The sequence below is a fragment of the Monodelphis domestica genome, chromosome 5 (genome assembly GCF_027887165.1).
Source record: "Monodelphis domestica isolate mMonDom1 chromosome 5, mMonDom1.pri, whole genome shotgun sequence".
Classification (NCBI taxonomy): Eukaryota; Metazoa; Chordata; class Mammalia; order Didelphimorphia; family Didelphidae; genus Monodelphis; species Monodelphis domestica.
This window is the reverse complement of record NC_077231.1, coordinates 306,726,274-306,798,362: the sequence shown is the minus strand read 5'-3', so window position 1 is coordinate 306,798,362 and position 72,089 is coordinate 306,726,274. Positions and strand designations below refer to the sequence as shown.

The 72,089-nt window shown below is 42.2% G+C and overlaps 1 long non-coding RNA gene across 2 annotated transcripts; it reads left to right on the top strand.

Moving 5' to 3' along the window:
- The first annotated feature begins 22,187 nt into the window (after nucleotides 1-22,187).
- Nucleotides 22,188-56,024, top strand: LOC103092181 (uncharacterized). Of its 2 annotated transcripts, XR_473649.3 has the most exons (3): nucleotides 22,188-22,364; nucleotides 26,723-26,846; nucleotides 55,465-56,024. It is a non-coding gene; the product is annotated as an uncharacterized LOC103092181 (long non-coding RNA). The 2 variants fall into 2 exon arrangements; XR_008912508.1 differs by lacking the exons at nucleotides 22,188-22,364; nucleotides 26,723-26,846 and adding an exon at nucleotides 28,618-29,330.
- The last annotated feature ends 16,065 nt before the right edge of the window (nucleotides 56,025-72,089 follow it).

Below are 72,089 nucleotides of genomic sequence, written 5' to 3'. Positions count from 1 at the left end.
TTAAAACTATACTTAGTGGGGGACCTCAACTTTTCCCTTCTCAGAACCAGATAAATCTAACCAAAAAAAATTTTTTTTAAAGATGTTAAAGAAAATTTTAGAAAAGTTAGACATGATAGACCTCTGGAGAAAATGGAACGGGAATATAAACAGTACACAGTATCTATGCAAAAATTGGCCATGTATTAGAGCATACTTTATTAAAAATGCAGAAAGCAGAATTTTTAAATGCCTCCTTTTCAGATAATAATATAATAAAATTACATTCAATAAAGGGTTTTGGAAACATAGAATTATTAGATCAAAGAACAAATCATAGAAACAAAAAAATATTTCCATTAAAGAAAACAATAATGAGGCAACAAAATTTATGGCATGCAGCCAAGGCAATACTTAGGGGGGAAACTAGATCTCTAAATGCTTACATAGATACAACAGAGAAAGAGCAGATCAATGAATTGCACATGCAACTAAAAAATAGAAAAAGAACAAATTAAAACTACTTAATTAAATACCAAGTTGGAAATCCTAAAAATCAAAGGAGAGATTAATAAAAATGAAAGATAAGAAAAACATTGAACTAACAAAAAAATCCTAGGAGATGGTTATATAAAAAATAAAGTATTGGTTAATTTGATTTAAAAATAAAAAAGAATAAAATCAAATTATCAGTATAAAAATGGAAAGGATGAATTGACCACCAATAAAGAGGAAATAAAGCAATTTTTAGTAGCCCAATTACATGCCAACAAATCTAACATTCTATGTAAAATTTGTACATATTTACAAAATATAAATTGTTTAGATGAACAAAAAAGGAAATGGAATACTTAAACAACCCCATCTTAGGAAAAGAAATTGAGCAAGAGCTCCCTAAGAAAAAAATCTGCAGAGCCAGATGAATTCACAACTAAATTCTACTAAATAAAGAACAATTAATTCTAATACTTTTGATACTATTTGAAAAAAAAATATGTGGAGTTTTACCAAATTTCCAAATATGGTACTAATACCTAAAGCAGGCTGACCAAAAATAGGAAGGAAACTATAGGCCAATTTCCTTAATGAGTATTGATGGAAAATTATAAAATAAAATACTAGGAAGGAAATTACAGCAGTGAGATTTATGCCAGGAACGTGTCTGGTTGAATATTAGGAAAACTATCAGCCTAACTGACCATATCAGTAAAAAAAAAACCATCCTAAATCATAAGATTATCTCAATGGATACAGAAAAAGCTTTTGATAAAATACAACACTCATTCCTATCAAAAAACAGAAGAAAGCATAGGGATGCGTGAAGCTTTTCTTAAAATTAGTGGTATCTATCTGAAACTATCAGTAAGCATTATCTGAAATGGGAATAAGCAAGAAGCCTTCCTAATAACATCAGGAGTGAAGCAAGGATGGCCATTATCACCACTATTGGATAATACTGACCTAGAAATGCTTGTTATAGGAATAATATAAGAAAAAAGATTGAAGGAATTAGAATGGGCAATGAAGTAACAAAACTACATTTATGGCAAGTTTCTCTGATAAAAGTCTCATTTCTCAAATATATAGAGAAGTGAATCAAATTTATAAGAACACAAGTCATTCCCCAATAGAAAAATAGTCAAAAGTTATGAATAGGTAGATTTCAGAAAAAGAAATAAAAGCTTATAGTAATATGAAAAAAATGCTTTAAATCACCTTTTAATTAGAGAAATGCCAATTAAGACAACTCTGTGGTACCACTTCATATCTATCAGATTGGTAAATATGACAGAAAAGGAAAATGAGAAATGCTGGAGGGAATGTGTAAAAAAATAGGAGGGAATATGGAATGGTGAACTGGTAACAACTGTTTTGGAAAGTAATTTGATGATACACTCAAAGGACTATACAACTGTGTGTATATGTCCTTTGATCCAGCAATACAGAAAGAAAGAGGGAAGAAAAGGAGAAAAGAAAGAAGGAGAGAAAGAAAAAAGGAAGGAAGGAAGGAAGGAAGGAAGGAAGGAAGGAAGGAAGGAAGGAAGGAAGGAAGGAAGGAAGGAAGGAAGGAAGGAAGGAAGAGAAAGAGAGAGAGAGAGAGAGAGAGAGAGAAAGAAAGAAAGAAAGAAAGAAAGAAAGAAAGAAAGAAAGAAAGAAAGAAAGAAAGAAAGAAAGAGAGAGAGAGAAAGAAAGAGAGGAAGGAAGGGAGGAAGGAAGGGAGGAAAGAAGGGAGGAAGGAAGGAAGGAAGGGAGGGAGGAAGGAAGGAAGGAAGGAAGGAAGGAAGGAAGGAAGGAAGGAAGGAAGGAAGGAAGGAAGGAAGGAAGGAAGGAAGGAAGGAAGGGAAGGAGGGAGGGAGGGAGGGAGGGAGGGAGGGAGAGAGAGAGAGAGAGAGAGAGAGAGAGAGAGAGAGAGAGAGAGAGAGAGAGAGGGAGAGAGAGAGAGAGAGAGAGAGAGAGAGAGAGAGAGAGAGAGAGAGAGAGAGAGAGAGAGAGAGAGAGAGAGAGAGAGAGAGAGAGGAGAGAAACTATAAGGTACAAAAATATTTATAGCAGTTCTGTTTGTTGTGGCAAAGAATTTGCCCTGGGAGAAGTGGGATAAAGTTTCAAACAGGCAACCTTGGATTTGATGTGAGGATAAACTTGTGAAAATAATCGCTCTGCAGAAGCAGAATGTGCTGCTTCAGAATGCAGTGGGTTCCCTCCCCTCACGGGGAATCTTCAGGCCAGGCTGGGTGACCTTTTGTCAAGGACGCTCTGGTGGGCAGGCTGGTGCAGCCCCCCTGGGTGGACTAGATGGATGGACTCGGATTCTCTGCTTCTGGAATCCTTGCTAGAGAAACCCCGAGCCGACTTGGAAGTGTATCCTGGAGAGCCCCCCGAGGGGCAGAAAGGGAAACAAGCCGTCGGGGATATTGAAGGAGAAGGAAAGAAGGGAGGCGAGCGCAGACAAAGTCCCAGATAGAATGTTGCCACTTTCCAACCCGCGGACTCTCCCTCTCCTTGCTCAAGGTCGGCCTGGTTGGGGGTTTGAATGCTCTGCAAGCAGAGCGCTGACTGCCCCAGAGAAGGCCAGCTCTGCAGACGCCCCCCTCGTTCGCGCTGGGCCGGGGTAGCAGAACAGACCTCGGAGAGAGCCCTGACGCTGGCCAGGGGAACATCCCCTCGCAGCCCGGGCACAACACCCCCCCAAATGAACTAGGAAGCTAATGAAGGCTTCGCCAACGCTCTGTGCTGGGCTGGCTTTTGCACAGATAGTTCAACGCTACCTGGGGAGGGGCTGAGTTATAACATAGACAGTCATTTACTGAAACTAACGCTGTCCCGCTGACGTGCCTCTAAGAAGCAGAGATTAGAGCAGAAAGGAGTACTGTTGATGGATGGACCTCGGGCTCAGCTCAGAAAGCTCTCCCCCTCCCCTGCCCTCCCCTCCCCTCCCCCTTCCGCCCGCTCCCTCCAGGACCTAGATGTCGTTATTATTGCATCGCACCACAGCCCCGGGGGCCCAGATCCCGGGAATTCTGCACGCCCAGAGGGGAGGAAAATGTATCTTCTATCTAGTGGCAAACAGATTTGCAGGCAGCGACGCACCCCTGGGGAGCCGGGCACGGCAGCGCTGCTACCCCCAGTCTGGACACCTCACCCTTTCCTCCTCCTTCACGCATGAGCTCTATGAGTTGATCGAGTGGATTTGGAGATGGGAGGGATTTGGGGGAGATTCCAACCAAACCACTTAATTTTACAGATGGAGAAACTGAGAAAAGAGAGTGATAAATGGAAAAAATGTTGCTATTAATCTCTGCCCTGTGTTGGGAAAACGAATAGAAAAACGAATTAGTCCTCGATCTCGTGGAACTCGTATTTTAATGAAGAAAAATAAATTAGTCCTTAGGCTAATTTATTATATATATATATATATATATATATATATAAATTAGGCTTAGTCCATATATATATATACATATATATATGTATATATATAATAAATTAGGCTTAGTCCATATATATATATAATAAATTAGATAAATTAGGCTTAGTCCATATATAATAAATTAGGCTTAGTCCAAAGACTCAAAGTCCATAAGTAGCAGAGCCGGGATTTGAATTCAGTTCCATTGACTTCAAGACAGCCGCCTGGTACAAAGGAAAGGCCGTTTGCTCTGGAAGCCAAGAACGAGTTCAAATCCCATCCCAGATACTTACTCCCTGAATGACTTGGGCGAGTCACCGCATTATCCTGTATCTCAGTTTCCTTCCTCTGTAAAATGAGGGAGGCTGGACTAAATGACCTCTGAGGGTTTTCCAATCCCTAAATCCCAGCACAAATGAATCCTGGTTTTCATAGACTGGAAGCCCTTGAGGGTTGGATGTAGAGGGGGGAAAAAGGGATAGTGAAGAGCTTGGAGTGTAGAAACTTGTGGGCAGGTTGAATGAATAATATGGAGGTGTGTTTTGCGTGCCTTCATCTGTATAATGGGTATCAAGCTGCTGGCTTCTCAATGGGTGAGAGAAGGGCTAGAGGGAGGGGGGGGAGTTTGGGACTGGAATTTTCAGAAAATGAATGAATGAATGAGCAAACAAATACACAAATAAATGGTCAAATAATATGTAAATAAGTGAATGAATAAAAGAAAAGGCGAGGTTGTCCTTTTGTGCAAGCATTTGACATGTTAGCCCGCTGAAGATGAATGTGTCTTTTTCTGTGCATTTTCACGGCTTCCCCTCCTTATCTTCACCTCTTTTCACATCTCAGCTCAAACCCCACCTTCTGAACAAAGCCTCATCCACTCCTCCTTCATGCCAGTGCCTCCTCTCTGCAACTACTTCTAAGGGAATGTGTATCAAGGGGCAGCACGTTGGTGCTACAGTGAATAGAATACAGGGCTTGGAATCCCGAAGATCTGAGTTCAAATTCGACCTCAGACACTTACTAGCTCTGTGACCGTGTTTGCCTCAGTTTCCTCCTTTCTAAAATGAGCTGGAAAAAATAAACTAAAATAAAACGAGCTGGAGAAAGAGACGGCAAACTAATGTTACCAAGAAAATCCCAAATGGGGTCACCAAGACGTGTTGGACACGACTGAACAGCAACCACAGTCTGTATAAACCCTGTTCACACATCCCCCCATTCGATTAGGGACCGCTTTGGCCTTTCTTCTCATCCTCTGGGCTTAGCGTGGCACCCTGTGCATAGAAAATGATTCCTGCATGCTGGCTGACTTGGCACAGCCCTTTGTTGCACTGATCATTATTTTAATTTTTTAATTCTAGTTCTTTCTAGATGCCTCTTAACTCCCCTACAAGATTTTGTCAGCCTTAAAAAGATTTTTGCAAGCCTTAAAGAACTGCGTTCATTCTAGCTCCTTTTATTATTAGACGGGAGCAGCTTGTCAAAAGACATCCCAAGAAAGAGGAATGTTGTCCCCTAGACGGTGTGGGGAGTCCTTTCTTTTCCCTCCTCTGAGCCAAGGTCTCTTTCCTGGATTCTGCCCCTCTAGACACGCTCTCTGAAACAACGGCCCCACGAGATTCTGCGTCAGCCACCCTCTCACTAGAGAAGTGGATCCACAAGGAACCCCTACGAGGGCTCCAAAAATGAAGGGGGCTCTCCTGGGAAATGGGGGACTCCATTCCACCGACTCCCAGGGCTCCAGGGTGGGGAGAGGAGGCCAGTCACTGATTCTCTGATGGCATTCCCTGCCAGGAGCCCAATCCTTCCCTCCCACTCTGGCTGGGGAGAATGAATGATAACATGAGGGCATTATTCATCACCTTTAAGACTTTGCCAGTCCAAGATTTGTGGAGATGCCTGGCTTTTCCCACCCACACCCTCCTACCCTTGCCCCTCTTTTTCTTTTTTTACATTTTATAATCTGTTTAAAATGTTTAACCATGTACAGGGAGAGAGAAAGTGGCAGAAGGTTAAAAAAAAAGAGGGGGGAGAAGTGAAAGCTCCTCATCAGGTCCCCCCTTTTTGGGGGGATCCTTATTTTTGTCTTAGAATCAAGATTAAGTATTGGTTCCAAGGCAGAAGAGTGGTGAGGTCTAGGCCGTTGGGGTTTAGTGACTTGCCCAGGGTCACGCAGCTGGGAAGTGTCTGAGGCCAGAGTCCTGGCATCCTATTCCCTGAGCCACCTAGCTGCCCCTGCCCAGCAATGGCTTTGAGAAGGAAGAATTTGGGCAGAGGAAAGGGCAAGTGATTCATTCATTCACTTTCTTTTGAAACTCTCTATTATGCTTTTATAGGATATCATTTTTATGGAATATTATACGTAATCGTTCGTTTTATTTGTGTCTCTTCCAGCTACTAAGTTAGAAGCTCTATGAGGACCAGGCTCACGGTTTACCCAAACCTTGGCTTTTCCCAATTTAGAACTACATTCAGGAGGTGTTTAATGGGTGCAGGTTGTATGATTCAACATACATTTTTTTGACAACTTTGCTTATGAGGACTATCATTCTAGGTGCTAGAAGAGAGGACTATCAGGGTGAAAATAATAGCATTTACATAGCTCGTTAAGGTTTGCAAAGGGCTTTACAAATACCCTCATTTTATGCTCACAACAACCCTGGGAGATAGGTGCTATTATCACCCCCATTTTACGGGTGAGGAAACTGAGGCAGACAGAGGTTAAATGACTTTCCCAGGGTCACGGAGCTAGTAAGTATCTGAGGCTAGTCAGTTTTTCTGTGTCCAGATCCAGCCCTTTCTCCACTGTGCTACTTGACGGTCCACCACCATGAAGTCTGGTAGCAAAGCAATTCAGAAAGGCCCAAGTTCCTCATCGCTTATACCTTCCCTTCTGCTATGTGTGAGCCCCGGAACCTCAGAGCAATCCTGAGCGTTCTTGCTCAATCTCAAAGACACACGAGGGATTGGAAGAAGAGTCTTGGAATTCTGGTGATGTCTGTGGCAGAATTCCAAGATGCCCAAACTTGGAAAAGGCACGTGTTCAACATTTAGGGAATCCTGACCACATTGTGGCATATCAGTGGAACAGAACATGATTGTGCCCTAAGAAATGGGGCAAGTGACAATTCAGAGAAACATGAGAAGACTTGCATGAACGGAGGCAGTTGAGTGAGAAGAAACAAGAAATTTACACAATGACTGCGTGCAGCCCAGCTGGTTTTCCAACCCTTCTCTTCCCTCTTAGAATCAATACTAAGAACTGGTTCCAAAGCAGAGGAGTGGGTAAGGGCTTGGCAATGGGAGTTAAGCACAATACAGTTTTCATGGAAAATCTTGGCACTGGATAAGAAATAAGAAAATGCATCTTCTTTTTTTTTAAATTGTATTTAATTGATTAATTCAGAATATTTTTCCCTTGTTCCATGATTCATGTTCTTTCCCTCCCCTCCTTCCCTCCTCCCCCCATAGCCAACATGCAATTCCACTGGGTTTTACAGGTGTCATTGATCAAGACCTATTTCCGTATAATTGATATTTGCACTAGGATGTTCACTTAGAGTCTATATCTCCAATCACATCCCCTTTGACCCATGTGATTAAGAAGTTGTTTTTCTTCTGTGTTTCCGCTCCCACAGTTCTTCCTCTGGATGTGGAGAGCTTCTTTCTCGTGAGTTCCTCTGAATTGTCCTGAATCATGGCATTGCTGTTAGTAGAGAAGTCCATTACATTCGATTGTACCACACTCTGTGTTTAATATCCTCCTGGTTCTGCCCATTCACGCTGCATCACTTCCTGGAGGTCTTTCCAGTTTGAGAAAATGCATCTTCTTCCACGCAGTAGAATGTACCACGGAATGTCAGATATGATCACTGTGTCAGCAGGTTATTTAACTGCTTTCATTTGTTAGTTTGCAAACTAGTGTCCAAGAACGAGCATCCTAGATGAAGAATGGGTCCTTGCAAAGGCAAAAGTCCATCCAAACGATCCTGGATGAAGCCATGGTAGAAAGCTCCCCATCTAGGGCCACTCACCGACTTGAACTCACAGATTGGCATCCCCAGAGAGACCCTAAGGCAACTGCTGTTCTTCTCACAGTTATAGGATAACTTGGAGGGGATGGAGTGTCTAATATTGTTTGCTTCTGAGACCTTTATTCAATGTGTTTCCCCCCATTATCAATGAAGCACTTGAACTCTTAAGTTGTAAGAAAGGGGTTTGCTGAGACAGTATAATGAGGGGGGCCAGCTAGGTGGCTCAGGTCTTAGGTTCAAATATGGTCCCAGATACTTCTTAACCGTGTGACCCTGGACAAGTCACTTAACCCCCACTGCCTAGCCCTGATTGCCGTTCTGCCTTAGAACCAATATACAGAATTGATTCTAAGATGGAAGGCAGGGGTTAAAAAAAAGAAAAGAAAACATAGTGAGAATAATAGCTACAAAACTCCTACAAAATAGCTACAAAACTACCAAAAGAATAGCTACAAAACTACAAAACGCCTCCCAAACCACAGGTGTACTCTTCTCCTGCAGACACAAGTTCCTTGGGGAGAATGGACTAGAACTTAAAGTAAATGCTAGTGAGTCACCGGTATAGAGAACACATTGCAAAGTCGAATTCTATGTCCTGATTATGAGAAGTCCTTTTCTCCCTTTGTGACGTTCTCATGAAGGTTCACTGAGGGGTAGCTCTCTGCTGTGTTTAGAGGCTCGAGGTCTCAGTTTAATCTACAATTGGCACCCCTCTCTTCCATAAGGGTCTCACTCCCTGGGTGGGTACTGCCTTAACACATCCATCTATAAGCACTTCCTCGAGCATTGAGCCCTGCAATTCTAGCCACCCATGGCGTCACCTCCAGTCTCTAGGCAGACGTTGGATGAGACCTCAATCTCCCGGACTCACCAGGTTGCCTAGACCTCTACTCCAATTTCGGAATGCCTATTTGCTTAGGGTAAGAAAAGAATAATGTGGAGATAAACACCACAGAAACATGGAGGCCAAGGGGAAGACAGTCAGTTATCCTTCTCTTGTAGAAGCTTGTCCTCACCTTCCAGACAACAGGACAAGGGTAGCCCCTTCCTTTTCCTGGGAAACGTTGTGTTTGTCCTCCCTGTGCCTTTCTGCTTCATGCACGGTCCATGCTTGGTCCCCTGGACAGGCTCTTTTTCTCCGATAATATATTCAATGGGAAAGGGGAGAGGAAGGAGACAGAAAATCTCTCTATAGCCCAGGTGATGGCCATTTGAGTGACTTACTGTTTTTAGATGAAGTTCAAGGACTGTGAAAATCTCCAAAATCACAAGATATAGCATCTCTGTGACACCAAAGTCCCATGTTGTTGTTCAGTTGTTTCAGTCATGTCTGACTCTTGGTGACCCCATTTGGGGTTTTCTTGGCAAAGATACTGCAGTGGTTTGCCATTTCCTTCCCCAGTTCATTTTGTAAATGAGGAAACTGAGGCAAATGGAGTTTTGACTTGTCTAGGGTCACACAGCCAGTAAATGTCCAAGAATAGACGTGAACACAAGAAGGTACGTCTCCCTGACTCCAAGCCCAGCACTCTATCCACTGCACCACCCAGCTACCCAAGTCCTGTGGTCCTTTCCAAATGATGAAAGGTTGGACCACACTTGGTGATGTGTTAGAAAAGTTCCTCAATACAAGGTTACTCTGATCACTCATTGATTGATCTATTGGGTTTGGGCATGTGATGTTCTTCAATCTGTCCCTTCCTACATCTTTAGGCCTCTTATACGACTCCCATCTAAGGGATCTGCTGTCCTGCCATCCTGGACTGAGATGTTCTTCATCTCCCTTCCATGGCTTATTTACATGCCTGGAATGTCCTTCCTCTTCACCATGGAATCCCTGCTGTCTTTCAAGACATTTCAAATGTCAGAGGCGCAGATCACTTGGCCTGAAGTAAGGAGGCATTCTGTTGAAATCTGGCCTCTAGGTGTGTGATCTTAGGCAAGTCACTGTGCACCTGTTTGCCTCAGTTTCCTCATCTGTAAGATGGGGATAATAGCACTTGGCTCTAAGAGTTGCTGTAAGGATCAAATGAGATAATATTTTAGCTTAGTGCTTGGCACAAGAGCAGGTTCTTAGTAAATGCTAGTGATTACTATGTCAGAAGGGAGCCTTCCATGGTTCCCCCAGCCACCAGTGCCTTATCCTCCAAGGTTCCCTTGTATTTGCCTTCTGTGTAACTCGTATGTGCCTGTAAACATCTGTTGTCTCCCTTGGTACAGCGTAAAGCTTTTAAGGGCAGAGATTTCCACTCTCTTCTTTGATTCTCAAGCACTTAACATAGCGTCTGACACTTAGTATGTATTTAATAAATGCTTATTAATTAATTGATTGAATGAGTCCAGAGAAGGACCAAGTATAGCAGCAGATCCTTAGGAGTTTGTTAGCAGTCAATGGGAAAAGGTGGACTTTGTACTAGAACCCTTACCTTCCATTTTAGAATCAATACCATATATTGCCTCCAAGGCAGAAGAGTGGTAAGGGTTTGGCAATAAGGGTTAAGTGACTGGTCCAGGGTCACACAGCTAGGAAGTGTCTGAGGCCAGATTTGAACCCAGGATCTTCTGTCTCTAGGCCTGGCTCTCAATCCACTGAACCACTTAGCTGCCCCTAACTTTGTATTTTTCTAGGCTTTGGGGAAGGATGGAGTGTTAGCAAAACTCTGTCTTCTGGACAAAGGTATTATGAAAACTTTCCCCATATATATACAGAGCCCAGTCACTGGAGGAGATGCCGAAAGCCACCATAACAATTGATGGAATCTTCGTTACCTATGCCCCAACTTCTGGTGGGGAGCTCTGGGGAAGTGGCATTCCATTCTCTTATCTTCACACTGAGAACTAGAGTTTTTGTGCAGTGTGGGATGACAGCCCAGAGCTCCATAAAGTCACATGATTCCAACTGCTCCCTGAGCCATCCCCATCACCTAATGCCCCACTAATTGAAATCCTGAAAGGACCTCTGGGAATGAAATTATTGGAGATTTGTCTGTGGAGAGGAGTAAGGTCCAAATACAGCTTTGTGCTTTCTCCAAATCAATGAGGCATCTGTTAATGGAAGGGCTAAAAGCTGAGAACTTAAAAGGTGACAGGATGGGGAATTCCAAGCAGTGCTACTGTAGGTGCTGACCAGTCACTCTAAGAGTTGTGTGACTGGTTAAGTCACTATATCTCTGGTGCAAAAAGGAACTAATGCTTTTGTGTGTGAAGTAACACTGTTAATAGTAGTTTCTCATTTATTTATGGTACCAACTGACATCTTAGGATGTGGGTTGTGTTGTCATTGTTTCTTCTCTCAAAGAGTAACTACACCAACTGTATTAGGAGAGGGGGTCCTGGGGCCATCTTGACATTTTACCTTCCTGCTTTCTTGGAAGTGGCATTTCTCCCACTATGTTCATAAAGCACTCTAAGGTTTTTCAAAGCCCTTTCACAAACATCATTTCAAAGGGTCTTTGCAACAGTTGTGTAAGGAAGCCAGAACAAGTCTTGTAATCATTTACGAATGATAAGGACACTAGCAAGTGAGGAAAGTAGGAAAGGGCTCCTTGTAAACTTGTTTGAACAGATGTTCAAAGGAAACAAGGAATTCAAAGAGTCAGAGGGGAGGGCATTCTTGGCATGGTGGACAGCCAGTACAAAAGCAAAGGGTAAAAAGGTTAGTTTGGCTGGACTGCATAGTGTAAGAAGGGTAGTCATGCCTTTTTGGGAAAGATGGTCTGGCTGTGAGTAATTTAATTTAATTTAATTATTTATTTATTTATTTTTACTAATTACATGTAATAAATTTCCACAGAAGTTTTCTGAAGTTATATGATCCAAATTGTTTCCCCCCTTCTTCTCTTCCCCTTCCCAGAGCTGGCAAGCAATCCAATCTGGGTTATACATGTATTAGTTGTGAGTAATTTTAAAAGCTAATCAAAGGAGTTCATATTTGGTCCTAGAGGCAGGAGAAGTCCCTGGAGTTTATTAAGAATGACATAATCAGAGCTACCATTTAGGAAAACCATTTTGGCAGCTGTATAGAGGATAGACTGGAGTGGGGAGAGAGGTGAAGCCAGGAGAACAATTAGTACCTACTCTGATGTGATCATGGATCCGCTGAGGTATTACTTCTCTGTGTACATAACATTCCTCCAAAGAAATTTAAAATCTTCAAAGGCAAGAATTTTCATTTCTGTCCTTGTAGCCCTATTGCTTGTGCCTGGAACATAGTAGGCACCCCACAAATGAATGAAGCTATGCCTCATTGAGATTTCTGCTTCTTCTGATACTCTTTGGTCCATTGTTGTGAGGCACCATGACTGCACTCACCACTTCTAGGGAGCAGATTACACAATTTGAAAAGAAAAATACATGAATAATTAGCATGAAAGATCCTGGCATCATGTTGGAGACAGACACTCTGAATGTGATGGATCAGACCAACTGGACAGTTCCTTTGTCCACTACTGGGTCTCGTCCATGCGCCAGCTGTGCATCCACAAGACCAAAGAAAGGTTCTCTTAGCAAGAGACCTTCTATAAATTAGTGTAGCAATTAGTATCCAGATGAACAGCTACTGGTGAGATCGATGGCTTTCATCTGGGATCCATGTGGAAAAGTGCTGCCCAACTCCAGCTCCAAGAATCCTTGCATTGAAGTCAGGAAGGTGCCCAAGCCCCTGGGAGTGGGAAATCTGCTCTCTCTTTTTCTTTGGCAAACACACTGGACAAAATACCAACAGGGTGACTTGGACTTATTTGGGAGATGAGCTGGTTGGACAACAGATACTGCCTGGACATCTTGCTGCAGATGAGATTAGTGGGCAAGGCTGACAGCTTTATGTCCCAACAGCCTGTGATCCTCCCCACACACACCCTCCCTGTTTTCCCTCCTCTTTCCAGAGGTTTTGGTCCAGTGCTGACATGAGGTGCCAATTCACATTTTTTCCCAATTACATATCAAGAGTTAGTATGGTGAGTAGTTAGAGGACTAAACTGGGAGTTAAGAAGACTTGGGTTCAATTCCTCTCTCAGATTCTCAGTCCTGTGACTCTGGATAAGTCAATTTTCCTCCTCTATAAAATGTGAGGGCTGATCTTGATGGTCTTTATGGTCCATTCTAACCCCTAAACCTGTATGCCAATGTTTCTACACCCTAATGACCCCGCAATTAATGTGGGACAAAATGAAACCCACTTTTTATCCTACTTGCTCCAGATTCTGGGTCTTCCCAGTTGAAGTTCTCTGGGCAAATGCTTACCTTCCCCATGGCTTTGCCTGCTGGGTACATCTGGCCTTCAGTTTTCTTGAAGGTATGTTCTGTAGTGTTTTCAAAGACTCACTTCCTGCTGCTCTATCCACTGCTTCTAGTTATGCTATCCAGGACCCTGCAGAGCAAATTGGATCCCTCTTCCATAAGACAGTCCTTCAGATACTTAGAGGCAGCTCTTAATTGTCTTGCACCTTCTTCTCTGGGTATAAGCCATATCACCTAGTAAATGTAAACTCCTGGAGGGCAAGGACTGCTTCATTTCTGTCCTTGTATCCCTACCACCTAGCACAGCGCTTAAAACATAATACTCAACAAATCGTCCCCTCTCCAGGTCTTCTCTTGCCCAGGTGAGGCATCTCAGTTCCTTTAACTAGTCCTCATCCAGGACATGATCTTCAGTTCCCCCAATATCCCTCAATGTGTATGCCCATCCTGAAATGCACTGACCAGGGGGCAGCCAGGTAGCTCAATAGATGAGAGCCAGGTCCAGAGATGGGAAGTCCTGGGTTCAAATCTGACCTCAGACACTTCCTATCTTTGGGACCCTGGGCAAATCACTTAATTCTCCCTTGCCTAGCCCTTATTGCTCTTCTGTCTTGGAACCAATACACAGAATTGAATCAAAGACAGAGGGTAAGGGGAAAAAAAGAAAGAAAGAAAGAAAGAAAGAAAGAAAGAAAGAAAGAAAGAAAGAAAGAAAGAAAGAAAGAAAGAAAGAAAGAAAGAAAGAAAGAAAGAAAGAAAGAAAGAAAGAAAGAAAGAAAGAAAGAAAGAAAGAAAGAAAGAAAGAAAGAAAGAAAGAAAGAAAGAAAGAAAGAAAGAAAGAAAGAAAGAAAGAAAGAAAGAAAGAAAGAAAGAAAGAAAGAAAGAAAGAAAGAAAGAAAGAAAGAAAGAAAGAAAGAAAGAAAGAAAGAAAGAAAGAAAGAAAGAAAGAAAGAAAGAAAGAAAGAAAGAAAGAAAGAAAGAAAGAAAGAAAGAAAGAAAGAAAAATGTGCTGACCACATCTCTGTGGTCAAGATGTACCTGAGCACGGCAGAAAGCAGTGGAAGTCCAACATCTCCTAAGACCTGGGAAGCTTGTCTTGATGACAAAATGAGCCACACGTTGTCTCTGCCATCATGTGGGTTGAGAGTATCAAAGAATTAATCTCCAAAAAGTAAAGAGACAAGGTAGCTCTGGGGGACTTTTATCTCTCCGTGTTCTTTTGAAGATCAGCACATTCTGTGACCTAAAGATCAGTGAAAGGGTTTGGGATATTCTAATTAAATGCTGTGCTGAGATTAGTTGAATACACAGAAGAAGCCAAAAAGCACTGGGGGAAGGTATAGCTTTGTTTTTCTTACTCTCCCCAAAGAGATGCCTACTGGGCAGATGTATTGACAAGGGATGGGGGCAGGGAGGTGGAGATGTGACAGCTTGACATTTCAGCTTCTCAGGAACACTGGCACTGCTCAGATTGAGTATCACTCTCACTTTGATGGCGAACAAATACATCTGTTCCCAGATCTCCTCTCTGAAAGGCACAGGCTCCCCAGGGCTTTGGAGTCTGCAAACGAAAGCCTTCCAAAATGACTGTATTGGGAAAGTCTTGGCAACAGGCTCTTGGGGGGGGGAGAGACTTTGGGGTCACATATGCTCTCAAGAAGGGTCCAGCCAGAATCTGAGCCAGAAACTGAAGGGCAATGACCCCACACTCTCATCTGCAAGTTACTACACTCAGGTGTAATTTTTTACTTTGGCTCTCTGGTTCTTAAGAACCCCTGTTTTCATGGGTCAACTAAGTGACTCAGTGGATAGAGATCCAGGCTTGGTGATGGGAGGTCCTGGATTCAAATGTGACCTCACACATTTCCTAACTATGTGATCCTGGGCAAGTCACTTCACCCCCATTGCCTAGCCCTCACTGCTCTTCTGCCTTAGAACCAATACACAGTATTGATTTTAAGATAGAAGCTAAGGATTAAAAAATAAAAAAAAACCCATGTTTTCCTTTATGTTTAGCTTACAGGGATTCAGTTGATATCTGAGGTCAAAAACAGAAAGAATTTCCATGTGGGAAAAAAGTTCACAACAGCATTTTTGTGGTGGAAAGGGGACAAGGCAGCTATCCAGTGATTAGGAAATAGCTAGGCAGATGTAGTGGAACATGACTATGCCAGAAGAAAACACGAATCTGAAGTATTCGGAGAAACATGGGAGGACTTGTATGAACTGATGCAGGCTGAAGTAAGTAGAACTAGGAAAACAATATACACAAAATAAATGAAAAAGAACTCTAGAAAGAAGTTGTGCCTGAAGTAATTGGGCTGAGCATTTTTGGACCTAAAGAGAGAGGTGGAAATGTGCATCTCCCTTTTATCATGGGGGAAGTGGAGGACTACAGATGCAGAATGTATTTTATACATATCCATGCACATACATTGAGCTCTTTCCTTTCTTTGGAGAGGAACTTTGTGTAACATGTCTACTAGAGAGCTTGGAGTGCTTGGGAAAAGACAGGTTGGGTAGCATAGATGGGGAGTATATTTGTAAATTATTATAGTGGAAAAACAAAAAGCATCAATTAGACCTTCAAAAGGAATAAAATGGGCTTTCCTTTCTTGATAAGGTGATACTGGCAGAAGAGTTGGTGTCTCATGTAAAACCCAGTGGAGTTGTGCATCAGCTATAGGGGGTGGGGAGGAGGGGAGGGAAAGAACATGAATCGTGTAACCATGGAAAAATATTCAAAATTAATTAATTAAATAAAACATTTCAGTTAAAAAATAAATAAAAGAGTTGGGGTCTGAAAGTGGGATTTGAGTTCCTGGGTTACATCAGAGACTGACAGACCAGGAATGGATCCCACAGTCTGGTAAGAATTCACTGGCCTACAATTTTTGAAATTTAATCAAATTGTCTGAATTAAAGAGGATAAAGGGGAGGGGAAAACTACCTGTGCATAATTAACTACCAAGCAACCTATCATAGAGGGTCATTCTGATATGTCATGAAGAATAGGCATGGAGACACCCAGAAATTCACAGAAGACAAAATCTAAGAAAGGAGCCAGTAGTAAAGTCCAGCCAGACCTTTGAGTGATGTGACCCATGAAGCTAGAGGATGGGCACACGCTGACCAAGTCACGGGTCCTGGCAGTATCTTGAAGTCATGTGGCGCTGATCATGGTGGAGAAAATGGGCCATGAGAGTAAGAGGTCCTTGTCCAAAGGGTGTCTGGGAAAACATTCACTGGCTTATTTTCACAGAGCTCATATAACCAACCATCCAAGAAACAGTTGGAGTAGAGGAAGTACTCTGAATTTGAAGACCTCACTAGAAACCCTGGCTCTGTTATTTAATTTTCCCTATGTGACCTTGATCAGTTCCCTACCTTCTACTTAATAATAGCAAATTAAGTAGCATTTCAAAGTTTATTTATTCCTCACAGCAAAGGTGCTCTTCTTATCCCCATTAAACAGATGAGGAAACTGAGGCAATAGAGGTTACGTGACTTGCCCAGAGTCACACAGCTAGTATGTGATTGTGCAGGCATTTGAATGAGAGTCTTCCTAGCTTCAAGTTCAGTGCTCTATAAGCTATGACACCTAGGTGACTCATTTAAAAAAAATCATTTCCACATCTTCCTGGTCTTGGGCACTGGCTCCTGCCCACTTCCTGCACCATTATCCAATTCCTGAACACTGACTCAAGATTCTCCATTTAAATAGTTGGTAATCATTATTTAATAGAGGTACATAGTGGGAAATGAGCAGACTAGAACAGAGAGCCACAAAAGAGGAGCAAGCTAAAGGATGTCATCCAAGAAATATATAACCAGGAAAACAAAACCAAATGTAGCCAAGTAGTGAGAACAAGAAACCAATGGGCAAGCCACAGGTGCCATTGGTATCCATCCACCTGATGGGAATCATGGAAGGCTCCCAGCACACTGGATGGAGCCTCCGTAGAAAATGTATAGGAGAGGACATAGAGTGAGTCATATAAAGTACTCATCAATAATCACAGTTTCCCTGGCATATTAGAAAGACCTTGGGCAAATTTACTTGGCCACTTTGAGAATCAGTTTCTTCCTCTGTAAAATATGGGAAATGATGCTTGTGCAACCCATCTCACAAAGTAGTGGAGTTAAAAAAGTTTTAATTGAATTGATTTTTTTTCAGTGAACAAAAAATCCATTTTCTCTCACCTCTCCCTGGCCCTCCCCTGCCCCATTGGAAAAGTAATTAAAAAGAAGAGAAAAGAAAAGAAAAGAAAAGAAAAGAAAAGAAAAGAAAAGGAAAGGAAAGGAAAGGAAAGGAAAGAAGAGAAGAGAAGAGAAGAGAAGAGAAGAGAAGAGAAGAGAAGAGAAGAGAAGAGAAGAGAAGAGAAGAGAAGAGAAGAGAAGAGAAGAGAAGAGAAGAGAAGAGAAGAGAAAGAAAAAAAGAAAAGAAAAATTCTTGTAACAAATAGGCAAAATTGTCTGCCTCCTTCTGCAAGGAGGCTACCCCTGCTTTGCCAGGAGGTGGGTGGCATGCTTCTTTGTGGTTTCTTTGGAGTCATGGGTGGTCACTGGATTGAACGAGGTTCTTAAATCTTTTCAGAGTTGTTTGTTTATGATGTCGTTATGTATGAGGCAGGTCTCTGCATGCTAGGTCACAATGCCTCTGCCTTATGAGCACTCAATAAATGGCTGGTCAATTGAATTGGGCTAAAGAGGAATTTGGGGAATTTGGAGAGGATCCAAAGGGAAAGCCAAAGAGATGATTAGAGAGTCGCTGAGGGAAAACCGTTGTCAAGCAACCGATGTTATTAAACGAGTAGAGAGGAGGTCATGGGGTGATTTCATTATGGCATTCAGGTCTATGAAAAACCCTCACACAGCCGCAAGAGAAATTTAAGACCACAGAATGTTAGTCAGCAGGAACCTCAAAGGTGATCAACTCTAACCTTTTCATTTTATAGACGAGGAAACTGAGGTCCAGAGTGGGAAGGGATTTGTGCCGCAGATCTGTCATAGTAGAACACAATTCTCCAATTCCCACTTGCATATGTTCATTTTAGCAAGCCTGAATTAAGGTCCTACTCTGAAACTGGAATGAGGCTAGGAGGACCATGGCCACTTCCTTTAACCTTTCTTTGACTCAGTTTCTCCATTTGTAAAATGAGTGGATTGGGCTAGAGGGTCTCTGAAGCCTCTTTTTTAGCTCAAAATCTATGATGCTGAGATTCCACAATGAAAACAAAAGTCTCTTTCCCTAAGGAATTTCTCTTCTATTAAGGGATGGGTAACAACATGTATTTAGAAATCAAGAAAATAAAAAGTAAAATAAGAGATAGGGCACTGCTAACTGGGAGCTCAAGGGCTTCTTGTTGGCTTTGAGGTGGTCCTTGAACTGAGCCTCAAAGAAGGCTGGGAATTCTGTGAGTTGGCAGTGAGGAGGGCTGCTTCCCAGGCATGGGCACTGGCTCCTGGCTACTCCTTGTGGGCACCACTATTGAGTTCTTGAACACGGACTCCCGATTCTACTGTCAAAGGAGTTCATCATCATTCTTACTTAATAAGAGTCCATCGTGGGTAGTGAGCAGGCTGTCACATAGTATAAGCAAAGAATTGTGCAAGAAGAGCAAGGTAAAGGATGTCTTCCTGTGCAAAGGGGAAGCAGTGGGAGATGTACCACATATGGAGAAAAGCAAATAAGCCAGTTCATCTGGAATAGAAAGCATGTGAAAGAGATTAATGTTCAAGAAGCCTGGAATGATTATAAGGTCCCTAACAACAAGTTACAGTTTAAGAGAGAATTTTCAGAAAGAGGGAATGTGGACTATTGGGCTGGGTAACTGGGGAAGGCTATAGAATCTCCTTTAAAAAAAAAACAAAACTCTTTCCCTTCCATCATAGAATCAATCCTGTGTATTGGTCCCAAAGCAGAAAGTCTCTGAGGCCATATTTGAACCCAGGACCTCTCATCTCTGGGCCTGACTCTCCATCCACTGAGCCATTTAGTTGCACCCCCCTCCCCATAGAATCTTCTTGAAAATCTTAAAGCCAGGGGAGATTCTTTTTGGTCTAAGGGGATGCTTCAGCTTAATATCTCCATTCCCAACACAGTGCCAGGCACATAAGAGATGCTTAATAAATTCTTGTTAATTGATTGGTTAACAAAATGCATTGGGGGGAGGGACAGATGATTGGATAAGTGAATGGTTCTGCACTCTCACCCTAGGCATGCTGAAAGTTCTCAGGTGGTCAAATAGAAAACATTTGGGAAATGCTCATGCAGAATCATGGCGCCATGACTTGACTCTTTGGAGTAGTGATCTCCGTCTCTAGTGTTAGGACATCCCCATTATTTTGAGAGATTTTCCAAAAATGTCCAATGAAATGGATTTGATTTTCATTCACCTGAATTAACATACACCACCTATCACTGGAGCAAGAGGACCAGACATTCAACCCTACTAGACCAGCTCCCCACCCTACTGGGCCATGGAGAGGGCATCAGACTCCTCTTTTTGGCCATCTCAGAGATCAGAATCTCACCCCCAGGCAGGAGGACTTGGAGATAAGTAAATGCTGTCTTCTAAGCCATAAAACTTAGAGTTGGAATTTTTATTCTAGTTTTTTTTAAGACATTCTCAGTTTATTTCAAAGAAAACCAAACCAAAACCAACAACCAAAATAAAACAACCTTAGCACCGAGGAAGGGGAGCTATTTTACAGTTTAAAAAAAAGAAATAAAAGCAATGAAATCAGGAACAAATGATGTGAACAAGAACTTGCACTGAACAGTTGCTTTAGGTTCCCATTTAAACTCAAATTGGTATTCTGGTCCAGACAACTGTGGAGAGACACAGTCCTGTGAAGGATGCGTTTTTCTTAGAATCGGAGGCTCAGAGCCTCAGAGGATTTGGGTAGAAACTCCAGTTAACTCACATCTGAAAAGGAATCCTTTCTCTGACATCCCTGCCTAGCCTCTTCTTGCAGACCTCCATTGATGTTGATCTCACTACCTGTCCAGGAAACCCATTCATTCTACTTTGAGGCAGCTCTGCTGAACACTCCATCGATCACTTAATACTTCTGTGTGTCAGGCAGCAGGCAAGATGCTGGGAGAGCAGACAAAAATAATGTTGTTCTTGCCCTCGGCAGCCTTTACAAATGGAAGAGAAAGAAGGTATATATGGGGTAAACAGACAATTGGAGAAGGGAGAAAGCCCAAATGGACCAGATGGTGCTTGGGTTGAGCTGGGTTTGAGCTGGATATTTTTCCTAACGGGGGGCCCAAACTAGCCTCTGCAAATTCTACCCATTGAGATGAGTTCTACCTTCTGGGGCTAACTAAGAAAAGCCCCTTCCCACCTCCATGTGGCTTCAGATATTTGAAGACACCCAAGGTTCAAGGAGCAACTAGGCAGTGTAGTGGATAGAGTGCCAGGTCCAGAGTCAGGAAGATTCATCTTCCTGGGTTCAAATCTGGCTTCAGTCACTTCCTGGGTAAGTCACTTCATTCTGTCTGCCTCGGTTTCCCCCTCAGTCAAACAATCTGCAGAGGGAAATGGAAAACCACTCCAGAATCTCAGCCAAGAAAATCCCAAATGGGGTCCCAAAGAGTCAGACACGACCACCTCAGAAGGGCATCAATCTTCTCAGCAGGCTAAACCTTGGCTCTTTCCCACAGTTCCCCTGTGGCTGCTCTTCTGGCCCTTCCCATCCTAATTGCCTTCCACTGAGAGCATCCTTCCTAGAATGAGACAGATGGAACAGGACACGCTGCCCCAGATTCGTCCTGACCATGACCGAGGACCGCAGCATGACGTGCCTCCAGTATGAAAGCTCGGCTCTTGGGGAGGGATGTCAGTCCTTCAGGATGCTGGAACTAAGCAGGGATGTGGCCTCAGAGAAGCAGAAAGGGATGAGTCTGAGGGGAACCCTGCCTCTGAGGGCAGCCCCCCCCCAAAGCCTTGGGGAGCTCTGGGTCCGAGCGAGGCTCAGGGAAAAGGAGTTGCAGCCCTAAGGGATTCCATGTGTGGAAAGGCTGCATGGAGCCCTTCTTAGTCTACGTCCCCCCCAAATTGGAGCGGCAGGTATCCCCTTAGCTAGGCTCAGAGAGTGGCTACCTTCCATTCCCTTATTCCCTTATCATTCGGCTACCTGTGTGATGCCGGCCGAGTCACTAAACCTGCTTCTCATTCCCTTATCGTTAGGACAAAGGACTGGAAGAGTATAAATAATGCTGGGGGTGGCCAGGTGGCTCAGTGGATTGAGAATCAGACCCAGAGACAGGAGGTCCTGGGTTCAAATCCAGTCTCAGACTCTTGCTAGCTGTCCCTCAGATCCACGGCGGAGCCCTTACAGTTCTGCCTTGGTACCAACGCTTAGCATTGATTCCAAGACAGAAGGTAAGGGATTAAAAAAAGAAAAGAAGAAAAAGTAGCTCAGTCGATTGAGAGTCAGACCCAGAGACAGGAGGTCCTGGGTTCAAATCTGGCCTCAGACCCTTCCCAGCTGGGTGACCCTGGGTAAGTCCCTTGACCCCCATGGCCTAGCCCTGACCACTCTTCTGCCTTGGACTAGTACACAGTATTGACTCCAAGAAGGAAGGTGAGGGTTTGGATTTGGAGTCAAGGACCTGAGTTCTTCCCCTAAGTATTTTGGGACCCTGAACAAATCATTTAGCCTCCCCGGGCCTCGGTTTCCTCATCCGTAAATCAAGGGTTGGCCTAGAGGGCCCCTGGGGCCCCTTTGGGCTCCGATAGTCTGACATTAGGAATCACGGAGGAGAAACTCCTCTCCTCTCATTCTGACACGGCCTGGCTGCCCGTCTCTTCTTCTGCAGCACAAAGAGATGGACGGATCCGCCTCGAGCGGAGGTCAGAGAAAGAGGCTCTTGGAGCAGCGCCCAGCCAGCACTCCATTCCGGCACGCGAGGCTTCTGTCTGCCAGGCTGCACTTTGCTGGGCGATGCTATTAATTCTCATTATTTTTATAGACAGGACAAGAAGACAAATGGATGTGTTTATAAGGCTCTCAGAACAGGCAGAGCCCGGCCGGCCGTCACCGCTCTCCATTCCGTTCACCTGTAACCATGACAACTTTATTGATGCAGTTTCCATGGAACTTAATTTAACCTGGATTGCGGTTAAAAAAAGGCAAAGAAAAGGGGGGGAAAGACCCGCCTTTGTCTGGAGGGAGGCACTCGGGGAGCTCAGGTGATGCGTGCTTAATTACCGCCTTCACTTAATTACTTTCTTTGCTGATTTCCCCGGGGACGGGTTTCCTGAGCCAGTGATTTACTGCAGTGAGGAGGAGAATAGCCATTTCTACGGAGGCGCCTGTTGTCAGGGAAGGGGCTGCTAAGATGCCCTCTGGCTGGCGACCAGGGTGTCCAGTTGGGACCCTAAAATGGTAGATTTAAAGCCAAAAAGGACCTGAGAGGTCAGAGTCCATCTCCTTTGTTTGGCAAGAGGACACCTGGGTCAGCAAAACCAGTAATAAACATCGCCATCATCCCCATCATGAGCATTTCTCTGTAAAGCGAGTCCCGTGTTACTTCAGTTAATCCCCTCCCTGATTATTATCCACATTGTACAGATGAGGAAATGGAGGCTGAGAGAGATTAAATAACTTGCTCAGGGTCACAGCTAATTAGGTGTCAGAGGCAGAATTTGAATTCAGGTCTTCATGACTTCAAGCCAGGTGCCATTCCACTCCGCTGTGGCACCCAATTCATAAGACAGGAACTTGTAAAAGACAGAGGGAGTCCTCCGTTCATCCATTCATTCACTCTTCCCTTTGTCTGGAGCCATGGAGACCCAAAGCTCATGGAAGGGGGCAGTGTGGTCCGATGAAAAGAGCATTTATACCAGAGTCAAAAGTGCTGGGTTCAAACCTCCCCTGGGAAACAGCCAGACAAGCCCTAACCCTCTGTTTACTCACCTGTGAAAGGGGGGAGCTGAATTAGTCAGATGGTATCAGTGGTTCCTTCCCACTCAAGATCCATCCAGTTGTGTTGGGGATGTTCAAGGGCCATAGTGGCCAATACACTTAGACAAGCCTTTATTAGGAGCCATCTGCCAGGCCCTGGGCTGGGTACAGAGCTGGGGCGGGAGAGCAAAGACAGGAACAAAATGACCCTGACCTTCTGCTAGCCAGGCGGTCTCTCCAATGATTCCACATCTCACCACATTACAGATCCCCCCATGGGCTCTGCCCTTACAGTGGATAGATGTCGTTGGTAGACTGTAAGCTCCTTGAGGGCATCGGCCCATCCTTGTCTTTCCTTGTATCCTCAGGGCTTGGCAGAGGGCCTGGCATACAGCGGTGCCAAATGCATGCTTGTCCATTGGGGCACTAACCAAAGCAGACAGTCCTAATTAGATAGTTGTGTTCATCAGGACCCCCTGCACGCCTTCCCCCTCGACCCTCCGGGGGTTGCCTGAAATATCATTATTGCTTCATCTGATTTTTGTTCAGGTGTTATATTGAGCCCCACGACTCCTTCCCTGGATCTTTCCATGGGCTCAAAAAGGAACAAGAAGCTAGCAGATGCATGGATTGTTGCTAAGGGGCCTGACAACTCTGCCCCTGTGTTCATTTAGCTCCAAGGGAGATCATTAAAGAGGAGAGAAAACCATCTGCTCCTCTCATCACATTTTTCTATCTCTGCCCTTCCCTCCCTCCCTCCCTTTTTCTCTCCTTCCCCCTTTCTCTTCTTTCTTTCCCTCCCTCCTTCTCTCTCTCCCCTTCCCCCTTCTCTCTCTTTCTCTGCCTCCCCCTCTTTCCCCTTCTTTCTTTCTCTCTCCCTTTCCTCTCTCTCTCTCTCTGTCTCTCTCTCCCTCCCTTCTCTCCCCTTCTTTCTCTCTCTCTCTGTCTCTCCCTCCCTCCCCTCTCTCCCCTTCTTTCTCTCTCTCTCTGTCTCTCTCTCCCTCCCCTCTCTCCCCTTCTTTCTCTCCCTTTCCTCTCTCTCTCTCTCCCTCCCCTCTCTCCCCTTCTTTCTCTCTCTCTCCCTTTCCTCTCTCTCTGTCTCTCTGTCTCTCTCTTTCTCTCCATCCCCTTCTTTCTCTCTCTCTCCCTTTCTCTCTGTCTCTTTCTCTCTCTGTGTCTCTCTCCCTCCTCTCTCTCCCCCTCTCTCCCTCTCTCCTCCTCACCTCTCTCTTTTTCTCTCTGACTCCCTCCCTTTCATTCTCTGTTTCTGTCTCTCACTCTGTCCCTCTCACTCTTTGCTTCTATCTCTCTCTCCCTCTTTCCCTCTGTTTTTGTGTGTGCCTCTGTCTGTCTTTTTCTCTGTCTCTGTCTCCCCCACTTTCTGGAGGGAGAAGGCAGCAGGAAAGGAAATGGAAACAGGAGAAAAAAGGAGATGCAGAACACTGTCTGGAAACAGTTGCCAGTCTGAAAGCTTCTCCTTATTACCATCCACTGGTGGGTGTCCCCAACTAATATGCAGCAGTTGTAGCCCCTGCAATGAAGGACAAAGATGGAGCCTAGTGGAGTAATTTTTTTTCCTGCTCTGGCTTTGATCTTTCTTTTCTTCCCTCCTCCCCTCTTCCCCCACCTCCATATTATAGCAAAGAAGTAACTTCATAATAAACCCCTCCAGCTTCCCATGGCCAGGGGGAACGTCTCAGCTGATCCTGAGCAGGACTTCATTCAGAAAGACTAGAAGAACTTGGGGCTTCCTGTCTGTTTCAAAGGAACCCCAGACTGGCTTTTCAGAAGTCAACGGATTTTCATTTCCTCATCACCTAGCAAACTCCCCACTCTGCAGTGGGTGAATCTATAGAGAAAGAACCAGAAGATCCCCCCCCCCCACCAAGTCCTGCTGGCTGATGGCTGAGACTCACTCGGGGCTTGGTCATTAACACTGACCTAACAGACCATGCTGACCGGATCTGAAAGCCCCAAAGAATCTAAGTCACGTCAGCCTTTATCCTCACCTGGACTAGGCAATTTATAAATGTCAGTGAGTAATCTTGTGCTTTGAGGTGGAAGGAAGCAAATGCCTCTGTCCCCAAAAGAAGAAAAAAGGGTCCCACCATGTAATTAGACCTTGTTTCAAAACCGATAGCTTAAAGCACCATTAATCTGCCTGTTGGAGGGTGAGGAGGGAGCATCAGAATCTCATTTCTAGTCACTGTTCAAAGTATAACTATCAGAGAGAGAACTTGTTATTTGGAAACATTTCCCTTAGTTCTTTTTCTCCTCCTCTTCCTCCTCTCCATCTTCCTCCTCCTCCTCTCCATCTTCCTCTTCCTCCTCCTTTCCATCCTCCTCCTCCTTCTCCCCACCTTCCTCCTCCTCTCCATCTTCCTCCTCCTCCTCTCCATCTTCCTCCTCCTTCTCCCCACCTTCCTCCTCCTCTCCATCTTCCTCCTCCTTCTCCCCACCTTTCTCCTCCTCTCCATCTTCCTCCTCCTTCTCCCCACCTTTCTCCTCCTCTCCATCTTCCTCCTCCTCCTCTCCATCCTCCCCCCTCCTCTCCACCTTTCTCCTCTCCATATTCCTTTTCCTCCTCCTTTCCATCTTCCTCCTCCTTCTCCCCACCTTTCTCCTCCTCTCCATCTTCCTCTCTTCCCTAATCTGTTTCTGTTTCTCTCCCCCACCTCATCTCACAGAAAATAAATAACTTCATAATGAAACCTCTCTGGCTCTCCATGGCTGCAGGGAGCAGCTAGGCAGTCCTGCACAGGGACTATAGGAACTTGGCTCTGTCTCACTGTTTGCTTCTGCTTCTGTCAGTCCTTTCTCTCTCCCCAACATAGACTAAGGGGTTTTCTAATACTCATGTAAACACAATCCCCAGGAAAAGAAAAGCCTGTCCTTGGGATGGGGTCCGGGCTGCCCCCCCCCCAATGGAAGCAGTCACACTTGAAGGGGGAGGCAGTACTGGGCATCTTGATTTATGTGGCATATTTAGCGTCATCTAGTGCCACTGACTACTATTGGCTAGTAACCAGATAAGGTTTAAATATTATGAAATTGTTCGTGTTTGATGTGCTAAACAGGAGCCATAACACCACCACCACCATCATCATCTCGATTATTTAGGCTTTCAAATCCATTCTCTTGTCTGACCATCTTAACAACGCTGCAGGGTTGGTGCAGGCATCCTTGCCCCCCACTTCACAGCCGAGCTTGAGGGAGGGGGGCAAAGAGCAGATGGACCTATGCTTTCACTGACATAAGGAACGCCGGCTACCAGTGCAGGCTGGTATCTGCCTTATAGCATTGCTTAGAGCGCCAGGAAATCCAGTGACTTGACCAGGCGGAGGTAGGACTTGAACTCGGGTCTTCTTGGTTTAGTGTCTATTCTTCATCCACAGTGGCATACTGCTTCTCGATAAGGTTAAGTGACTGGTCCAAACAATGCAACAAGCCACTGTCCATGCCCGAGGCTGAGGGCAGGGAAGGCGCTGACCTGTCCTGGAGGCAGCAGTTTCCTCACCTGGGGACATCTGACCCCGTATAACCCCAAGGGTAGCCTCTGTCCCTTTTTCATAAGATCCAGGGCTGGGAAGGACCTTAGTCTATTTGGACGTTACTTTATTTCCTTGTGATTTCTCTGGTTTAGAAAATGACCCCGACAAAGACTTCAGGGTCTCTGATGTCATCCGTCTGGGCACTCCTACCATCAACGCAGATTGCAAGCACTTTTGTGGACAGTCATGGAATCTGTTTATCCCACGGCCACCCTGGTAAGGACTTTCTCTATGCTGAGCTAGACTGGTCCTTGGGGGCTAGACACATGGCCCATGAAGAGCCTTTAAATCCTACCCCTCATCTGTAAGTTGAGGAAACTGAGAGCCAAGCAGGATGAATAACCTACCCAAGGTCATGTAGAGAGTACGTGGTAGAGGCAGGATTTGAACTCAGGTTCTCTGACCCCAAACACACTACCCTTTCTTCTGTACCACACTATATACTCAAAGCCTTCCTAACGTTGAATATGGAGTAGACCAGGCGGCTCCTGAGATCCCTTTCAACTCTAAGAAATCCTGTGCTTCTGAGATTCATTTTCCTGGGACCACGACTTCCCTCCCCCCCCCAACCAAGGGTTGAGCTTTCTAATTATTTTAGCTCTGAATAAATGGGGGTCCTCTAAGCACTGGGAAACTCTGCTAGAAAATTCTTTGTTATGCCAAGGATTTGATTAGACTTTGGATCAAATCTCTGTGTGTAACGCTTCTCTCTCCTTCGTGAGGTCCTTTGTAATTAGAAATTTCAGCAGGTGGAAATATCGACTGAAGCGCAGCCCCGGCTACAAAATTCAAGGCTGGGCAATGAAAGAGAAGCTTGTTTTTTTTTAAGGCTGATTTATTGACTAGACACAATGGCTGTAATTAGATGAGTGCCTTTAGTTTAAAAGAAAAAATAGAGTCAATAATAGAACTGTAATCGGTTTCCAAATGGCCCTCCCCTTGGAATTTGTCACATATGAGACACGTGCTCCAGGCTGCCCGGACCCCATCGGGGTACCCTGGAACCCCTCAACCAGCCTTGACCCAGACTATTGGTGCTCCCTAAGGTGTTCTGGATTTTTCTATGAAACCCACGTGCTGTGCTGGCTTCTTCCAATGAGAATATGTGTTCTTTGAACGTCAGGTCTATCTTCTTTTGCTTTGGATGTCCTTAGTCCTTAGAATATAGTAAGCACCTAATAAATGTCCTTTTATTCATTTATTCTAAACTTCATAGAAGACCTCTGACTAGGTCCTGGGCCTGCCACTACTTGGTGATCTACTACTAGTCAGGGGCTGTGAGACCTTGACAACACACTCAGTCACCCCGAAATCAAGTAGCAGGTCTAATGCAAAGAGGGTCTTTTGGTGGTCTTGGACAGTCATGGAAATATGTTATTTTAAAAGGGGGTTCACCTCCTGGAAGTCCATCTAGGAATGGGGGAAGAGAGACACTGGCCCAGGAATTCCACTGATCTAGGGGTTGAAAGTGGATTTTTCCTCAATTGGTATAGAGTCAAGGTTGTGGTAATGGGTCACCTAAAATGTAGGATTGCGAAAGTAGATGAAGGCACTATCCAGATCACCTATGAAATATTGGGCCAGGAAATCCCAGGACATATCATTCAGAAAATATTGGAAGAGGGGCAGCTGGGTGGCTCAGTGGATTTGAGAGTCAGGTCCAGAGACCCTGGGTTCAAATCTTGCCTCAGACACTTCCCAGCTGTATGACACTGAACAAGTCACTTGACCCCCATTGCTTAGCCCTTACTACTCTTCTGCCTTGGAACCAATACACAATATTGATTCTAAGACAGAAGGTAAGAGTTTAAAAAAAAAAAGAAAATAATGGAAGATTAATTCCTACACCAAATGACAGGGTTATTTATACAAAGTGGCAAGGAAGGAGGTTGTAATTGTCATCTCTTCCTTGTTTCCAGATAATGCCATATTCTTTCCTTGGCCCCTTCACTTCCCAGTTGTACTTGGTATAAATGGATAGCACATGACGTTGGTTCAAGAGATCGGGGAGATGGAAAATCATTTTTTCCCAATTTTTACATTTTTTTTTCAGTTATATGTCGAAACAATTTTTGGTCATTGTTTTTGGACATTTTAAAATTCAGATTTTCTCCCTCTCTACCCTTCCCCCATGTCCAAGGCTATGAATAGTCCAATACAGGTTATAGTGGTACTTTTATATAATGCATATTTCCATATTGTTCATGTCATGATAGAAGACACCAACAAGAGAAATCTCACGAAGAAAATATAGTGAAAAGTGGCACACTTTGATCTGTACCCAGACTCCAGCAGTTCCTTCTTTGGGTGTGGAGAGCATTTTTGTCGTGTGTTCCTTGTGGTTATTTTGGATACTTGCTTTGTTGATAATGGTTTATCCTGGAAGAAGATCATTTTAGACCATGATAGGGCCAAGATCTTGAGCATCCTTACAGAGGCAGAGATTTTTCTCCTCCCCATTCGCAGGGAGCCTTAAAAAGGCATAAGAGAAGTGAAATATTTTTTTTTTAAAAAGCAGGTTCTTTGTCATAAAGTCATAGAAATACAAGCCTCCAGTTCCATGTGGACTGCTGTGATTGGGCAGCCCTTCAGTGATGTAATCCCATGACCAGGACAAAGGAAGAATATCTCAAACAGGCACGAGTGAACAGCATTGCTGAGAAGCAGACATCCTTCTCAGCAGTGATCTCAGCCACTAAGGTACGGCCATTGGCAGGACCTGAAGCCGTTAGCCCCAGAGTGGGATGACAGTCCAAGCACTCATTTCTAGAACTGTGGAAAAAAGCGGGGAATCAGGCAAAGCCAAAGCTCAGTGTCTTCTCATTGGTCTAGGCAAACAGTGGTGAGAGTAAAGGATTTACAATGGGAAGAGATTATCTAGTCTACCTCCCATTTTACAAGTGGGGAAACTGAGGACCTAAGAGGTAGAGTGACTTACCTAAGCAGAGACAAGATTCAAAATCTGACTCCAGTCCAGGACTCTTTCCACTTTGGTGCTGCCATGATTTGCACCACCCAGCTAGGAAGGCCAGTGACCACAGGCAAGCACAGATGGATTCTTTTTCACTCAGCTATACTGCAGAGGGGTCCAGAGAATGGGAACATGATGAATCCCAGCTAAAGTAGGAATGGGCGACCTGTTTGCTGATGGGTGGGCTGGCTGGTTGACACTAGCAGCTATGGCGGGGAATAGAACACAAAAATAATAATAACAATAATAGCCTTTCTTTCGCCTTTTTAGGGTTCTCTCATTTGATCTTCACAATTGCCTTGGGAGGGAGGTGCTATTATTATCCCCATTTTTAGTTGGGGGAAATAAGTCATGGAGAGGTCTTAAAATAACCTAGCCCTAGTAGGACTGACACCCAAATCTCCCCGACTCTTAAGCCATCCTCCTGGACTCAAGCTTGATCCTGGGGTCCTTGGGATATCGGGGCTTACAAGTGTCCCAGCCTAGTAGTTTTGCTTTGTGGACCTGACAGATATCTTGGGACCTGCCCTACCTATGGCAGACAGATTGGTACAATGCTAGTTGTTCATTGGAGACCAATGAACTTCGGCTTGAAAGGACTAGGTCACTGCCAGGTGGCCTAAAGAGCTTGGGGATGGGGGGAGGGAGGTAGCTTGGGGCAGGAACTAACGAATGGCCCTATCAGGATGCTCCTGGCCTCCAGTTTAGTGTTCTCTCAGTACTCAGACACAATTCATTTCTTGTCTTTTTTTTAGCCCTCACCCTCCATCTTAGAACCAATTTACTGTTCATTGGTTCTAAGGCAGAAGAGCAGTAAGGGCTAGGCAATGGGGGTTAAGTGACTTGCCCAGGGTCACACAGCTAGGAAGTGTCTGAGGTCATATTTGAACCCACGACCTCCTGCCTCTAGGCTTTGTTCTCAATCCATATGAGCCACCTGGCTGCCCACTCAGATAAAACTAATTTCTTTTCTTTTTTTTTAACCCTTATCTTCCACCTTAGAACCAATACTGTTCATTGGTTCTGAGGCTGAAGAGCAGTAAGGGCTAGGCAATGGGGGTTAAGTGACTTGCCCAGGGTCACACAGCTAGAAAGTGTCTGAGGTCAGATTGGAATCCTGGACCTCCCATCTCTGGGCCTGGCTCTCCATCCACTGAGCCACCCAGCTGCCCCCTTGCTCCTGACACAGTTAATTTCAACAAAGATTGCACCATCTTGTTTTGTATCAAGTTGCCCATTAGGGCTTTACTATAGTTTTCCTAAAACGAGTTGGACAAGAGGACCTTATAGCTGTCCCTCTGCTCTTCCAAGCACTGGGTGAGCAGCCAGAAGGGCCTGGCATATTTCAGGGTCCTGCTGCACCCACTGGACCCTTGGATCCCACTGCCCTTGGCCTCTGGGGGGTTGGAAACACATGTGTAGGCTGCATGAGGCAGTCCAGGGGGCTGCTCAGAGAGGCAGCAGCAGGCAGAGACTCTGGCCCATTCCTTCTCCAAGCACCACTCTGGCTGTGGCCTTTTAGCATCCACAGCTGCTTCCTGGAAACGGCGCCTGCTCACTGTTCTAGCAGCATCACGCAGTGTTCAGAGGCTGGAAAACCCTGCCTGCCTCAGTACTGGGAGGGTCGCAGTGAGGGTTAGCTGAAGAGGGGATGCGGGAAAGGAGGTAACCTGGTTCCACCTCCAGGCAAGGAGCTCAGCAAGCTAGAGGATGCTCCCATCTCCCCAGGAAAGAGGATGAGGAACAGGGACGAGTGGAAATACCTAGATAGCTTTCAAAAATAATCCTTCTTATTTTTATATTTCCCCCAGAGCCATTAGCAAGGAATAAAGTGGACACATGCAAGATTTATCCCCTTTCATTTCCTTTGTCTCCCCTCTGGAGGAGGACTAATAATAGGGAAATGGCCCCAAGACAGGTAGAGGGAGAAGGAAGAAAAGCTGGACTGGCCATCCAACCATGTGATCAGCCCTCAGATAATGAATTAATACAAATCAGCCACAGCAGGAGAAGCAACATGGTATAGTAGATGCAAAGCTAGCCTTAGGACCAAGAAAACCTGAGTGTGAATCCTGTCTCTGAGATGCACTGGATCTCTGACCCTGGGCAAGTCACTCAACCTTTTAGTGGCTCAAATATTCTAGATTGCAGAAAAAGCATCAGCCTGCATTGGTAGAGAGAATCTTCACCAGTTGCAGAGAAGATGCCAGTCCATGGGCAGAAGGGGATCCTCACTAGGAGATTCCTATACCAGTAAAATGGTGGGGCTAGTTAAAAAAAAAGGAGAAACTACTATAAGTCACATTTATTTGGTTATTGACATTTATTTTAAATTTACATGCTTTAAAAATTATACGATCTTAATGTTCCAGTAAAAGAGATTTTTGTTGTTCTTCAGTTGTGTCTGAATTGTCATGACCCCATTTGGAATTTTCTTGTCAGCGATACTACAGTGGTTTGCTATTTCCTTCTCCAACTCATTTTACAGTTGGAGAAACTGAGACCAATTGGATGAAGTGACTTGCCCAGGGTCACACAGCTAGTAAGTATCTGAGGCAGATTTGGATTTAGGAAGATGAGTCTTCCCCACTTTAGGTTCTGTGCTTATCCACTGTTCCAATTAGCTGTCCAGTAACTCTTGATATGATTATGTATTGATAAGATGCCAGCTCTCTGAGGGCATGGGCCATTCAATTATTGTCTTTCCTTTTTCATGACTTAGCACCATGCTCTATAAATGATTGCTGGTTAGTTCTCATTTGACGGGTGAGCAAACTGAGGTGAGGGACACTGGCTGGCTTATGGTTACCTAGCTATGAAATGTCAGAGATCGGGATTTGAACTCAGGTTTTCCTTATTCTAGCTCCCTAATCTTACTGATATGGAAGCTGAGGCTCATAGAAGCTAAGACACTTGCCCAAGGTTATATATCTAGTGAATGGTAGTGTCAAGACAAATGTATACCGTTTTGTTGCTGTTGTTGAACCCTCTTTACTTTATTATTTAAGAACAAAAATTAGGATAATACTAATGATTAATAATAAAAATTATATGAGCAAATTAGGGAGCACAGAATATCGTATGTGTCAGATCTATGGATATAGAAAGAATTTATGACAAGAGATAGAGTGCATTATGGGATGAAAAATGGATAGTTTTGATTCTATTAAATGAAAAAGATTTTGCACAAATTCAATGCAACCAAGATTAGAAGGAAACCAAAAAAAGAAAGAAGGAAGGAAAGGAAGAAAAGAAGGAAGGAAAGGAAGAAAAGAAGGAAGGAAAGGAAGGAAGGAAGGAAGGAAGGAAGGAAGGAAGGAAGGAAGGAAGGAAGAAAGAAAGAAAGAAAGAAAGAAAGAAAGAAAGAAAGAAAGAAAGAAAGAAAGAAAGAAAGAAAGAAAGAAAGAAAGAAAGAAAGAAAGAAAGAAAGAAAGAAAGAAAGAAAGAAAGAAAGAAGGAAAGAAAGAAAGAAAGAAAGAAAGGAAGGAAAGAAAGAAAGAAAGAAGAAAGAAAGAGAGGAAGGAAGGAAGGAAGGAAGGAAGAAGAAAGAAAGAAAGAAAGAAAGAAAGAAAGAAAGAAAGAAAGAAAGAAAGAAAGAAAGAAAGAAAGAAAGAAAGAAAGAAAGAAAGAAAGAAAGAAAGAAAGAAAGGAGGGAAGGAGGGAAGAAAGAAAGGAGGGAAGGAGGAAAGAAAGAAAGAAAGAAAGAAAGAAAGAAAGAAAGAAAGAAAGAAAGAAAGAAAGAAAGAAAGAAAGAAAGAAAGAAAGAAAGAAAGAAAGAAAGAAAGAAAGAAAGAAAGAAAGAAAGAAGAAGAAGGAGGGAAGGAGGGAAGGAGGGAAGGAGGGAAGGAGGGAAGGAAGAAAGGAGGGAGGGAAGGAAGGAGGGAGGGAAGGAAGGACAGAAAAGGAAAAAATGGGGAAATTTCTATAGCAAGTTTTTCTGAAACTTGTTTCTCAAAAACATAGAGAACTGAGCGAAATCTATAACAATACAATTCATTCTTCAATTAATAAATGATCAAAGGACATGAACAGTCAGTTTTTAGAAAAATAAATCAAAGCTATCTATAGTAATATGAAAAAATGATCTGTCACTTTTGATCAGAGAAACTTTGAGTTACCACCTCACACCTATCAGATTTGTTATTATTACAGAAGAGGACAATAACAGATACTGGAGGGAATGTGGAAAAATTGGGACAATGCAATGTTGGTGAAGTTGTGAACTGGTCTAATCATTCTGAAGAGTAATCTGGAACTATGGCCATAGGACTACAAAACTGGGCATGCCCTTTGATCCAGAATTACTTCTACTAGATCTGTATCCCAGAAAAAAGCAAAGAAAAGGAAAAGGATCTATTTGTACAAAAATATTTATATCTGCTCTTTTCATGGGTGCACAGAATTGGAAATTGAGGAGATGCCCATTAGTTGGGGAGTGGTTGAACGATTTTTGGTATATAGTTGTGATGGAATACTATTGTGCTATAAAAAATAGCACAGGAAGGTTTCATAAAAACCCAAAGTTACATGAACTGATGTAACAACGATATCTTATGATGATCAATTGTGAATGGCTTAGCTACTCTGATCAATACAATGATCCAAGACAGTTCTGAAGGATTTATGATGCACTTACAGAGGAAGAACTGACGGAGTTGCAACTAGGTGGCTCAGTGGATTGAGTGTCAGACCTAGAGTTGGCAAAAACTATGTTCAAATCTGGACTTAGACATTTCCTACCTGTGTGACCCTGGGCAAGTTACTTAACCCCAATTGCCTAGTCCTTACCACTCTTCTGCCTTGGAAGAGATTTTTAGCATCAATTATAAGATAGAAATTAAGGACTTAAAAAAAAAAACTGATGAAGTCTGAATATAAGTGAAAGAATTTTTAAAAATTATTTTATTTTTCCCTTTTATAAAGACATTTTATTTGACCAATTACATGTAATAACTTTCCACATACATTTCTGAAGTTATATGATCCAAATTATCTCATGGATTATACATGTATTATCATGTAAAACCTTCCCATATTGTTCATTTTTGTAAGAAAATGCTCATATCCTCAAAACCCCCAAATAAAAGGCCAAATAAGCTGAAATAAAAAGTCATATACTTTGATATATATTCCAGCTCTAAAAGTTATTTCTTTGGAGATGTATTGCATTCTTTGTCATAAGACCCTCAGAATTGCCCTGGACCATTTTTTTTTTGCTGATAATGGCTGTCTTTCATAGTTGATCATTCTATAATATTGCTGTTACTGTGTACAATGTTCTCCTGATTCTACTTAATTTCACTCTGCATCAGTTCATATAGGTCTTCCCAGCTTTTTCTGAAATAATTTTGTTCATCAAATAATTTTGTTTCTTACAGCACAGTAATAGTATTTCATCACTGACATATACTACAATTTGTTCTGACATTCCCCAACTGATGGACATCCTCTTAATTTCCAATTCTTTGCCACCACAAAAAAGGGCTGTTGTGAATATTTTTATAAAAGTAGGTTCTCTCCACCCCTTTTCCTCATCTCTTTGGGATATAGATCTAGTAGTGGTCTTATAGGATCAAAAGGTATAACCCATTTTATAAGCCTTTGGGCATAGTTCCAAATTGCACTCAAGAATGTTTGGGTCGGTTCACAACTTCATCAACAATGCATTAGTGTCCCATTTTTGCCACATCCCCTCCAATATTTATCACTTTCATTTACTGTCATATTGGCCATTGCTTGTTTATATCCTTTGAACATTTGTCAATTGGGGAATGGCTTATGTTTTTGTTTTTTTTTAAACCCTTACCTTCTGTCTTGGAGTCAATACTATGTATTGGCTTCAAGGCAGAAGAGTGGTAAGGGCTAGGCAATGGGGGTCAAGTGACTTGCCCAGGGTCACACAGCTGGGACGTGGCTGAGGCCAGATTTGAACCTAGGACCTTCCATCTCTAGGTCTGGCTCTCAATCCACTGAGCTACCCAGCTACCCCCAGCTTGTATTCTTATAAATTTGACTTAACACTCTTTGAGTGTCTTATAAATTTGACTTAACATATTTGAGAAATTAGACCTTTATCAGATAAAGTTATGATAAAAAAATTTCCCCAATTTATTGTTTCCCTTATAATCATGGTTACATTAGTTTTGTTTGTAAAACAGCTTTTTAACTTAATATAATCAAAATCATTTATTTTACATTTTGTAATGCTCTCCATTTCTGCCAGATTCCCCTAATTTACTGATGCTTTCACTCTTTATATCTAAATCATATACCCATTTTGGCCTTCTCTTGATATTGAGTGAGAGATATTTGTCTATACCTAGTCACTGTCATACTGTTTTTCCATTTTCCCACCAGTTTTTGATAAATAGTGAGTTCTTTTCCCAAAAGCTGGAATCTTTGGGTTTATCAAATGCTAGATTGCTAAAGTCTTTTACCCCTAATCTATTCTATTGCTATTCTATTGATCTACCAATCTATTTCTTGGCCAGCACCAGATTATTTTAATGATTACTGCTTTAGAATTCAGTTTGAGAAGTGGTTCTGCTAGGCCACCTTCCTTCACATTTTTTTCAATAATTCCTTTGATATTCTTGATCTTTTGTTCTTCCAGATGAATTTTATCAGTTTTATAGTTCTATAAAATAATTTTTGATAGTTTGATTGGCATAGCCCTGAATAGCCAAATTAATTTAGGTAGAATTGTCATTTTTATTATATTTACTCATCCTATTCATGAACAATTAATGTTTTCCAATTACTGAGATGACTTTTTTTGTGTGAAAAGTGTTTTGTAATTGTATTCACATAATTCCTGCATTTGTCTTGGCTAATAGATTCCCAAATATCTTATATAGTTGAGAGTGATTTTATCTTAATTTAATTTTGTAAAAATATTTTATTTTACAAATTACATGTAATAACAATTTTCCATATAAGTTTTCTGAAGTTATATGATCAAAAATTTCTCCCTCCCTCCCTTTTCAGAGATGGTAAGCAGTTTGATCTAGATTATACATGTATTATCATGCAAAAGATATTTCCATATTGTTCCTTTTTATAAGAGAATGCTCATATAAAGGCAAAACCCTCAAATAAAAACACAAACTAAAGTGAAAAATCATATGCTTTGATCTGCATTCCGACTTGTGAAAGAGAATTTTTTATCCTATTGTCTATCTTGAGTTAACATTAACTTAAGTACCCCTACTTAGTACCTTACTAGATTGAAGACAGGATTAACTCTCTTTTGTCTATCTTTTAAATTGAACCAACAAAAGACTGAACATCCTACTTAGTGCTAGTTAAGAAGCCAGAAAGATACTTGAAAGAGCTCCACTCATTTTTAACTCAATCAGTCAGAAACTTGTGAATTCTTTCAAGAGTTCACATAAGAGTTCACACCCTCAGAAACTGTTCAGTCAGAAAACTGAACCCCCTGGGCAGTGCTAGACAACTTTGGAAACTGTGATTGGCCCCTGTGAAGAGGGGCAGGGACAAGGAGTCACCATAAAAGGAAGCCCTGAACTCAGTCTGGGATATGGTCTTTGAGAAGATAGTCTAAAGAGATTATCTTCTGGAAATAGTTTTCTGACTGGGGAAGAGTCTTTCAGGGAGATTTGCTGGAGACTGTGGCTTAAATCATGAGCTTTGGATCTTGGTTTCAACTTAGATTCTGACTCTTGGACTACTTCGTTGGGTGAGTGAACAGACTGATTCCTTTCCTAGTTTTCTAAGAGACTAGCTTCTATCTTGGAGGAGGCTGCATGGTTACTTACCACCAGCCTTCCTAATTAATCTCTGTCTGGATTAAGCAGATCCAGAGTAAACATTTAGGCTGATAGGATAGATAACTTCTCTATCCCCCTCACATTTCTCTTCTTTATTGCTTCCTCCTTATTTGCAAATAAATTTCTGACTCAAGATACATAATTTCATATAATTGCTGTCCAACCATTAATTTTGAGCCTTACAGACCCCAACAATTCCTTTTCTGGAGGTGGATATCATTCTTTGTCATAAGTCCTTCACAATTGTCCTGGATCCTCATATTGCTGAAGATAGTGAAGTCTTTCACAGTTGATCATTGTACAATATTGCTGTGTATATGTTTCCATGGTTCTGCTTATTTCACTTCTAGTTATTTTCTCTTTCTAGCTCTTTCTGCTAGACTTTGTTAGTAATATATAGAAATACTGATGATTTCCATGGGTTTATTTTGTATCCTGCAACTTTGCAGAAGTTATTCATTATTTCAATTAGTTTTTTAGTTGATTCTCTTAAGTATACCATCCTATCATCTGCAAAGAGCGACAGTTTTGGTTTCCTCATTGTCTACTTGGACTTCTTGAATGTCTTTTTCTTCTCTTGTTGCTAAAGATAGCATTTCTAGCACAATATTAAATAGTGGTGGTGATAATGGACATCCTTGCTTCACCTTTGTTCTTGTTGGCAAGACTTCTAACATCCCCACTGCAGATGATATTTGCTGGTGGTTTTAGATAGATAACACTTGTTTTAAAGAAAGGCCCATTTATTTCTATGCTTTTCAGTATGTTAATAGAAATGGGTGCTGTGTTTTATCAAAGGCTTTTTCTGGGTCTATTGAGATAATTATGTGATTTCTGTTAGTTTTGTTATTGATATGGTCAATTATACTGATAGTTTGCCTAATATTAAACAAACCTTCCATTCCTGGTAAAATCCCAGCTGGTCATAATGAATGATCTTCATAACATATTGCTGTAGTCTCTTTGCTAGCATTTTATTTAAGATTTTTGCATCAATATTCATTAAGGAAATTGGTCTATACTTTTATTTCTCTATTTTTTTGTTCTTCCAGACTTAGGTACCAGCACCATATTTGTGTCATAAAAAATTTGGTAGGGTTCATTTTTTTACTTATTTTGCCAAATAATTTATGTAATATTGGGATTAATTGTTCTTTAAATGGTTGAGAGAATTCACTTGTGAATGCATCTGACTGGGGATTTTTTCTTTGGGAGTTCTTTGATGGTTTGTTCATTTTCTTTTTCTGAGATGGGATTATTTAAGAAATCTATTTCTCTTTTGTTAATCTGAGCAATTTATATTTTTGTAAATATTTATCCATTTAACCCGCATTGTCAGATTTATTGTCCTATATAATGATGAATTCACCCTTTTAATTTTTGATACTGGCATTTAGATTTTCTTCTTTCCTCTTCTTAATAAAATTAACCAATGCTCTACCTATTTCACTTATTTTTTTCCATAAAATCAACTCCTAGTCTTATTTATTACTTGAATAGTTCTCTTACTCTCAGTTTTATTAATTTCTCCTTTGATTTATGATTTCCAAATTAGCCTTTAATTGGAGATTTTAAATTTGTGCTTTTTCCTAGTTTTTTTAGTTTCATGCCCAATTAATTGATCTACTTTTTCTCTATTTATGTGTTCAGAGATATAAATTTTCCTCTAAGTATTGTGTTAGCTGTGTCCCATAGATTATATTTGTCTCCTCATTGTCATTTTCCTTAATGAAATTGTTGATTATTTCTATAATTTGTTCTTTGACCCACCCCATTTTAGAATTAAATTATTTGGTTTCTAATTAATTTTTAATTTTTCTTTCTTTGGATCCTTGTTGATTAAATTATTATTTCATTATGATCTGAAGAGGACACATTTGTTATTTCTGCTTTTCTGTATTTGGTTGTGAAGTTTTGGAGGTATGTACCATGTGCTGCTGAAAAGGAGGTATATTCCTTTTTATCTCAATTCCATTTTCTCCAGAGATCTATCAAATCAAACTTTTCTAAAATTTCAATCACTTCCTTTTCTTCTTTCTTGTTTATTTTTTGGTTAAATTTATCTGGTTCAAAGAAGTGAAAGTTGAGATCTCCCACTAGTATAGTTTTGCTATTTATTTCCTACTGAAGTTCATTTAATTTCTTCTTTAAAAACTTGGAGACTATACCATTTGGTGGTGCATATATATTTAGTATTGATATTATTTTATTGTCTGTAGTAACTAATATCAAGATGCAATTTCCTTCCTTAGCTCTTTTAATTATATCTATTTTTGCTTTACCTTTTTCTGAAATCATGATTGCTATTCCTGCTTTTTTTTCTTTCTTTTTTTTTTTACTTCAGCTGAAGCACAATAAATTCTTTCTGGTCCATCTCCTCACCTTTATTCTGTGTGTGTCTCTCTGCCTCATATGTTTCTTGTAAGCAACATATCACAGGATTCTGGTTTTTAATCCACTCTGCTATCTGCTTCCATTTTAGGAGTGAGTTCATCCCATTCCCATTCCCAATTATGATTACCAATTGTGTATTCTCCTCTATCTCATTCCTGACTTTTGATCCTGCTCTTTCTCTATCTTTTCACTTTGCCCCTCCTCACAAGTGCTTTGTTCTTAATTACCCTCCCAATTCCCTGTCCCTTATATTACTCCTCTCCCCATCCCCTGTCTTATTCCCCTCCCATTTCTCTATAGAATAAAATAGGATTCTATACCTAAACGAGTCTGGTTGATATTCCTTCACTGAGACAATTCTGATGTGAGTAATGTTTACACATTGCCCATCACCACCCTCATCCTCCCCTCTACTGTAAGTTTTTTTTTCTTTATGCCTCTTTAGGTGATATAATTTATCCCATTTTACCTCTCTTCTTTTTACTCTCACTTCAATCCTCTTTTATACTCCTTGATTTTATTTTTGCATCATAAACAGCTTACTCCTGCATCCTCTGTCTATATATACCTTTTTTAACTGCTCTGATAATGATGTACATTTTGAGTTACAAATATCAACTTTCCATGTAGGGATATAAACAGTTTGACTTTATTGAACCCCTTAAAATTTTCTCTTTCTTATTTTCCTTTTTATGCTTCTCTTGAGTCTTGTATTTGAACATCACAATTTCTGTTTTGTCTGGTCTTTTCATCGGGAATGCTTGGAATGATTCTATTTTATTAAATTACCATTTCCCCTCTGAAAGAATATACCCAGTTTTGCCATGTAGGTGATTCTTGGTAGTAAACCTTGTCCCTTTGCCTTCTGGAATATTATATTCCAAGTCTCTGATTCTTTAATGTTAATAGCTATTAGGTCCTGTGTAATTCTGACTGTGGTTGCATGACATTTAAATTATTTTTTTTCCTGGTGGTTTGTAGTATTTTCTCCTTGGCTTGGGAGTTTTTGAGTTTGGCTTTGATATTCCTTTGAGTTGTCATCTGGGGATTTAATTCAGGAAGTTATCAGTGGATTCTTTCAATTTTTATTTTACCCTCTTGTTTAAGATTTTCAGGGCAGTTTTCTTTGATAATTTCTTGTAATATGTCTAGGCTTTAAAAAAAATAGTGACTTTTAGGTCATCCAATAATTCTTAGATTGTCTCTCCTGGATCTGTTTTCCATCTCAGTGGTGTTTTCAAAGAGATATTTCCTATTTTTTTCTATTTTTCATTCTTTTGATTTGATTTTATTGTTTCTTGATGTCTCATGAAATCATTAGCTTCTATTTTTCCCATTTATAATTTTTAAGGAATTTTAAGGAACTTTTGAACCTTTTTTCCCATTGGTCAATTCTACCTATTATGAACTTTTTTCTTCAATGAATTTTTATGCCTCTTATTCCATTTGGCCAATTCTACTTTTTAAGCTATTATTATTATATAATATTATTATTTTCTTTTTGCATTACTGTCATTTTTTCTTCCCCATTTTTCTTCTGTTTCTCTTATTTGATTTTTTATTCCTTTTTGAGCTCTTACAGAGCCTGAGACCAATTTCCATTTTTCTTTGAAGTTTTACATGTGTCTGCTTTTATCTCACTATCCCCTTCTGAATCTGAGCCTTTTTCTTCTTTTTCTCCCTAAAAATTTTCTATGATTACCTTTTTATTGATATTTGTTAATTTTCCAACACTTTTTCTTGACTTCCACTTTGTCACAATAATTTTCTGTGATTAGGTCGTGTTGATTTTTGCTGTTTGCTCATTATCCCAGACTTTTTAAAATTTTACTTTTATCTTAAAAAGTGGGCTCTATTCTCAGGGTAGAAAGGGCATTCTCTGATACTTTCTCCTTACTGCTACCCTCAGCTATATTTCTGGGTTTCTGCAAGTTTCAGTTATTCCAAGGTGGTATGATGGCTTATAGTTTGGGAGCTCTGAAAATCACCTCCTGCTAATGATTCAGTCTCCCCTAGGGACTGCTGATGAATTATAGGGCTCAGAGCACTAGGGGTTCCTTTTTCTGGGTCTCAGAGCCTGACCTCAAGCCTGAACAGGCACTCTTAGCCTCACTCACTGCAGACTTGGGGATTCAGTATAGGTTGGTAAAGGCTCTGGACCTCCCCTTAGGTTAGTGCCAGCCAGACAAGGAATGGCTTGTGTTGGACTTGCACTGGGATTGGAGTCTTCATTGTCAGTTTAGACAGAGGCTCAGAGCCTCAATCTGGGTTTACTCCAGCTCAGTGAACTGTGGACTGTCGTGTTGATGGAGCTTAGGACCTCACTGCAGGCTTGTGCTAGGACTTGGAACTTCAAAGAATGGGCATGGGGTGCTCTGCTATTAGTTTAGGCAGGGTCTTGAGGTCTTGAAATTGGCTTGGCCCCAGGTTTGTAACCTGGAGCAGTAGATGTGGGGTGGGCAGCTTATATTCCTCAGTGTGCAATTTTGTTTCTGGCCGCTCTCCCCCCTCATTCTAGTGAAATAAACCCTCTCTGCCTACATTCCAAGTTGTTTTCTATAGTAGAGTTTTACTTCACTCCATCCCCCAGTGATTCTGTCACTCTAGTATTCATTTTGAGGAGCTTTTTTTTGTGTGTGATTTGAAAATTTTTATTTAATTAATTCAGAACATTTTTCCATGGTTACATGATTCATGTTCTTTCCCTCCCCTCCTCCCACACCCTCCCATACCCAATAAGCAATTCCACTGGGTTTTACATGTGTCATTGATTAAGACCTATTTCCATATTATTGATATTTGCACTAGGGCAATCATTTAGAATCTACATCCCCAATCTTATCCCCATTGAACCATATGACCAAGCAATTGTTTTTATTCTGTGTTTCTACTCCCACAGTTCTTTCTCTGGATGTGGAGAGCGTTCTTTTTCACAAGTCTCTCAGAATTGTCCTGGATCATTGCTTTGCTGCTAGTAGAGAAATCCATTACATTTGATTGTGCCACAGTATATCAGTCTCTGTGTATAAGGTTCTCCTTATTCTGCTCCTCTCAATTCCTGGAAGTCATTCCAGTTCTCATGGAATTCCTCCAGTTCATTATTTGTTTTAGCACAATTGTATTCCATCATCATTATATACCACAATTTGTTCAGCCATTCCCCAATAGAAGGGTATCCCCTCGTTTTCCTTTTTTTTGCCACCACAAAAAGCATGACTATAAATATTTTTGCACAAGTCTTTTTTTATTATCTCTTTGGGGTTAGTATCCAGCAGTGCTATGGCTGGATCAAAGGGCAGACAGTCTTTTAAAGCCCTTTGGGCATAGTTCCAAATTACCTTCTAGAATGGTTGGATCAATTCACAACTCCACCAGAAATGCATTTATGTCCCAATTTTGCCACATCCCCTTTGAGGAGTTATTTTAAGCTTAGTTTAAGAGGATTTTCAGAGAGGTTTCAGTTTTCTGAGCTACTACAATGCCATCTTGGCTCCACCTCTCTTGAAAGCATACTTTTAATTTTTAATTTTTCTTTTTTTGCATGTGTGTTTTCTTTTGCCAAATGGCTATCATGGAAATATGTTGTGTATGACTTCATATGTATAATCTATATCAAATTACTTGCCTTCCCAAGATGGGGGAGGTAAAGGAAGGAGAGAGTTTAGACCTCAAAATTAAAAAAATATGTTAAAGTTATTTATGTGTACTTGGAAAAAATAAAATATAAACGTAATAGTAATAATTGTAATAATGATGACAACACCTAAATGTCTCTCATATCCACTTTATAATCTCCCTCTTAAAACTAACTACAAATCAAATTTAGCTTAGCCTTGGCACACAGTAGTTGCTCTGTGTATTTTTGTGGAGAAGAGTAGAATGGAATGAAATGAAGAAGGAGAATGGAATAGAGTGGACATGGTGGGACTGTACTGGAATTAAACTGAGTGGAGTGGAATAGAGTTGATGAATGGAACTATGTGCACTGGATAAACAGAGGGAGCTGCCCAGCAGAATTGATGCTGGCATATTTCCCCACTCTCATCCGAATATAGAGTGTATTCAAATCTCTGGCTCTGCTAATCAGCATAATACTGAGTCACAGAAGAGACAACAAAGTGGGATGTTTGATTCAAAGTTAGTCTCTTTGTTTAATTAATCACCATTCTTGAGAAAGAGGGAGGTATGTTTTAAAACTGAACTCCCTTTGTGCTTTTGAATATATTCTCCAAATGCAAAGATTGCCAAAAGGTGCCTACCTCAGATTCCTCTTGAGGAGCATGTTTATCCAGTAGACACTGATGTGAATTTCAAAATTACTCTACCCTATTCAGACCATTCTTTAGAAGATCAGATTTGGCTATTTCCTGATCAATAACAATAGAAATACTTGAAATAACAGAATCAGATCTTGGAAACTACATTCTCCACCCTACACAGTGTAACAAGATTAGGAAAGGCTGCAGAAAACTCAAGATTTAATTATTTGAGAATATGGCCTTCAACAGACATGTGCAAAAAAAGGACAGACCTCTGGGCAGTCCTAGGTCAAGCTTGAGCCAGCAATGGCACATGTGAGATGCAGGAAGTGAGGTAGAGAACAGCCTCTGGAGTTCTCGGGACTTCCTGGGAGGAGGGCTAGAGTTCAGTTCGAGGTTGGAGCTTGAGGTTGGAGGAGCCCCGCAGACTGCTTTCCTTCAGATTGGTCACATGAGTGATAAGGACTGATCCCTTTCCCTTCTTTGGCTCTCCAAGGCCTTAATGCCTGATTTGGCTCAGCCTGAGCCACAGTGGTTCTGAGTTAAACTTCTTTCCTTCTCTCCCTTTTTCCTTCTCTCTCTCTCTCTCCTTCTCTCTCTCTCCCTCTCCCTCTCTCTCTCCCTCTCTAATATTTTCTTCCTCTTGTTATTAAATTTGGCAGCTGACTTGGGTATTTTATTATTTGGAATTTCCCTTGGTGACCATTTAAATTTAGATTTTCTCAGTCTCAACCATAATATTCACCCTTTACACTGAATGAGGAATATGAAAATCTGGATTTCAGTATCTTGCTCTGCCAGCAACATAACTTGGAGGTTTGGAGAGGGGGATAAGGAGTGGAAGAGGAGAAGTCAACTTATTTTGGCTCCCAGATCAGAAAGGGACCACAGAAAATGTTTTCTATCAAATCTCCTCATTTAAGAGTCTTAATGGGGGGAATGTAACAATCCAGTGGCCACCAATGAATGTCTCTGGGCTCAGTTTCTCCATTTTAAAAATTAATCAATCAAAAGCCATCTATGGAGATGGGTGATTTAAAACCAGAAATGAAATACACCCTATCCTCATAGAGGCTTGCATTCTATCACAAAGTTAATGGCTGCTTTTTTATCTACCTGGTATATTACAAAAGATAAGCAAAATAGCACATGGAAATGAATTGAGATCTTTAGAATAGAAGTATTATATTTTATGAGGTTTATTAAGGATTATTAGAAATCAAGGAATAAAGAAAATACAAAATAAGAAAACCACGTGCCTAGGGCTGATTTGCCCATTCAAAGCTTACTTATTACATCTTGCAAATCTCTGAGCAGAGCGCCTGGGAGGCAGAGACTGCCAGTTAAATACTAATTGTGATCTCAACTAGATGGAGACTCAGGTGAGATTATAGGGACTTCTGGGAAATACCAAGGACTTCTGGGGATTGAAGTCTAGGGTTCAAATCTCCATTTTACAGAAGAGAGATCCTATGTAAATCCACTGTTGTTATTGCTTTATTATAATTATGTATGGATGTTGTATGCATAATCAGAATGTTGTATGCATAATAAATAACTCCAAGTTTCCCTGTCTTAGGGAGCCCAAAATAGGAAAATGAATAATGATTTTCCCTACATTTCCAACACCATTTTGAATCTGTGTCAACCCTCTTGAATCCAGGAAGGTACCATCATGCTCCATCATGCCCAGGGCCCTTTGGGAAGGGTAGAAGGACCCAATTGTGTTTTTGAGAACTAGAGGATGGAGCTTACACGCTTTGGATTCAGTCCCTCCTCACCATTTAGGTTATAGAGTGATGGTTCGTTGGCCTTGGCAATGCTTGAAGATTGCCTGTAAGTTCTAAAAAGAGTATAATACTGGTGGAAGGAGTAAGAACACCAGTAAACATCAGAGACCACTGAAGTATTGGATGGAATAATAGTGCCCACATATTGAGTCCTCCATCATTTCCTAAATCTCAAGCTCCCAAACTGATCATCTCTCCATGTACAAATGACCACATAGTTACTTGTGATTCACACAGTCCTTCTTACAATGTTCTCAGCACTGTCTGAGTTGATGCACAAAAGATTGAAGAGTTGTCGAACTTGATTTCTTGCTAAATAAAATATGAACACAACATGGTTTCCCTCCCAGCTCCATGAGATTCCCTAAGGGTTAAGCACTTATTTTCTGTGCTATCTGGCCAGTTTTTTGCTAGCCAAGTCAGAAGATCACGTGGGGGTGTACGGGGTATTCAGTAAAGACTAATACTTCTGGTTGGAGGAATTGAGCCCTTTTTAGGGCTACTTTCCTCCTTTGGTGTCCGCTTGCCATCCAGCTCTCTCCTATGGCTCCAAGAAGCTATAGCATGCACAGTGGCCAGACACCGGTAAACCATCTTGACAGAAGGGCTCAACCAGGTTGAGGGTAATTGATTGGCCTCGATCTATTGGTGAGTTAATGGGTGTCTACCCCAGGCATGTGAAGACTTCCCCTGGTAGAAGGAACAATTTGTTCCAAAGACCATGAAGGTGGATGATGCCTGCACTGTAGACTTTTGTCTTGCCGCTGGACTTCAATGACTCTAGAAGAGAGAATGAGGCTGATGAATTTTCAAAATTCTGCCTCACTTAAATCCAATTTACACATATCAAAAGACACCCAATGATGTCATTTTGATCCTCTTTGGGTATGAAAGGACAACATCCACTTGATTTTGAGCTAGAAGGGGGGCCTCTAGAGGGCTATGAGGTCATGGAACGGCTGTTAATTAATTGACCATTTGGATTTATTGAGCATCTGCTATGTTGCTCAATACTGTGCTAGACACTGGAAAAGAGCCACCAGTTGGGAGGGTGGCAGGGAATGATGAGAATTTGTCCATTCATGGAGAAGTTCATGATTCTTCCCTCTGGGACAAAGAGAGAAAGGTTGGAGTAAATAATCAAAAATGGTCCACCTCAGCTGGAAAATTCAGTGTAGGAGGACTTTTTGCTGAATGAAAAAACACTTTAACAAAAAAATACATTATGAGAAATGGTTAAATTTTAGCATAACGGTCATGGTATAGTAGAAAGAGCACAGGATTTAGTCAGAAGACCTGGATTCAAATCTTGGCACTGACCCTAGGCAGTGACCTTGGGCAAGTAGGAGGAAGTATGGAGCATGGAGTGCTATGATCTCAGTTCTTGGCTCTCTTGCTTAATACTTGTGTGACCTTGAAAAAATGCCTCTGTTTTCTTATCTGTAAAATGAGGGGGTTGGATCTTGAAGATCCCTTCTAGTCATCTTATCTTTTGAGTTTCACTTTCCAAAGCTGAAAAAGTAGAGGGAGGGGAAGGGGGTTGGATTTGCCTCTAAAGTTCTTTTTAATTCCAAATCTATGACCTCTCAGTTTGTCTGAGACTTATTGGCCAGCTTGTTCACAAGGTTGCTGAAACAATTTTTCCTCTCCTTGGGGCTTAGCTGGGTCTTTATCCCTAACACAAAGGCAGGAAATATTTTCCAAGCAGGCTGGAAGAGCTTGAGCAGCTTTCTCAACATTTCTACCTCTGGAGCCCGTACCTATAGTAGCAAGAAATGGATTATTCCAGTCCATGTAAAATCCCATTATAATAAACTCCATGGGACATTCATTCTTGCTGGGGAATTTGGTCATAATGAATACACTGATAGAGATTACAGTTCCTTCTTTCCAAGGGCTGAATTGGAAAGAAAATAAAAGTTCAGAATCTTTAGTGGGGAGGACCAGGGAGAAGGAGTGCTCGAACCCTGTCCAAAGTCAAAGGTGATGCCATGTAGGTGTGTTTGGTCCACTCCTTCTTTCATTTGGTCAGCTCCTCCATTGATTTGTGTCAGAAGCGTTTAAGTTTAAGAAAAATAAAGGATTTGAAATTGAATTTAATAAGATTTTAAGGAGCTTCTAAGTACCAGATACTGGGCTGGGCACTGGAGATACAAAGACAAAACCAAAACAGTCCCAACCTTCAAAGAGCTCGTACTCTATTGGGAAAAATAAAAGAGTTCCAAGAAATGCAAGGAATCCTGTTTTATAGTCAAAGCACAACAAGCCTCCCACTCTAGAAGAGAGCTTAATTCAGGTCTCAGCCTCAAGGAGAAGTGAGATGATCATCTGTTGGGAAATCATAGAGAGGGTTTCTGATTGGGAATTCCAACTCAAAGATTCCATTATTCTTTCAAGGTCTGGCCAACCCTGCTCCACCTGGTCGATTCATCAGTGATGCTCTATTAGAGCTACTCCTCGGCGCTTGGCTTTTCCCAGAAGGCAGGATCTTTATTTCCCCCAAGATTTGCAAATGTTTCCCAGAAGTCTCTTTGGAATTTTATTAGAATTTCATATATTCTGACTCTGCTATTTTGATTTCACCTCCTCTGACTATGCTTCTTACACGCAGCCAAGTTGGAGATTAGTGGGAATAATGAATGCTTGAATTTATTCTGCCTCTTTCTACTAGGCCAGGGGCACTGGCCATATTTTACATACTTATAACTTCAAATAGAGGGGATTATAATACATGCCACCACTTCATGGGGCTCATTATTCTTCCTGATCAGAACCTAGATGCATGCACTGTGCTCGACTCTGGCTCAGCGTCTCAGAGCCAGGGACATTGACTCTCAGGGTCTTGGGACTTCCTGAGGAGTTTGTGATGTTCTTTTTTTCTTCCGCCATTGGTTTGGGTCCCCATCAGCTGTGTTTCCTCCTATAGTCAGGGGCCGATGGCTACCCTACTCCCCCAGTTTGATCTAGCCATTTCATCTCGATGAGCTCTTATGAAGGAATATTGACTTGTTCAGAAAGCAAGAACAAATCCAGAACCATTTTCTCCAGTGCCACAGGAGCATCCCTACTCTCCAATATACCACCTTGGTCTCTGGGGAAAATAGGCTCAAATGAGCTCAACTCCTTACATAGCTTGACTCCAACCAAGTTCATGTTTGCCTGCACCATGTTGGGCAGCTGTTCCCACACCTCAGCTTCCACTGGACTAGGGCACCAGGAGTACTCCCGAAGGTCACTCCTGGTTCCTTGGGGCATCAGTGGGGTTGTGGTCCCAGAACCAGACAGAGGGAACTTGAAACTTACAAGTTCTCCTCCTCCTCCTCCCTCCAGCCAGAAGGGAAAAGAACAAACCCAGAGACCAAGGACAAAGAGGCCACAGGGCTCCAAAGGGAACATAGCCTCTCCCCTTGTAGCACGTTCCCTCCAATGAGGCCAAGTCAGATGGCCAAAGCCGATTCAGGCCTTTTTGAAGATGCCTCTGGTTCTAGTTACCATTCAAGAAGCATTCCTCCCACCACATAGTTAAGGTTGAAACAAGTTATGTGAAATGTCTATGAATTGGAATCCCATTTCTCTGGTTTCCTTCAAGACTTGGATGAAGGGGAAAGCTGGGTGGTTCAGGGAATGGAGAGCCAGGCCTAGAGATGGGAGGTCCTGGGTTCCAATCTGGCGTCAGACACTTCCTAGCTGGGTGACCCTGGGCAAGTCACTTGACCCCCATGGCCTAGCCCTCACCACTCTTCTGCCTTGGAACCAATATACAGTATTGATTCTAAGAGGGAAGGTGAAGGTTTAAAAGAAAAAAGACTCCAATGAAGCACCACTTCCTACAAAAAGCCTTTCCCAAGTGCCTTCCTTCTAAGGCTCCTTCATGCCTACTTTGTATATTTCTTACATCTACCTCTAAATAGGTTTGTTGGTTCCTTCATTAGCACGGAAACCCCTTAAAGTCAAGCACTTTTTTCTTGTATCCTCAGTGTTTATTATTGCTAAATTATTTATTGTGTAACCTCTGACAAGTCATTTCCATTTAGGAGGTCTTAGTTTTTTTGCATGTGAAAAAAGGAGGTTGGAACAGATTATTTCCCTTGTGCTTCCCAGTTAGGAAATTGCCATTCCAGGAAGATGGAGGAAATGGTCAGAGTGGACTCCTGCACATTATAGACCTAGATACAAGTTTGGTTTTTTTTACGTTTTTAGATCCATTTCCAGCTGCCTACTGTTTGGAGTTTTGTGGTTTCTTTTCTGATTTGACTGTTTCATGAAATAAACTCTACCAGCCAACAGCATGAGATAAGAGTTTGGAAAAGGGGAGCTAAGAGAAACAAAGCAGCCCTAAGGTCTTGGGGAGTTGCTGATCCTACCCTTGTCAACCACACTTGGACATCCTTTTTGGTGTTTGGTTCTGGGTGGCAGATATTAAGGACGTGGGTCACTTTCCTTATCTGTTCAATGAACATCGTGGATTTAATATGTCTCCTAAGGCTCCTTCCAATTGTTAACAATCCTAAAAAAGCTGGAGAACATTTACAAGAGAACCACCAAGGGGCAGCTAGTAACACCATAGATAGAGAGGCCTCTGACACTTCCTGGTTGTATGACTCTGGGCAAGTCACTTAACCTGGATTACCTAGCCCTTGCTGCACTTTTCTCTTAGAATTGATACTAAGACAGGAAGTAAAAGGGGAGGGAGACAGAGACAGAGAGAGAGAGAGAGAGAGAGAGAGAGAGAGAGAGAGAGAGAGAGAGAGAGAGAGAGAGATACAGAGAGAGAGAGAGAGAGGGAGAGAGAGAGAGGGAGAGAGAGACACACACACATACAGAGACAGAGAGAGACAGAGACAGAGAAAGAGAGAGGGGAAAAGAGGGAGAGACAGACAGAGACACACACACACAGACACAGAGAGAGATACAGAGAGGGGGGAGAGCAAGCGAGCGAGTGAGAAAGAGAGAGAGAGAGAGGAAGGGAGGGAGGGAGACAGAGACAGAGAGACAGAGACAGAGAGACAGAGACAGAGAGGGAAAGATGGAGAGACAGACAGAGACACACACAGATACAGAGGGGGTGGAGAGAGAGAGAGGGGGGGGGGAGGGAGGGAGGGAGAGACACAGAGACAGAGAAAGAGGGAGAGAGACAGAGAGACAGAGAAGGAGGAAGGGAAGGAGAGACAGAGAGACAGAGACAGAGACAGAGAAAGAGGGAGAGAGACAGAGACAGAGTCAGAGAAAGAGGGAGGGAGAGAGAGAGACAGAGAGAGACAGAGAGAGAGAGAGAGAGAGAGAGAGAGAGAGAGAGAGAGAGAGAGAGAGAGGAAGGGAGGGAGGGAGGGAGAGAGAGAGAGGAAGGGAGGGAGAGACAGAGAGAGAGATAGAGAGAAAGGGAAAGAGAGACAGAGAGACACAGAGAGAGACCCAATGAGATGGCAACCAATTCAGGATCAGCTAAGGGAATTGGGGATATTTAAGCTAGAGAAGAAGAAATTCAAAAGGGTAGATGATGGTTCATGATGAACTATTTCATCCCACAGAAGAGCAATGGGGCTATTTGGCTCCAGAGGACAGAATTAAAGCAGTGAGTGGAAACCTTCCTCAATGGTCAGCACTGCCCCAAAGTGGTTGCTAGAATAGACAGTGAACTAGCCCTCCCTAGTGAGATCAAGCAGAGGGTGGGGGGCTCCTTGCCAGAGACATGGCGGCCGGGATGGGTGGATCTCACGGCCTCTCAGGTCCTTCCCACTACAGTTCTGGGGTCGTGTGAACCTTTGGTCCTGGTCCTGTGAGTCGTTTGGCTGGGAAAGCCCATACAAGCTCATGAGTCTGAATACGTTTTGGGTCCTGGATTTTTCATCGACTTGCTAATGCTTTCAGATGGGAAAGGAATACCGATTGGGTGCCACCAGGTGCCTGGAGTCCTCCAGGGTCATTTTTATTCTTTCCTCAGGGGAGGTCCAGGAGGGCTGGGCCAAGGCGCTGGGGCTGCTTCCCCTCCTCATCCCCTTTCCTCCCCTGGGAGGTGGGACGGTCCCCGAAAGCACTCACGTGGGCCTCTTCCCAGGGCAGAAGCTGGGAGATGATGCTGTTACTTACAAGACCCTGCAGGACGGGCTCAGCCGAAGGGCGGCATGAATGCACGATGCTCGCATTGCTTTGGCCGTCCTTGGTCTATTTAAAGCCATCGCCGGCCCTGGCATTTGCTAGTTCTGCCTGTGCCTGACTTGAGTTGTAGCACAGCCTTGGCGTGGCCTTGCTCGTGATGGCTCGACTTCTAAAAGGAAAAAAAGGGAGGGACGGAGTTCCCGAGAGGCGTCCAAGTCCCGGCTGTCCTTGGGAAGAAGGCTTTGAACCCGTCTGCCCTTCAGGGCCCATCTAGGGGGAGCCAGGCTGCTCCTGGGGGAGTTGGGCTCTCCCACGTGCCTGGGCTCCTTGGGTCTTTGCAGGAAAAGGGAGGATTTTCCCTTCTACATTTTTCTCAGCGTGATAGATAGATAGTGGCATTTCCCAATAGAGGTTCTGGGACTCTTCGTACCTTTTGTACCATGAGATACATCATACTAACTGGCATTTATTGAATACAATAAAAGCTTTATAAAGCCTTGTACAAATAGTATCTCATTGGATTCTCATGACTGGTGAGATGAGTATTGTGATGCTGATGCCCATTTTGCACAAAGGGAAACTAAGGAGGGTGGTGGTTAAATGACTTGGCTAAGATCATACAGAAACTTAAGTGTCTGAAGCAGGATTTGAACTTGGGTCTCCTGGCTCCAAGGATGGCACTCTATCCTCAGTGCCTGATTACTAATACCTAACATCCATGAAGGGATTTAAGGTTTGCTTAGAGTTTTACACATGTTGTCTCATTTGAATCTAAAAGCAACCCTATGAGGTCGGCGCTATGATCCCTTTGACAGAGAAGGAAAGTGAGGTAGAGGGACGTGAAATGACTTGTCCAGTCACAGAACTAGTCTCTGATGTATGACTTGAATTCAGGACTTCTCGACTCTAAATCCAGTCCTCTGTCCGTTATGCCCCTTGGCTGCCACATGGTTTGATTGAAAGGACAGGCTCAGACCCTCTAGATTGGCCAAGGGAACGAGGAGACTTTCTGGGGATGGTTTCATACCCAGCTTTCTGCTAGGGAAGCCGAGGGCTCTGGGTAGGAAAAGGTGCAGTCAGGAATGGCTTCTTACTGTCTGTGTGTCCCTACAGCATGGGTGGACGGCTGTCAGCCGCAGCAAAGTGTTCGGGCCCCCTCCTGCCTCTCAGACGAGATGCTCCTCTCGTTGGCACTGAACGTCTTGTCTAATCTGGAGACTTTTTACACACTTTCTTTGTGATACTCTACGGTCCGTACAAAGCGTTCTGCTTGCTGTTCTTTAGAGGCAACATTCCCTCCCTTATTGCCACGTTTTCACCCAAGCAGGGTCCCTATCAGGAAGGAGTTCCCTCCTCGCGCCTGCCTCTGACACCCTGGCTTCTGTCAAAGCTACAATATTGCCCTGAACAAATGTTATCTGATGTCTGTGCTCATGTGCTGTTCCCTCCTCCCACCCCAACAGCACAAGAGTTCTCTGGGGGCAGAGACTCTTCATCTTGTACCCTTGCGACCCCAGGACCAACACCCGGCCCGGCGCATCGTAAGCGCTTCATAGATGCTTGTTGAATGAGCTAATAAATGGCTGGATGGAGAAATGGCTGGAGGGATAAGTGGATGGAGGGATAGATGGATGGAGGGATAGATGGATGGAGGGATAGATGGTTGGAGGGATAATTGGATGGAGGGATAAATGGATGGAGGGATAGATGGATGGAGGGATAGATGGATGGAGGGATAGATGGTTGGAGGGATAATTGGATGGAGGGATAAATGGATGGAGGGATAGATGGATGGAGGGATAGATGGATGGAGGGATAGATGGATGGAGGGATAGATGGTTGGAGGGATAATTGGATGGAGGGATAAATGGATGGAGGGATAGATGGATGGAGGGATAGATGGATGGAGGGATAGATGGATGGAGGGATAGATGGATGGAGGGATAGATGGTTGGAGGGATAATTGGATGGAGGGATAAATGGATGGAGGGATAGATGGATGGAGGGATAGATGGATGGAGGGATAATTGGATGGAGGGATAAATGGATGAAGGGATAGATGGATAGAGGGACAGATGGATGGAGGGATAATTGGATGGAGGGACAGATGGATAGAGGGATAGATGGATGAGTGAATCACCTTTAGGGACAGCCATATTGGAAGGGTTTGTTCTCTCTGGAGCTGCGTCTCCAAATCAAGGAGCAAAGAGCACATCATATTAACCCTTGATTAACCACCTTGTTTAACTGTATTACTGGAGGGGAGGGTTACAAAGGGAGGTAGAGGCAGTGTTGTAGGACTAATCCTTCAAAGAGCAGATACATCCAAATATTGTTCAGACTGAGCTTTGGAGTGATTGGGCATACATTAATTCTTCTTAATTATATTTATTTAAGTTTAATTTCCAACTCTGAGCACAAATCCATTGGCTGTGGGTAGAGGAAATCAAAAACATTATCCATGCTGGTGAGAATTCAGAATGGGACCCAAGATTAGCCACAAGTAATGAGTGTGAATAATGTTCCAGGGCCTAAAGAATTTTCTGTATTTTCATAAATTTTGGAAAACATGATGCTTAGACCTGGGCGTGCCCCCACTCCCCTCCATGAGGGAGCAGCAGAGAAGAGACTTCCCAGACAGCCTCCTCAAAACTGGCAGGGATCGGCCACATTGTGGGTCTTTGCTCCAACACACTTAAGCATCCTCTTGGAAAGACAGAGTTGGTCATGAAGAATCTGCCTCATATCAGACGTTAACTGGGTATATCAGCCAAACTGGCCCCAGGGTGCTAATGGAGCAGGGGTCCCCCAAATGTAAAAGTCTGGGAGTGCCTCTATAGCAGAAAACAGAATTGACAGGAATTCAGGAAAGTAGGGGGCTGGGGTGAGATAAGGGCTAAGGAATAAGCATAGGGTTAGAGTCATGGGTCGGGAATCAGGAAGACCTGAGCTCAAATCCTGCCTCAGATACCTTGTGAGTCACTTCACTTCTGTCTGCCTCGGTTTTCTCATCTGTAAAATGGGGATAACAATCACGCCTACTTCCCAAGGTTGTTGGGAGGGTCAAATGAGATTCTTTTCCCAAAGTGCCATGTAAAGGTAGGCTATTAGCTGTTTTCATGAGGAAAAAGCAGTGTTGGCAAAGAGGAAGGCAGAGAAGGCTCAGCAATCCAGGTAGTCGACTACCAACTGCACATACAAAAGAAACCTCTTAAGAATGACTTAAGGAATTAAATGGTTCTATTTGACCCCGAATAAAGTATGAGAAAATGGTCAGGAATTTGGATCCAGAAGGGACCACAGAAACCATCGAAGCCCAAATGTGTCATTATACAGAGGAGGAAACCAAGGTCCAGAGAGTTAATTTACTTTCCCAAGGTTGCACAGGTAGGAAGGGGCAGAATGAAGGTGTAAAGATGGGTTCCCTGACTCCCAAGTCGTTGTTCCTTCATTACATCATAACTGTCTTGTAGAAGGATCTCGTGCTATTGTAATTATTATAATATGAATGGTAATTTTTTTTCCATTTTCCAGAGTTGTGCAAGAACCTGAGATCCTATCCACAAGGAACTTCCAGTGTGAAGACTCCCTTCATTCAGAACAAGTCCTAAAGAGCTGCTGAAGAAACTGGGAGACTAAATGGATTGTTGAGGCTCCCCCCACTAGGAAAAGGCTTGGCACAATACCTACCCACGCCCTGCCTCCCTTTTCAGAGACAGCCATTTTCTTACTATTGGAAAAGCTGTCCCTTGCCGTAGCTTGTCATCATCACAAATGCCTGGCACCCTGGCTCTAGCTCAAGCCCCCAGGGGAAATTCAAAAGCCAAATGACCGGGCATCTCCCCAATGGGGTCAAGCCATCACCCCAGCAGCCAAGCCAAGCCCTGGTCCCTCCAGGTCCAAGGGAGTCAGGCTCTCAGGAACAAGCTGTTCCCACAGCCCTCAAGTAACTAGAAAACGCCCTGAAGCCGCCCAAGAACTTCTAAACATGCTCTGACGTGGAGGAGCCCTAAAGCTCAGCCTGGGCAACCTGCCTCCCTCCGGGAAAACCCAGCCCCAGCCCAGAGCTCCCAAATGAAATGTTTCTGGTCTAAGCAATCCCCTCTTTATTCCCAGCTACTTTGTCCTCTTGCAGATTTCCAAGCATTGGAACCCCTCGATGGCTCTCGTGCTAGAGAAGAGCGGCTCCCTGGAAGGTCAAAAGCAAGATGGCAGCCAAGGAAATAAACACGGGCTGCCTTCACCCACCGTATCCACGTGACGCCCTCCCCCTCCCTTCTGTTTATGTCTCAGAAAGCCGTGACTCGTGAGTTATCTGTGTATCCACCCCAGGCTCCAACAGAACTAACTGCCTTTTCTCTGCTACATTGTTATTGTTTTCTGCTGGGCTTTCAGAATTTCATTTTAGAGTTGGGGGTTGGATTCGGTGATCCCCTGAAGCCGTTTGACTGAGATTTAGTGATTTTCTGATCCTAGGGGAAAAGGAAGAGGAGGAGGAGGGGAGGGAGAGAGGGAGGGAGGAAGGGAGGAAGGAAGGAAGGAGGGAGGGAAGGAAGGAAGGAAGGAATGAAGGAAGGAGGGAGGGGAGGAAGGAAGAAACAATGGAAAGAGGGGAAGAAGGGAGGGAGGGGGGAAGGGGAGGAGGGAGAAAGAGGAAAAGACATGGAAACAAAAAGGTGAATATGAATTTTGGAGGCTTAAATGTTAAAATATAAAGGTAATTTGAGAAGGAAAGTCGCTGTCTTAAAATGTATATGTGGGAGTAGGAACTAAGTATTTTTTAAATTAAAATTTAATTTAATTCAATTAATTTACTGCTTAAAAGAAAATGCATATTGTAAAACCTTGAAGAGGAAGAAAATAGAATCACTGGATGCTAACTGTACCTGTGATACTAAAGGAGGAAAAGTAAGCGTGTGTGTATGAGTGTGATATTGCAGTAAAAAGAACAAAAGCAGGAAGGAGGGAGGCAGGGGTAAACTCCCCTCCCCTCCCAGGGAGGCTGAGAGTAGAGCCAGCAGCATGGCTGACCCAGGGTGGAGCCCACTCCGAAGCGAGGAGCTCTCATAGGAAATCAATGGCAGGCAGTTCCTCGAAGAGACGCCCCTGACACTGCTCTGACGCTGCTCTGGAAGGCAGTGGACGCTGCTGAGCTGGGCTCACACTGACACCCCACACACACTGGAGTCAAAGGTCTAGACATTGGAGGCACTGAAGACCATTTTGTAGAATATCCGCCATTTTGGGTGGAGAATTATGTGTGTGTGTGTGTGTGTGTGTGTGTGTGTGTGTGTGTGTGAGCGCGCTCTTTTGGGATCTGCATGTGCGACATTTCTGCAACACAGTGTACCAAGCCTTATTATGTCAACTGTTTCTTCCACTGGACAAAAGCTTTAGTGCAAATTGTATTCGATTTTGCATTCTGCCTTTTGCAATGTGGGGCACCCCCTGGTGGCCAAGGTGTGCTACTGCACCACCCAAAGTTTAGAAGTCTCTATTAGACCAGCTAGATGGGGATGAGCCATGAGCTGTGCTCCTGCTCCTGCCAGGGCCCCGCTTTGTCTCGGCTTCCTAAATCATTTTGTTGAATTTTCTGTGGTGAGTGTTGTGGGAGTCTCCTTGACTTGAACTCCGAAAAATAATGTTAGTGAATTGGATTACACGAGGCATTTTAGTAATTTTAAATGGGCTCAAAGGGCTTTGGGACCCTAAAAGTGTCCTAGAAATGACATCTGTCTGTCTCTGTCTTCCTCCCTCCCTCCCTCCTTTCTTTCTATCTTTCTTTCTCATCTCTTTCTCCCTCCCTCTCCTCTCCTTTCTCATCTCTTCCTCTCTCTTCTTTTTCTCTCTTCCTCCCTCCTGTCCCCCCTGTCTCTCTCTGTCTCTGTGTCTCTCCTCTCTCTGTCTCTCTCCTCTCTCCCCCCCTTTCTTCCTCTGACTCTGTCTCTGTCTCTGTCTCATTCTCTCTGTGTGTCTCTCTCCCTCTCTCCCCCTCTCCCTCTCCCTCCTTTCTCTCTGTCTCTGTCTCTGTCTCTCTCTCTCTCTGTCTCTGTCTCTCTCCTCTCTCTCCCCCTCTCTTCCTCTGTCTCTCTCTGTCTCTGTCTCTCTCTCATTCTCTCTCTGTGTCTCTCTCCCTCACCCTCTCCCTCTTTTCTCTCTCTCTCTGCCTCTGCCTCTGTCTCTCTGCCTCTGTCTCTCTCTCTGTCTCTGTTTCTCTCCCTGTCTCTGTCTCTCTGTGTCTCTGTGTCTCTCCCTCTCTCTCTGTCTTCCTCCCTCCCTCCTTTCTCTGTCTCTCTGTCTCATCTCTGATCCCTTCTTTCTTTCACTCTGCCTCATTGTGGTCCTCATCTTTCTCTCCCTGGTCTCTTTTTCTGTCTCTCTCCCTCTTTCTCTCTCTGTCTCTTTTTCTCTCCCTCTGTCTCTGTCTCTCTGCCTCTGTCTCTCTGTCTCTGTTTCTCTCTCTCTGTCTCTCTCCCTCTCTCTCTGTCTTCCTTCCTCCCTCCCTCCTTTCTCTGTCTCTCTCCCTCTTTCTCTGTCTCTGTCTCTCTGCCTCTGTCTCTGTCTGCCTCTGTCTCTCTGTGTCTCTCTGTCTCTCTCCCTCTCTCTCTGTCTTCCTCCCTCCCTCCTTTCTCTGTCTCTCTGTCTCATCTCTGATCCCTTCTTTCTTTCTCTCTGCCTCATTGTGGTCCTCATCTTTCTCTCCCTGGTCTCTTTTTCTGTCTCTCTCCCTCTTTCTCTCTCTCTGTCTCTGTTTCTCTGCTCTCTCTGTCTCTCTCTCCTCTCTCTCTCTCTGTCTCTGTCCTCTCTCTCCCCCTCTCTTCCTCTGTCTCTCTCTCTGTCTCTGTCTCTCTCATTCTCTCTCTGTGTCTCTCTCCCTCTCCCTCTTTTCTCTGTCTCTCTGCCTCTGTCTCTCTCTCTCTGCCTCTGTTTCTCTCCCTCTATTTCTCTCTGCCTCTGTCTCTGTCTCTCTGCCTCTGTCTCTCTGTCTCTGTCTCTCTGTATCTCTGTCTCTCTCTCTCTCTGTCTTCCCCCCTCCCTCCTTTCTCTGTCTCTCTGTCTCATCTCTGATCCCTTCTTTCTTTCTCTCTGCCTCATTGTGGTCCTCATCTTTCTCTCGCTGGTCTCTTTTTCTGTCTCTCCATCTCTGTCTCTGTATGTCTGTCTCTGAACCCACAAAAGGAGCCAGAGATGACCCATGTCTGACCCAGAGCCCTTCTAGCCTGCATCTACAGCACAACATGCAAGGTGGCTAGTCCAGTGCCCGGGGAGCACCGTGGCCCGGAACTGTACAAGGAGGAGACAGAAATGAGCAAGGCTAGAATTGACCAGGAGACTGAAACAAAACCTCAGGGATGCCTGCAGCGGGCCAAGCCAAGTCTCAGCCACTTCGTTCAAAGCCAAAGCCCCACATCATCCAAGAGGAGGGAGGGAGGGCGTGGATGGCCAGGTGGCGCAGTGGGTAGAGCCAGCTCTGGAACTGGGAGGTCCTGGGTTCAAACTTCCTATCCTTGCCCTGACTTGCCTCACCCTGACTGCTCTTCTGGGACCAATTCTTGGCAGATGTTAAGGGTGTAAAGAAGAAAAAAACGAGAGTATGGGAGGGAACAGAGTCTTCACGAAGTACAAAATCCCAACATAGATATATGGAAAGACAATAAATAGGAGAAAATGCTCAACACAACAAATGAATACCATGGACTGAGACGGCCAAGAAGAAAAGAACATCCGAAGAGGGAATGAATGACAAGAAAGACCTTGCTGGAAGGACTACCAGGAACGCCAGAGTATTTGAAAGAAGTGAAATATAAAATATAATATTAAACTAAATGAGAGCTGGGGAGGAGAATGGATGACTTAGGCAGAAAGTGATACACCTCAGCTAAGGATCTGATCCCCAAAAATGGGCCACAAAGAAAGCCACAACGCCAGGGGACAGGAAGAAAATCTCCAATAAAATCAAAAGATTGAGAAAAAATAAACGAGAGAAGCAAATGAAATACACTAACAAGAATTGACCTGTCAAACAGACCCCAGAGAGAAATGAATTCAGAATCTTTAGACTGTTAGCAAATCATGAACAGCAACAAAAAGCTTTGCATAGTTCAAGAAATTCCAAAGAAAAACTTCCTAAATCTACTAGGACTAGAGGACAAAGTAAAAATGGAAAGAATCTGTAAACCGCCGCCTGAATGAAATCCCCAAATGAAAATTCCTAAGAGTATTACTGCCAAAATCCAGAGATTTTAAGTCAAATAAAAAATACTGGAAGCTGCTAAAAAGAAGAGTTTGGGTATTAAGGAACTGTAGAAAAGCTCCCCAGAGAATGGTAATTATAACCATAAAGAAAAGATGTTGAAATGGTATTCCAAAAAGCAAAAGATAAAAGCTTATAGTCAAAGAAAGCCCAATAAAACTAATTATTAATCTTATGGAGAAGGCAACAAGGTAGAGCCAAGGCCCAGAGACAGGAGGTCCTGCGTTCAAATCTGGCCTCAGACACTTCCTAGCTGTGTGACCCTGGGCAAGTCACTTAACCCCCATTGTTTAACCTTTATCACTCTTCTGCCTTGGAACCAATACATAGTATTGATTCTAAGTCAGAAAATAAGGGTTTAAAAAAAATTTTATAGGACAACAAAATGGACCTTTCATATAGAAATGAGGATTTTTAATCTTTCCTGATTAAAAGACTAGAGCTAAGTAGAAACTTTCCAATTCAAACAAGGGAGTCAAAAGAAAACATGAACAATAAATACATTTGAGCATTTGGAAGGAGTTATACAGAGATAAAGTGCTTATATTCTAAAAACAGGAGAAAAAATAGGTGTCCCTTGACAACTCTAATGTATTAGCCATAGAGGGTGTTCAGTAAGATGCCATTTAGAAAAATAAGATCAAAATGGATGCATGAATCAAAATGAACAATATGGAAAAAATAAAATTAATAGAAGTAAATTTTAAAAGTTTAAAGATGGGTACATGCCCTAGGAATCCTAGAGCAAATTAGGAAACATATTACCTATTGGATTTATGGATAGTGTAAAGATTAAAATTAATAATCAGTAACTAAATATGTTTTATAAAGTTTTATTAATAATAACTAAAGTAAAAGGAAGTACCTGAACTCAACCCAGTCCATATAAAAAAAGAGCTCATAGGAGGAGTTACAGCCAGTTATATACCAATAATGTGATCTCGCCAACGTGGAGATGCAGGAGAGATTATAGGGGATTTTGGGAAATACTAAGGACTTCTGGGGAATGAAGTCAAAGGTTCAAAATCTCCCTTTATACATACTCCCCTGTGATCCTATTGGGAGACCAGTTTCCCCAAAAGGATCATGGAAACAATCAACTTAAAAATTGCAATAATTTGTGGAAAAAAGGAAAAAAACCAAAATCAATGATTACTAGGTTGACAAAAAGCCAATTTGGGATCATTCCCCTTTGGCGTAAGAGGATACATTCAAAGCAAAGGCATTTCAACCCCCCATAGTTCAATTCACATCCCAAGGTTAACTCTGGATCTAAGTTCAAGTTCTCTTGTCTTGGCTCAAAATTACATCAATCCCACTGGGATCTGGTCTCTTTGATCTTGTGCTCCATAGGCACTATGCAGGTGCTCTGTGCTTCTGGAGCACTGTACAGTGGCTCTTTTGTATATTCTCTTCTTCTGGAATCGGACAGAATCATGAAGCAAAGTCCCATCATTTTTAAAGAATCAATGGCATCATTTTTATAGTCTAAAGCTTTTTGGGCATGTGTTAATATTAGAACAAATATATTTTAAACTTATATTACTGCAAAATCAAAAAAATTAAAGAAAAATCTTCTCAATACTGTTGACATGTGCTTCAAATGCAAAAAGGAGAGAAAAAATAAAACTCAGATACCATATTGCACATGCAAGGAAAAACAATAATTAAAAAAAGTTTTAAAAATCAAAAATATATCGCTTAAAATCAGTGACACGCTGTCATGTGTGAGTACAAATGATTTTCAGAATAAAACTATAACACAGTAGATAACGCACATTCAAAGAAGTACCAAAGTCCCCAAAATTCACAGTAGCCCAGTTAATTACAATAGCAAACAAACCCACTATCATATTTCACATAAGTTGCTGTATGACATAAAAAATATGAACTGACAGATATTTGTCACAATTTTTACAGATGTAGCAAATCTTTCAACCTTGGCAGATATATTTTTAAACAAAGTAAAACTTATTTGGGTCAAGAACATCACCAAGAAATCGAGATTGTTCTGGTGGAAGTAAATTAAACTGAAGAGTTAAATTATTATGCATGCACAGAAGCTCTTTTTGACATCTTGCTTTATATGAACTTTTTACCTTTAATACAACATTCTTTATAATATATATATATATAAATATAAAAAATCATCCATTCAGAAATTACTAGTTATCCAAAATTATGTCTGAAGACCTCTTAAAACTACAATTTATAAAAAAAATTACAATTTAAATTCTTAGCTCATTAAATTCTCCAAAGGTTGTATATAGCTTTTGATGAAGTCCATCCATCATCATCTATGTGACAACTCACAAAGGCAACATGTGATCTTCGATGGATCTAATGATAAGGGTTTAGGCAAGATGTTCATGGCCTTATACAATGTTTTGTTCTTCAGTTAAGATAAAGGTACAAATTAAAGATCAATATAGGCAAAACATAGTAGCTTAAAATGTTTCAATATTACAGAAAGGTATTGACTACATTAATACAGATAAACTTAAAAATATTTAAACCTCAAAGCAATCAGTAAGTACAATAATATAAACAAATGAGATGGTGCAGGCAGGCAGTTGTAAAATGGAGATTTGAACTCTAGACTTCAATCCCCAGAAGTCCTTGGTATTTCCCAGAATTCCTTATAATCTCCCCTGAGTCTCCATCTCAGCGAGATCACAAGGAGTATTTAATTGGCAACAATGCCTACTTTGCCCTCTTCCATTTGCAAGGATGTAGTGAGTAAGCTAAGTGTGGGGGGTGGTGATGGTGTTGAATGGGCTACAGCCCTAGGCACGTGGTTTTCTTGTTTGTATTTTCTTTATTCCTTGATTTCTAATAATCCTTAATAAACCTCATAAAATATAATATTTCTTTTTTTTTTTTTACTTTTAAACATTATTTTATTTGGTCATTTTCAAACATTATTCATTGGAGACAAAGATCATTTTCTTTTCCTCCCCCCCCCCACCTCCCCTCCCATAGCCGATGCGTGATTCCACTGGGTATCACATGTGTCCTTGATCTGAACCCATTTCCATGTTGTTGGTATTTGCATTAGGGTGTTCATTTAGAGTCTCTCCTCAATCATATCCCCTCCACCCCTGTAGTCAAGCAGTTGCTTTTTCTCGGTGTTTTTACTCCCACAATTTGTCCTCTGCTTGTGGATAGTGTTTTTTCTTCTAGATCCCTGCAGAATGTTTAGGGACATTGTATTGACACTAATGGAGATGTCCATTACGTTCGATTATACCACAGTGTCTCAGTCTCTGTGTACAATGTTTTCCTGGTTCTGCTCCTTTCGCTCTGCATCACTTCCTGGAGGTTATTCCAGTCTCCATGGATTTCCTCCACTTCTTTATTATTCCTTTGAGCACAATAGTATTCCATCACCAACAGATACCACAATTTGTTCAGCCATTCCCCAATCAAAGGGCATCCCCTCATTTTCCATTTTTTTGCCACCACAAAGAGCATGGCTATGAAAATTCTTGTACGAGTCTTTTTCCTTATTACCTCTTTGGGGTACAAACCCAGCAGTGCTATGGCTGGATCAAAGGGCAGACAGTCTTTTGGGCATAGTTCCAAATTGCCTTCCAGAATGGTTGGATCAATTCACAACTCCACCAGCAATGTCCCAATTTTGCAACATCCCTGTCAGCGTTTATTATTTTGCTTTGCTGTCATGTTAGATCTGCTAGATGTGAGGTGATAACTCAAGAGTTGTTTTGATTTGCATCTCTCTGATTATAAGAGATTTAGAACACCTTTTCATATGCTTATTAATAGTTTTGATTTCTTTAACTGAAAACTGCCTATTCATGTCCCTTGCCCATTTATCAATTGGAGAATGGCTTGAATTTTAGTTCGATTGATTTAGCTCTTTATAAATTTGAGTAATTAGACCTTTGTCAGAGGTTTTTGTTATGAATATTGTTTCTCAATTTGTTGCTTCCCTTCTAATTTTGGTTACATTGGGGGTTTTTTGTACAAAATCTTTTTAATTTGATGTAATCAAAATTATTTATTTTATATTTTGTGATTTTTTTCTAAGTTTTGCTTGGTTTTAAAATCTTTCCCTTCCCAAAGGTCTGACATGTATACTATTCTGTGTTCGCCTAGTTTACTTATAGTTTCCTTCTTTATGTTCAGGTCATTCACTCATTCTGAGTTTATCTTGGTGTAGGGTGTGAATAATATAATATTTCTATTACTAGAGATTAATTTAATTTTTACACAGTGCAGTCAAAATCCTTTTTTTTACCAATCCCAACAGACTTGTTCTATATGTAGGAGGTGAATAAACTCAAAATAGTTAGCAATAAACTTCCAGATCTCTTTTAAAGTTTTCTTCCCCTCCCTCAGTATTTATCATCCATTTGCATCTCTTTTGTCAGAGCTCTGAGGTTGATCATAGTGAGGGAGAATTCTGCACTGAATATAGTATGGAAGGATCTCAAATTGGAGGTATTGTAGTGGTTGGGCAGGCCCAAATGCCAAAAGTGTGTAGGAAGATGAATCTCCCCTCTGAATCTCAGGATTATTCAAGCTAAAGGCAAGGATCCTGGTTCCCAGGAACAGTAGTGAGAAAAGACACTCCAAAACTTTGAGTTGCTCTTTCATAGAGTGAGCCATGCTTTGTAACAAGTTTACTCCATAAATAAAACTTAAACAAAAGGAGGCCCTGACTGAAAGTAAAGAGACTTTTTAAAAAGAATTTTTTTTTTTACTAAAGGGTTTTTAAGAGTTATTCTTCTGTGCTCTCTTTAAAGGCAAAAGTTTGAGGGACAACAATAATGTATTTGCATGTGCAGGAATGGTGTTTTGGGGAGAAAGAGAGAGAGAGAGAGAGAGAGAGAGAGAGAGAGAGAGAGAGAGAGAGAGAGAGAGAGAGAGAGAGAGAGAAACAAACAGGTTTATTTCCCCCAACTGACTTCAAATCCACTGATTTGTACTCTGCCCTCCTAGTGAAAAACCTTGAATAACAACAACCTTCTTAGGAGTCCAGGGTCAGCTTTAAAAAAATCTGCTTGAAAATTAGAGGGTATGGGATTCTTTTCTTCCAATTGCTATGGCAGTCTAGAAATGCACTTGTGGAATGTGGAAAGGGATTGGGGTGGAAAGATTTTTGGGTTGGCATGCTATTGTGGAGGGTCTAGTCTCTGCAAGAGGAGGCTCCAAGCTCAGTGGAGAGCAGTGAGGAATGCTGGCTCAAGCAGATGGACAGGAGAAACAGCAGGCAGTGGCAGGGTGGGATGGGAGCACAGGCACACCCCAACACCAGACCCTTGTGGTGGGCAGTGACTGGGCAAACTTACTATCTTTATTATCAGCTATCTGCTCAAAATTTTTTTGAGAATTTGTAATTGATTTGTGGTAAGCCAAAAAATGTAAAGATTAAAATGAACAATCAATAACTAAATATTATACTTTATAAAGTTTTATTAATAATAACTAAAGTAAAAGGAAGTATCTGAATTCAGCCTGGTTCATAAAAAAAAAAGAGCTTGGGGGAGGAGTTACAGCCAGTTAAATACCAATAATGTGATCTCACCAATGTGGAGACACAGGAGAGATTATAGGGAATTTTGGGAAATACTAAGGACTTCTGGGGAATGAAGTCAAAGGTTCAAGATCTCCATTTATACAATTGGAAAAGAATTTATGAATAGACAAGAGATAGAAAGCACTGTCAGATGTAAAATGGATAATTTTTAATACATTAAATTGAAAAACTCTTGTAGTAATAAAATTAATGTAGCCAAGATTAAAAGGAAAAGCAGTAAGTTGGGGAAAAAATTTATAATTTTTCAGATAGAAGTCTCATATCTAAAATAACCCTGGAGGAGCAAAAACAAAGAAAGAAAACTATAGACCAATCTCTCTAATAATGCATATAAAATTTTTAGATAAAACACTAGCAAGGAGATGGCAGCAATATATCACAAGGATCAGATTATGTGACCAGGTGGGTTTAATGCCAGGTATTGCAGAGATGGTTCACTATTATGAAAATTGTCAGCATAATTGACATATCAAAACATAACCAACAGAAACCATATGATTATCTTAATAGATGCAGAAAAAAAAAACTGTTGACAGGTTATAACAGGAATTTCCATTAAAAACATGAAAAAGTGTAGGAAAAAATGGAGCTTTCCATCAAATGATAAACAGCATCTATCTAAAACCATCAGCCAGCTCTATCTGTAATGGATAAGCTAGGCTTCCCAATAAAATCAGGGGTTAAGTAAGGATGCCCATTATCACTGCTGCTATTTATTATTGCATTAGAAATGATAGGGGGGGCAGCTGGATAGCTCAGTGGATTGAGAGCTAGCCCTAGAGATGGGAGGTCCTAGGTTCAAATCTGGTCTCAGACACTTCCCAGCTGTGTGACCCTGGGCAAGTCACTTGACCCCCATTGCCTACCCTTACCACTCTTCTGCCTTGGAGCCAATACACACTATTGACTCCAAGACGGAAGGTAAGGGTTTAAAAAAAAAGAAATGATAGGTATAGCAAAAAAAGGAGAAATTGGAGAAATTAGAATAAACAATGAAGTAACTAAGTTATCATTCTTTGCAGATGATATGGTATTCTTAGAAAATCCACCAAAAATGAATAAAAATAACAACTTTAGGAAAATTACAGGCTATAGAATAAACCCACACAGATTATCAGTATTTATAGATATTATCAACCATTTAACCATGTCAACTATACACTATATCAGCATTCAAAATAACTGTAGATAGCATAAAATACTTGGGAGTCTCCCTGTCAAGACAAACCCAGGAATTATAGGGACACAATTACAAAATACTTTTTATACAAAGTCAGATTTGAACAAGTGGAAAACTATGAATCACCCATGGGTAGTCCAAGCCAATATAATAATATATATATATATATATATATATATATATATATATATATAATAAAAATGACAATTAACTTATTCAGTGCTGTACCAGACTACCCAAAAATTATTTTATAGAGCTAGGAAAAATAGTAACAAAATGTCAAGACTGGTGTCAAGGAAATGAATGGGGAAAAAAAAGGAATGTGGCCCGACCATACCAGATATCAAATGGTATTACAAAGCAATAATCATCAAAATAATCTGGTACTGGCTAAGAAATAAAGTAGAGAATCAGTAGAATAGATTATGCACACATTACACAGTAGTAAATGACCACAGTAACCAAATATTTGGCAAACCCAAAGATGTAAGCTTTTGGGAAAAGAACTCACCATTTGACAAGAACTCCTGCGAAAACTAGAAAACAATCTGGCAGAAACTAGATATAGGCCAGCTTTTCACACCATGTACTAAGATAAAGTCAAAATGGATACATGATTTAGAAATAAAGGGTGATACCATAAGCAGATTAGAGGAGCATGGATTAGTCTACCTGTCAGACCTTTGGATAAGGGAAGAATTTATGATCAAATGAGATATAGAGTCTTATGAGAGGTAAAATGGATAATTTTGATTAATGCTATCTCAGAGGGGAGGAGGAAGAGGAAGAAGAGAGAGAATTTGGATTGCAAAGTATCAGAAAATAAATGTTAAAAATTGTTTCTACATGTAATTGGGGAAAATATTATAAAATATTACTGGAAAAAATAAGAGGCCAAAGCAAAACACATTATGCTTTAGGTGAATTCAAAAAAATCACAGTAATCAATCTTGATTTCTGAAAAGGCTACATTAAAAATAGACATGACTAAAAGAGATAAACAGGTAACCTCTATTACAGTTAAAGATACCATAGTTAATGAATCAAAATCAGTACTTAAAATCTGTGTATTGAATGGCATAGCAAGCAAATACTTAAAGGGAAACTTAAACAAATTGCATGAAGAGACAGTAAAACTGTAATTGTTGGGGTGTCATTGAATATCTTTCAAACTAAGACTAATCTAGCAAAAAAAAAAATACACAAGAAAGAGTATAAAGACGTTAAGAGAGTTTTAGAATAGTTGTAATGATAGATCTTTAGCAATCCTGAAGAGGAACAGAAAGAATCCATATTTTCCAGCTGGATGTGGCACCTCCCCCCAAATGGAGCATATATTAGGACATAACCTCAAACAAATGCAGAACAGGATGAATCCGTATGATATTCCTCTGTAGAGATCCTTCCACATTTACATCAAACCATTAATGACCACTGCTTAGGTTTGGCAATTCAACTGTTCTGAATCTATCTAATGGTATTGTCATCTGGTCAACATGGAAAAGACATAGACAAGAAGAACACACGAGACTTTACCAAATAATCTGCTACGCCACAGGTGAGGCACGCCACTAGTAGTTGTTGTTTTGATTTAGTGATGAATTCAAATTGGTCTGACATGATTAAAAAAGCCATGCTGGATTTGGGGGATCATTACTCCATGTTCTTGATGTTCAGAAAGAGCCCTTTTAAAATGACATCATTTATAATTTCCCGGGAATAAATTATGTTTGTATTATGTTTTGTAACTTACAGGTTCCACTCTCGGTTCCTTTTAAATCAGGACTTCTGCCTTTCTCCAAGGCTGTTGTACCTGCCCTATTCTCCATGAGCTTTCAAAGCTCATTGACAATGTTTGAAGCCCCACACATGAGTGAAGCCCATTATTTATTCAGACTACAAAGCACATCTATGTTGATGTAGGTATTCCTCGATCTCTTACAATGCCAATCAGTAAACATTTAGTAAGATTCTACTGTATTATGCGCTAGGGTTCGCCCTATCCTCAAAGAACTCATAATCAATAGGGAAGATGAGGTTTTCTCCAGGCTGGGAACCAATATTTAAAACTACTCCCTAAAACTCCATTTTCCTAATAAAACTCTTTGCACTGACCTCTGCTCTAATTATTAACTCCTTCCATGGACTCCTCGGCATTTTTTAAAAATGGCTTTTTATACAGACAGAAAGAAATCTCTTAAGGGCATCAGAAGATTTGGTTCAAGTCCAAGTCTGTACTCAGTCAAAAAATAAGGATGGCATTACTTTCACTATCTCTACCTCGCAGGGATGCTGAGGGAAGTGTGGATGTCCTGCAGGCACCTCAAAATCAGAATGTCCCAAACTGACATCAATATCTCCTCCTCCAAAATGAAACATTGGGGTTTACTATTGATGTTGAAGAGAATGCTGGGGTAAAATACTTTGTTGACGTTCACAAAAATATCTTTCAGCTCTCCCCTCAGAAGGAAAGGCAGGAGGCCAGTATGTACCTTACTTGGAGACTATATATTTGTTTTTAAAAATCTACTTATTTATATTTAACATGTATAAGTAAAAATCTATTTATTTATATTTAACATATGTAAGTAAAAAATTTAACATCTATTAGTGAAATATGTATTTATATTTAACATATATAAGTAAAAATCTATATTTAACATATATTAGTAAAAATCTATTATTCATATTTAACATATATTAGTAAAATGTGTATTTATATTTAACATATATAAGTAAAAATCTATTTATTTATATTTAACCTATATAAGTGTAAGGATTAGTATCAAGGAAGCCTTAACACTAAAAGGAAACTATCTCCACCCACTTTCTACATTTGCCTCACGGCAAACTCTTCTTTGTCTTCCAGCTACTGAGACTGCCCAGCACTTACTCAAAACGCCCCAAACACTACCTGACTACAATCTAACTATAATCCTTACCAAAATTAACTTCCTATTATTAATTAATTAATTGGATGTCTCCAAGGGAACACCGAGTCAGCCAGCCCAATATGGCGCAGGCTGGCTGCCCAAAGTCCAGGCGATCGATCGGGCCTTTGATCTTTCTTCTCTCCACCAAAGCAGATCTGCCAACTTCTTTCTCCACGATGAATTCTTAGGGTAAAGTGCGCAGGAGACCGTCTCTCGATGGTTTAGTTCTCTCCCCGCTATAGACAGCGAAGGGCCAGGGCTGAGATGTTTGCCTTCACCAGAATCCAGAGAGTCTCCTCTAGCTGAGGTCAGGGAGCCGCGTCAGGGACTCTCGCAGCTCTGTCACCCGCTGCCAGAATTGTACCTGCTTCTCACCTTCCAGATGCTGACCTCCCACAGAGACCCTCTTCTCAAAGTTCTCATCTTATCAATACCTAATCAATAGATGTCCCAATTCCTTACTACACCCCCCCCCCTCCCCGTTTTGAGCAATGTCTGCAATGCTTCCCCGAAAGTATTCCTGACATCCGCTCAATCTAAATATTCAGCTTCCCAACTTATCGTATATTGTCCTATTCTGGCCCCAAATAACAAACCCAACTGCTCCCACTCCCCATCCAACCTTCTCTCCTCCCGAGTCCCCATTACCCAGAGGGCACCACCATCCTCTCCAATCTGTTGCCAAGGCGTGTCATTTCTGCTTACCCATCATCCCTTGTGCAGGTCCCCTTCCTCCTCCGACCGTGCTACCACCGCAGAGCAAGCAGGTCTCACACCCGGGCTACTCTGTGGCCTCTGGCTAATGTCGCGTCCAGGCTCTCCCTCCACTCCACCCTCTGCTAAGCTGTCCGGGAGATCTTCGACCCTGAATCAACATTGATTAAGCGCCTAAGGTGAATAGTGTTTCCTTTGTTCTTCCAAGTCGCTGGTGGTTCCCTGTTACCTCAGAATACCTCGAGTACACGCCACATCGTGCCTCTTCCTACCATTCCTAAACTTCACTCCCTCCCTGTACTCTGTGGTACCAGTTTCCTTGTCCTTCACTGTCTCCTCTCCGTGCATTGCACGGCAGTGCTCCCTGTGCCTTCTCTCTAAGTGCATTTGCACAGCAGTGCTCCCTATGCCTTCTCTATATCCTCTCTTCGTGCATTGCAAGGCGGTGCTCCCTGTGCCTTCTCTCTAAGTGCATTTGCACAGCAGTGCTCCCTGTGCCTTCTCTATATCCTCTCTTCGTGCATTGCAAGGCGGTGCTCCCTGTGCCTTCTCTCTAAGTGCATTTGCACAGCAGTGCTCCCTGTGCCTTCTCTATATCCTCTCTTCGTGCATTGCAAGGCGGTGCTCCCTGTGCCTTCTCTCTAAGTGCATTTGCACAGCAGTGCTCCCTGTGCCTTCTCTATATCCTCTCTTCGTGCATTGCAAGGCGGTGCTCCCTGTGCCTTCTCTCTTCGTGCATTGCAAGGCGGTGCTCCCTGTGCCTTCTCTCTAAGTGCATTTGCACAGCAGTGCTCCCTGTGCCTTCTCTATATCCTCTCTTCGTGCATTGCAAGGCGGTGCTCCCTGTGCCTTCTCTCTTCGTGCATTGCACGGCATGCTTCCTGTGCCTTTACTATGCTCCCTGTGCCTTCACTGTGCTCCCTGTGCCTTCTCTCTTCATGCATTGCACGGCATGCTCCCTGTGCCTTCACTATGCTCCCTGTGCCTTCTCTATATCCTCTCTTCGTGCATTGCAGGGTGGTGCTCCCTGTGCCTTCTCTCTTCATGCATTGCACGGCATACTCCCTGTGCCTTCACTGTGCTCCCTGTGCCTTCACCGTCTCCTCTCTTTGTGCATTGCACGGGGGTGCTCCCTGTGCCTTCACTGTCTCCTCTCTTTGTGCATTGCACGGCAGTGCTCCCTGTGCCTTCACTGTATCCTCTCTTCGTGCATTGCACGGCAGTGCTCCCTGTGCCTTCACTATCAACTCTCTTCATGTATTACACAGCAGTGCTCCCTGTGTCTTCACTGTCTCCTCTCTTTGTGCATTGCATGGCAGTGCTCCCTGTGCCTTCACTATCAACTCTCTTCATGTATTACACAGTAGTGCTCCCTGTGTCTTCACCGTCTCCTCTCTTTGTGCATTGCTCGGCGGTGCTCCCTGTGACTTCACTATCTCTTCTCTTTGTGCATTGCACGGGGGTGCTCCCTGTGCCTTCACTATTTCTTCTCTTCATGCATTGCATGACTACTCC